This window comes from Siphateles boraxobius, unplaced genomic scaffold, assembly GCF_051911475.1.
Source record: "Siphateles boraxobius isolate OS27281-9 unplaced genomic scaffold, OSU_SipBor_1 31, whole genome shotgun sequence".
Lineage (NCBI taxonomy): Eukaryota > Metazoa > Chordata > Actinopteri > Cypriniformes > Leuciscidae > Siphateles > Siphateles boraxobius.
In genome coordinates this window covers 15577612-15649700 of record NW_027508931.1, presented here as the reverse complement: position 1 = coordinate 15649700, position 72089 = coordinate 15577612, and the positions used below count along the sequence as shown (strand labels likewise).

The 72089-nt window shown below is 40.6% G+C and overlaps 1 protein-coding gene and 2 long non-coding RNA genes across 3 annotated transcripts; 2 read left to right on the top strand and 1 right to left on the bottom strand.

Moving 5' to 3' along the window:
• The first annotated feature begins 38429 nt into the window (after nucleotides 1-38429).
• LOC143697081 (uncharacterized) lies at nucleotides 38430-42307 on the top strand. Its single transcript, XM_077194008.1, has 7 exons — nucleotides 38430-38620; nucleotides 38773-38848; nucleotides 40555-40995; nucleotides 41284-41360; nucleotides 41497-41550; nucleotides 41905-42110; nucleotides 42200-42307. Exons 3-7 carry the CDS (start codon nucleotides 40955-40957, stop codon nucleotides 42209-42211), a joined length of 390 nt encoding a protein of 129 aa, XP_077050123.1. The 5' UTR covers nucleotides 38430-38620; nucleotides 38773-38848; nucleotides 40555-40954; the 3' UTR covers nucleotides 42212-42307.
• A 462-nt stretch (nucleotides 42308-42769) lies between these two features.
• Nucleotides 42770-43590, top strand: LOC143697080 (uncharacterized). The gene is made up of 2 exons (XR_013186173.1): nucleotides 42770-42876; nucleotides 42974-43590. It is a non-coding gene; the product is annotated as an uncharacterized LOC143697080 (long non-coding RNA).
• Nucleotides 43591-44604: 1014 nt separating this feature from the next.
• Nucleotides 44605-47114, bottom strand: LOC143697079 (uncharacterized). The gene is made up of 3 exons (XR_013186172.1): nucleotides 47018-47114; nucleotides 44805-44896; nucleotides 44605-44686 (listed from the first exon to the last, which is right to left on the bottom strand). It is a non-coding gene; the product is annotated as an uncharacterized LOC143697079 (long non-coding RNA).
• Between the last annotated feature and the right edge of the window lie 24975 nt (nucleotides 47115-72089).

Below are 72089 nucleotides of genomic sequence, written 5' to 3'. Positions count from 1 at the left end.
TTGAACGTCCTTATAGCTCTAAGAAAACTAAAGGAAAGGGAAGCGTATCAAGTAATTTAATTACATTTCAAATTTAGTTGAGCCCTTTTTTTTCTTTAGCTGAATATAAGAATTCAGGCTGAAACCAAAGTAAATAACTAAATTGAAATAAAATCAAAAAAAAATTATGTAAACATTGTGTGTTCTCATTGCTCTGGTAACTATGGGGGAACTTGAATAAGCAAATTGATTTAATTAAATTCCCAATTTAATTAAATTCAACTTAACTGAATAGGACGATTCAGGCTCAACAGGTGTAAATACACAAAATAAAATAGGGGTAGATTTAAGTAAAAATAAAAGAAACACAAATAAAAACCCAAAGTATCTGGGTTTCAATCTGAAAGTGAAACCAAGAGGAAGGGGTCGAGAGAGAGAAAGAGAGAGAGAAGAGGGTGGTTTAACCCTCTTATGAGACGTGCTTCGTGAAGCTCTGGCACCAGGGTGAATCATTCGTCTCAAATAATTCGGAGTGTGTAATGTGTATCACTGCTAAGGTCACGTGATTTTATTAAACTGGGCTTCGTTACGCGTCATAGCTGTTTCGAAATTGTTTTAAATTTCAACGGTTCGTGAACCAGTGTGTATCTGGTCTCTATGTGATCTCGTATCACTTTATACATTCGTACACATTTAATGACGCATTTGATAAAGGGTCTGATTGACTTTCAAGTCAAGCTTTCATAAAACGAGCCCTACAGCTTACTAAGATATTGTGCCTTGAAAGACACCTCATATTAAAGATATTAGGTAGCTCGCGGATTGCCATTACCTGATTACACCTTTTGATAAAACCTTTGCGATTGGTTTGTAAAAGGTGTTCCGTTGATTTGAGTTTCCGCTACACTTACACTGTTCTGACCAGTAGGGGTCGCCAGCGAGGGCGCTTCAAACAAAGAATCATTTGTGACGCAGTTGACTCCTTTGATTCAAAGCCTCGAAGAGCTTTGACTCTCATTACTCGTGTTCAAATCACTCAGTTCAAATCACGCAAAATCTATAGTCTTTGGTTTAAGGTTACACTTTACGCTCTAACGTGTCTAAGTTTTTAGGCGGTGCTAAAACTATCACTCGAGGTAGAGGGTTTTACTTGTAAGTTAGGATTGAGGGAGCTATTGGCTACAACCGTTGCTTGTTTACACGAGGGTCTGTGAGATTGGTGCTGTTGTCAGAAAAACTAGATAGGAACGCCTGCTCGCGTTCCGGACGCAATGCCAACCAACAACACAGATCGTTCGGAGCAGCGATCGAGCTGTGCTGACAGTTTGCACTGAGTCTCTCGCTGAGTCAACTCGACACGACGTTGCGTGTGAGTGACTCTTTTTAACAAATCAAAACAGCACCGTTCTTTCACAGACAATGGCAAATTACTAGTTAGCTGATTGTTCTAATACGAATTCGACGCGATTGTTTCATATGAGCGCTTCAGCGGTTTAATATGAATACAATGACGTAACGCATAATAAGGCCTTAATCGGTGATTGAGGAACATCGCTCAGATCACATTCAAAAAGGCTGAAAATGGAGATTTCTTCGTCCATATCAGGTTAATTTGTTCTGGTACCATTTATGCGCGCGGCTAATCTGAGATTTCTTCGTCAGAGAAGGCTTATGCTCGATTTATATCTGAAATTAGGCTTTCTTCGCTAATATCAGGAGTTTCTTATCGTACGATTTAAATATGCATTATAGCATTTGTGAACTTTCTGCCATCGTAGGGAGGCATATTCAAGCTATAGTTTTGCTGATTTACCCAGAAACTTGAACGTGTCTTGTTATTATTAATTATAAATATTTGGGTCAGTTAATTGGATTAACTTGATGTTGCTGAATTAATATTACAATCAATTAATCAGTTCTTCCAACGAACTCTTTTGATTATTAATTTATTCTAAGAAAAGGGTATCTTCCATGACCACAGAAGAATAATTATTTCTTCGCCTGTACAGTATTTTGAGCATGTAGCAAAAACCGTGATCGTAAAGTGACTTGTATTGCAAACAAAACAGAACCAAATACATATTATGTACAAGTTTTATTAACTAAATATAGATATTTATATGAATATAAATAAACTAAACAACATACACACATGAATTCATAAATAGGTTAGTGATAGGATGAAATTGGAAACCGGAAGAGGGTCTATGAGAAAAACCATCAGAATTTCATTTTCACATTTCATTGAATTGAATACTTGCATTTGTAATGGGAACAATTCTTGAAGTTGTTGAAAATTGAAGTCGTTGATGGTTCCGGCAGTGTCAAGTGGAAGTTGGTTGAGCGTTCTCTTTCTCCAGGAACGCATCGCTGGTTTGGTCAAGACCTAGGACTCTGTTGAGGCCACGCCGAGCACCCAGGAGAAGTGAGGAAGTCGGAAGGATGGGTGATTGGAGTCGTTGTTGGTTGGAGTCTTTGTTCCAAAACTCTTGAGATTGTCCTTGGTTCTTTGTGAGAGAGTCATCTCTCTCCTGCCTGAGCCCATATCTGGTTGGAATCGAGGCCTGCTGGGCCCTGGGGCCCCCGTGGAGGGGGAGGGGGTTCCCCAGAATCACCAGAACAGTGTTGCGGCTGGATGAAAGAACTAAGAGCGGTAGGTCACATGTGGACTGTCTCTAATAAGGCCTGCAGAAGATCCTCCCCTAAGGGTTGAACTCGACCAATCAGAAAGGGGACATGTCTGAGAGGGAAAGTGGCTCTTAGTTGATTTATGGATCTTTGTCCCTAGCAAGATTATACCTTCATTAATGCTAAAATAGCTATAACACATCCACACTGCATTCTAGAAGAAGGTGATGTACATCAAAGTGTGAGTCATTAAATGAGGATTAGTTAGGTAGGAGGCATTATACAGGTGAGGTTACATTGATCGTTAGTTTGTTGTATACCAGGATACATACCATAATATATACCTAATAGTACACGAGACAGTAAACCATTTACACTGTTTCTTTCACAGTTTTATGCATGCTCATTTATAGATCAGTTAGTCTATGATTAATGTAGCAAAGTCTGTTTTAAAGAGGGTTTCTGTTTCATAGTCTCTCTCTTGAGTATGTGGCCACATTCCTCGGAGGTCGTAAAATCTCCTTGTCATGCCCTGTAACATGACACTGTTTCTGCCCTTGTGTTTGTTCATTTGGGCTGTGTGAGGAGTTTCATAAACCTTTGTATATAATGAATAATTAGTATGTGTCTGATTGGTCCATACCCTACACCTGTATGAACGGGAGGAAGCGCTTCAGCGCGTTCTCGACCGCTATCATCTCCAGACAGTTTATGTGAAAACACTTCTCTTGGTCTGACCACTGTCCGAAGACCGGTCTGCCCTCGAACAGCGCGCCCCAACCCGAGTTGGACGCGTCTGTCGAAATGACTTTCCGATAAGAGATGGTTCCCATCATCACTCCCTGCTGGTACCAGTCGGCTACTAACCAGGGCTGCAGAGCTGCTATGCAGGTCTGAGTCACTCTGATTTTCTGGCCGACCGGCGTTGGAGCGGGCGCATGCGCAGAAGGCCCAGCTGAAGCACCGCTGCAGCTGATGCCATACAGCCCAAAATCCTTTGAAATGTTTTCAAAGGGAGAAAGCTGCCCTTCTGGAAAAATGCGGCTAGGTGGCGAACCCGGGGCGCGCTGTGTCGATAAACGAGCCGTCATGGTCACAGAGTCCAGTTCTATTCCTAAAAAGCAAATTGACTGGCTGGGCAGTAATGAGCTCTTGGTCCAGTTGACCGTGAGACCCAAGCTTTCCAGGTGACTGAGAAGCACTTTTCTGTGAGACAGCAGTTCTGTTTCTGACTGTGCCAATATCAGCCAATCGTCCAGATAGTTCATTATTCGCAGACCCTGACTTCTCAGGGGGGCGAGCGCCGCGTCCATGCATTTCGTAAATGTACGGGGTGCTAGGGACAGGCCGAACGGCAGAATGGTGTATTGATATACCTGACCGTCGAAGGCTAATCTCAACAATTGCCTGTGACGGGGTATTATCTGAATCTGAAAATAGGCATCCTTCAGATCTAGAGAAATAATCCAGTCCCTCGGGCGAACGTGCGCGAGGATTTACCTGGTCGCACGCATTTTGAACGGCCTTTTCGCAAGCACTTTGTTCAAATGTCTCAGATCTAGGATAGGTCTGAAGGCTCCGGTCCTTCTTGGGTACGAGAAAAATATAGGCTGTAAAAGCCTGACTCGCTCAGAGAAGGCGCCACCTTTTCTATCGCCCCTTTGCACAGCAGCTTTGCTATTTCTGCGTGAAGTAGGTGTGCTACTTCCGAATTCACTATTGTTGCGGTCCGGGCTTGAAAGCGCGGGGGACGGCGAATGAATTGAAGTGTATAGCCCTGCTTTATTGTGCTCAGCACCCATTCAGAAATCCCTGGGATAGTTTCCCACGCAGCTATGTGAGCCGCTAAGGGGCGAATGACCTCCGGGTTCAGATCGCCGCCATTTGCGGGCTTGTGAAACTGAACCGGAGCCTGGGCAATGGCTGCTCGCTGAAAAGCCGAAACCGGCTGATTTATGTGAGATGTCCCAATAATAACGCAGCCAACATTTGTATGCGGGGCCTATATGGGTTTGAAATGGGCTGAGAAATGGGCCCCATGTAGGATTGTCCACGGGTTACATAATGGCCCAATGTTAATTGCCCAGATGAATTTCATGTATGATTGAACTTGGTACTAGGTGGGACCCAAGTGGGCAACATGCACAAGACCCATCTCGGTCCCAGCTTTAACCCAGTTGACATTTGTATGTGGGGCACATGTGGGTTTGAAATGGGCTGAAAAATGGACTCTGTATGGATTGTCCGCGGGTTATTTAATGGCCCTGTGTTAATTGCCCAGGTGGATTTCATGTATGATTGCACTTGGTACTAGGCGGGACCCAAGTGGGCAACATGCACAAGACCCATTTCGGTCCCAGCTGCTAATATTTGTATGTGGGGCCCATGTAGATTTAAAATGGGCTGAAAATGGGCTCTGTATGGGATTGTCCACGGGTAACATAATGGCCCCATGGCAACTGCCCACATTGATTTCATATAGGATGACACTTATAAACAGGTGGGCCCCAACTGGGCTACATGCACAAGACCCATCTTGGTCCCAGCTTTAGTTTTTTTGTGGGTACTACAAGGTTACTACATGGGCTGAAATACGGGCTGTAAGTGGGTTTGTCCAGGGGTTCCATGTTGGCCCCAGCAACTTACTCATTTAGGTTGTATGCAGGATTTCACAAGGCTTTAGGTGGGGCCCAACTAGGAATCTCATGCATTTGGCCCAACTAGGGATCATCTGGGTTCCATCTAAATGAGTAGCAACACCACACAAACAAGTTTCAAAGCATTAGAGCACACAATGAGATTTAAATCTTTTCAAATTTCAATTTTATTGAAATTACCCATCATATTATGCTATATTCTGAAATTCCAGAGACAATATTTAAAGAAGCAGATTTATGTCAGATTAAAGTGTATCTCTTTAAAGTTATATACCTAATTGTTAAAATACATATTTTGAACCTGTATTTGACCCAGTCTTTACTGAAATCTTTGAACAGGAAATAAAAGGGGACAGTTAGAAGAAGCGGCAACTATGCAACTATACATTTACAGTACAGCTTACACTGCAGACAGTCATTTGTGTTTCTTGCCAGTTGATCTGTGCAGTCTTCTTAAGAGCCTCTGCAAAACAAGAGGGTTTTTAGAGATTATGATTTTAGAGAAATCATGTTACTTACACGTCACAACACCTTATGAAAGAATAACAACTTTTACTCAGGATAAAAAACAAAAACAGCAAAAAACTTCAATGGAATGGTTATGGTATTGGAATGTCACTGGAAGGGCATTTGGGAAATCAATAGAGAATTACTGTTTATTTATTCAGATTATTCTGATTTCATTTTGTATTAATAAAACCAGTTTATAAAGTATGAATATGTGATTTGTTTGAAAGCATCAATTCATTCAATGATCCAAGTTAACCATTAAAACAATGCATAAACAAAAATAATAATAATACATTGTCTCAAGACTTTTGTCATTTTAATATTAGGTAGTTTCTCACAATCAGATTCTCAGTCCATGATAGAATGAATGGGGAGAAAAAATGATACATACTAAAGTATTTTAATTATTTTGATTGCCAATGATTTATGATTGCTTTTAAACGTAAAAATATAAAAATTAGAAAAAACTCTTAGTTGGAAAATACTTTAGTTGGAAAAAACTTTGGAAAATAATTGAGGTGATCACATGTGTGGATGATTCTTAAATTTCCAGGACCTAAATAAGTAAATTTAAGTCTGCTTTTTAAAACAACGGAGGATGGTTAGTTTGTGACAACAGCAGGAAACTGCATATTCGTGCAGTGTGTGCACGGCAAAAGATTAAAATAGATTTCAAGCTTGTGACTTTTAAATGCACATCAATCCGATGACTTAGCATTCATGTAAAAACTATGTTCAGGTTCATCAATCAGAATGATTTCATTCTGATCAAAACAAAAAATGTCCATGTAAAGTGGCTACTGACAGCGCCAACGCAGATATAAATGTTCACTGTGATCTTACTTGACAAAGGTTTAAGACAAATTGTTGTCATTTAGGAAAATATTGCGTGGGTATTTGAATCAAGATCAAAATCTTTCAACAACTGCAGCTCTAATTTCTGATAATATGTGGCTCTGTATATTTCTGATATGTAGAGATAGAGAAACATTAAGCTTAATTCAAAATTCTAACTACACAACTACACATTGTATCAAAGGAGTAGTTCACTTTAAAATTAAAATTAGCCCATGATTAATTCACCCTCAAGCCATCCTAAGTGTATATGAATTTCAGATGAATACAATCAGAGTTATATTAATAAACACCCTGACGCTTACAAGCTTTATAATGGCAGTGGATTGCAACCATCAGATTGAAGCTCAAAAAAGTGCATCCATCCATTATATAAGAACTCCACAGGCCATGAGTTTGTGTAATAAATATTCTCATATTTAAAACTTTATAAAGTAAAATAACTAGCTTCCGGCCAAACGAACATAAGGATTCCACTTAAGGGTAAAGCGCAACTTATGCAAGTAATGCAACGTACTTTTGATATTCACGCTACACCATGATTCACTACGCTACTTCTGACGTCACAAGTTGCGTTTTATATGCAAGTAGACTGCGTTTGGCCGGAAGCTAGTTATTTTACTTTATAAAGTTTTAAATCTGGATATTGTTCTTACACAAACTCACCCGGAGTTTGTTTACGATGGATGGATGCACTTTTTTGAGCTTCAATCTGATGGTTGCAATCCACTGCCATTATAAAGCTCGGAAGCGTCAGGGTGTTCATTAATATAACTCTGATTGTATTCGTCTGAAAGAAGAAAGTCATATACACTTAGGATGGCTTGAGGGTGAGTAAATCATGGGCTAATTTTCATTTTTAAAGTGAACTACTCTAAGTAAATTATGTAAATTCTAATGTTTTAAATTGTATTAAATTAAGTAAAATCAAAACACCTCACACATAACAAAAGGTCAATGGATCCATACCAGAAGTTACAGTGCAGTGTAGCAGATAAAGAACAATCCACCGAATTGCCAGTAATCATCTGGATCCTTGGTCAATCTGGGGTGGGGTGGAGTGGGCTGATAAGTCCTTAAAAAGATAGATTTAATTTGTACCATTACTTTAAACAATATTAAACAAAGCGTATTTAAATTTTACAAACATTTGCCATTATAAAACATTCAGACAACATGAACAAATGGTCCCCGATAGCTCCCTAGGTGCCACAGAAAAAAACAGCTGCCCACTGCTCCCGGTGTGTGTTCACAGAGTGTGTGTTCAATACTCACTGTTGTGTGTGTGTGTGTGTATGTGTGTGTGTGTGTGTGTGTGTGTGTGTGTGTGTGTGTGTGTGTGTGTGTGTGTGTGTGTGTGTGTGTGTGTGTGTGTGTGTGTGTGTGTGTGTGCACTTGAATGGGTGAAATGAAGAGCACAAATTCCAAGTATGGGGACCCCATACTTGGCTACGTCACGTCATATCACACAATTGTAGCTTTAAAAAAGCTAATTGGTACACCAAAATCAAACAAACAATTACAATTAATAATTTTACCTGTAGCCACATTTATCCTGTTATGATACGTCTGAGGGTCTTTCCCAGATGTTCTTCAGTGAACTAAATAAAGGACTGATGATGGTGACATGTTCTCCTTTCTTTGTAACTTTATAGGAAGAAAGACAAAAGGATAAAAAGTTACTCAGATTTGTCACTGGTAGAGGAAATTACTTTTGATGATGAGAATAATACTTTTACTTTATATTAACACTCTCATCCACTTATTGTAATACCTAATCGTTTAAATATGAATTGATCTCTGTTTGTCTAAAATGATAGTGAAAAATGTTTATCTTACCTGATATGCCAATATGTTTGCAGGACCTCACACATCCAGTCCGAGTTCGACCTTCCTCTGTGTTCACATTTCAGCTTATGTTCTCCTCCGTTTACATTTCACAACGCAAATTAGTTCAAAATAAGAATTTTACAGACATAAGGATTAAGGAAAGACTGGGTAATCTTGCCGAGCAGTAGCACACACACGTCGTCATCAACTCAAACTGACGACGTATTTTCAAAAATGACCAGTAAAAAGGCGCGCACAGTTGTCATTGGCCAGTTACGTAGATGACAGTCAGATTAACCAATCATGACCAAAGAAGGTGAAACAACCAATATCAATTGTTACAGCGTGGTAATGGAAAAGTTTACTTTTCTTCTTTTCTTTCTATTTTTTTTTTTTTTTTTTTAAGAAATGTGTGTTTAGTTTTATATGTAGACTATATTATTTGATTAGTTGGTCAAATAGTGTTTTGATGACAGTGTGTGAATAAAAATGCAATCCTGCGCTTTAGGCACACACACAATTGTAAATCCAAACAAAATCACACAGAGCAAAAAAGTTTCTGCTGCACTTCTCTCTTGAGATTGAAATTATATCCATTATTATTATTATTATTGTTAATAATATGATTAAATTTTCACATAAATTTAGATTTTTGAAGTGGTGTTTTGAGCAAAATATCGGACAATGCTAAAATAATAACAAAAATAATAATTAAAAATAATAATAATTCAAAGGTTATCTATTTCTTGAAGACATGACATTGAAAAAAAACATTAAGCATTAAACGTTATATTAAACGTTACACCGTGTCAACGTTAAAAAAACCCAACTGACATTATTTCAACCATATTTTAACTTTGAGGGTCAGTCATGTGCCAACTACGACTGAAAAGAAAAGTCTGTACTGTTGACCTCAAAAGAAAACTGAACACAAAACACAATATGCTAAATGAATGAAACTGCACTTTACTCTGTATTCCTGTATATGCTGCAAATATGATTTCTAAATCTACATTGGATTTTTTCTTCAAATCATGAATTTTCATTATTTCTTTCTTTACTTGTGCTATTTCATCATCTGAACTGATGTGCCCCTTTTAATAATCAAACACTAACCCTAACTCCAATATTCAAAATCTCTAGAATTACATTGTCAGTAACCGACTGACCAGAGAACTCTGGAGTATCTCCATTGAATAAGGGCATATGGCTGTTGTGGGGTTTGATTTCTTCTACCCATCTCTAAGCCATTATATTTCCATTATTTTGATAGATAATTAGCTTCGGTAACCCGTTCTTCATATTGTACAGTGACCATTTTCTGGATATTTTGAACCATTTGCATATATTTTAAAATAACTATATGGATATAAGCATTTTGCAGTAACTGACAAAATCAGACAACTAAAAGTTGACACTTTGAATATTTAATGTCAATGACTAGGGTTGACTAACTAATGTCTGCTGAACACCAACACTCCAGGACTGGATTTGAAGAGGCCATGGCCTATACTGTACCCACATACACTATATTGCCAAAAGTATTGGGACACCCGTCCAAAACAGTCAATTCTGGTGTTTCAATCACTTCCATGGCCACAGTTGTATAAAATCAAGCACCTAGGCATGCAGACGCTTCTACAAACATTTGTGAAAGAATAGGTTGCTTTCAGGAGCTCAGTGAATTCAAGCATGGTACCAGGTTTCCACCTGTGTAATAAGTCCATTTGTGAAATTTCCTCACTACTTGTTTTAATGATTGTACAGATATGTTATTTACAAGTGTATAGTTTATGATGTAATTTACAGATGCACAATTTATATTTATTACATAATTCATTATTATATTCACGATTATACTTGTATCTATTTCCCCATTCAGGACCCATATTGAGATTACCTATGTGGGTACTACCTTGGGGCCAATATAGGCAGCCTATATGGGACTGACTGTGTTTGTCCTTGTCTGACCCATATGGTTAATCAAAGTGGGCCCCATATGTTTTTCCCATTCATAACCCATATAGAGATTACCTATGTGGGTATGTAACTGGAGGAGAATACCGATTTTTGACAATCTGTGGGGGTGGTTTAATGTTGATCAGGTGCGCATGCATGTCTGCCTATCTTTGTTTACAGGTGTGCCCAATCTTGTTAATGAACCAGCAGTCCAACGGGATTGGCAGACCCACTGAATAAGAAGATGAGCGTGCAGTCCTACGGCAGGGAAAAAAGGTCTTCCACCGTAACGCTGCTCGAGTAAATCCCCGCCTAAAGGGAGCCCGTAATCGAAGCCGACGCCGTAACGCTACAAACCCGAGTGTATCCACGCCTAATGAAGAGTTCATGCACGATTCCACGCAGTGATAACGATCGCGATTGGTCTCCGGCAGCGAGAGGTCAATGATAATCACCGCACTCTATCTATCTTGATTGAGGGAAGTGGGAACTCTTACCACTCAACTGACGAACGAGTGAACACTGACGTGTGTTGTTCAAAACTCATTTCCTTTCTCCTGTCTCGCAGCTCGAATCAACGGTTCCGGATTTCCCCGCTGGTCAACTGGAGTGCAAATTGTTTGAAGCCGGGACTCGTGTGCGCCACCGCAGACCACTGCCATCTTGCCGTCAGAGCTTTCCCTTGCGCGCTATGAGCGCCAGCTGGGCTGGGTCGTGAGTGACTTGACTGTTGTTTTTATGAAACTTTGCTAAATGTATGCAATCGCAAAGTTTTGCCTGCTTGGACTTCTTTTGGCTTAGGGGAATAGTTACTGAGGCTGCTTACCTAGGTTTTTAGTATTATTCTACTGTTATCCCCAATGGAGTGAACTAATGTTTGAAGGCTGCTTTTGCTTATCACTGTCGTTGTAGATTTATCTCAAGTGTGGGGTTTATGTGAAGTGATTGCACCTGTACATTTTTATACCTTTGCCTTTGCTGTGTAAATTTCACGTGTGATTGTGTGTGGAGTTGGATACAACGTATTGAGGTAATAAGTGTGGTAGCCTCTCACTGTTTAACCGTTGGTCACTAGGGGGCGCCAGATTTTAGCATTCCTCCCAGCCATTGAACGGACTCAGCAAATTGCATTTGTTGTATTTGTTTTTGTACTTTTGTTTCAGGCATATGACTGTATAGTTTTAAATTACTGTAGAAATAAATTTTTGTATTCTTTTCTAAGATTTGTGTATGTCTGTTGCTTGTGTATCACAAAGGTAAAAGTCCTGCGTGTTCCTAAGTTATAACCGCTACAGGTACTGCCTTGGGCCCATGTAGACAGCCTATAATGGACTGATTGTGTTTGCCCATGTCTGACCCATGTGGTTTATCAAAGTGGGCCCCATATGTTTTTCCCACTCATAACCCATATAGAGATTACCTATGTGGTTACTATCTTGGGCCCATGTAGACAGCCTATATGGGACTGATTGTGTTTGCCCATGTCTGACCCATATGGTTTGTTCAAGCGGGCCCCATATGTTTTTCCCATTCATAACCCATATAAAGATTACCTATGTGGGAACTAGCTTGAAGGCAGCCTATATGGGACTGATCGTGTTTGCCCATGTCTGAACCATATTGTTTATCAAAGTGGGCCCCATATATTTTCCCCATTTATAACCCATATAGAGATTACATATGTGGGTACTACCTTGAGCCCATGTAGACAGCCTATATGGGACTGATTGTGTTTGCCCATGTATGACCCATATGGTTTGGCCAATCGGGCCCCATATGTATTTCCCCATTCAGAACCCGTATATAGATTACCTATGTGGCTACCACCTTGGGCTCATGTAGACAGCCTATATGGGACTGATTGTGTTCCCCATGTCTGAGCCATACGGTTTATCAAAGTGGGCCCCATATGTTATTCCCATTCATAACCCATATAGAGATTTTTTATTTTATTTAATTTTTTATTTAACATGAACATACAATTACTGTCACGGTTCATCAATCCATGTGTTCGTTTTGTATATCTGTTGGTGTGTTTTGGTTGTGGGGTTGTGTATGTGTGTAGTGCTTGTTTGGTGCTTAGCACCGGCTGATTACGCTAACTGCCGTCAGCTGCAACTAATCTACTACTTGTTAGCTGCCTTTATCTAGCTGGAGGTTTTCATGCAGGGTGTCGGTTCGTTGTTCATGTTTTTTGTATTCTGTCACCCAGTACCTGTGTCCTAGTTCCTTGCGGGCTCTGCCTGTTTTCCACGGAACATCCAGTTTACTGAGGGATCATCCGGAGATTGTTCCTGTCGCTGTCCTGTGTCCTCGCTGTTCTCCAGTCCAGTTCCTCTCCTCTCGTGTTGTATCTTCTAGGTCGCCCGCCTGTAAAAGTGGTGTTTTGAGATCCTCTCCTCTCGTGTTGTGTCTTCCAGGTCGCCCGCCTGTAAACGTGGTGTTTTGAGTTCCCTGTCTTGTCCATCGTCAATAAACTGTTTCACTTGCACTTGGATTTTGAGACTCATCATTGTGACAGAACGAATACCGAGGGTTGAACAACATCACGGTAAAGAATACTTATCCTTTGCCGTTGATGTCTTCGGCTTTCGAGAGGTTGCAGGGAGCATCCATCTTCACAAAATTGGATTTACGCAATGCTTATCATTTGGTCCGCATTAGGAAGGGGGATGAATGGAAAACTGCTTTTAATACCCCCAGGGGACACTTTGAATACTTGGTCATGCCTTTTGGTCTGTCTAACTCCCCTGCGGTTTTCCAGGCACTCGTTAATGACGTGCTGAGAGACATGGTAGATCAGTTCATATATGTCTACCTGGATGACATACTGATATTTTCTTCTTCTCTCCAGGAACACGTTCAGCACGTCAGACGAGTGCTCCAGAGACTGTTAGAGAATGGGCTTTTTGTCAAAGCGGAGAAATGTTCGTTCCATGCACAGTCGGTTCCATTTCTGGGTTATATCATCTCCTCCGAGGGGACGCGCATGGATCCCGACAAGGTTAAGGCTGTGGTGGATTGGCCAACTCCAGATTCCCGTAAGGCCCTACAGAGGTTTCTGGGGTTTGCCAATTTTTACCGGCGTTTCATTCGCAATTTCAGCCAACTAGCCGCTCCTCTGACTGCCTTGACCTCCTCCAAGACGACGTTCAGGTGGTGTGGTGTAGCTGAAGCTGCATTTACCAACCTCAAGAGCCGCTTTGTTTCAGCTCCCATTCTTATAGCCCCTGATCCTTCACGTCAGTTTGTGGTGGAGGTCGACGCGTCAGAGGTGGGGGTAGGAGCGGTTCTTTCCCAGCGCTCTCCCGCGGATGACAAGGTACACCCTTGCGCGTTTTTTTCTCATCGTTTGTCTCCTGCGGAATGTAATTATGACATTGTTAACAGAGAGTTGCTGGCAGTCAAGCTAGCGTTGGAGCAATGGCGTCATTGGTTAGAGGGTTCAGGGGTACCCTTTATTGTCTGGACTGATCATAAGAACCTTGAATATATCAGATCAGCAAAACGACTCAACTCCAGGCAGGCTCGGTGGGCACTTTTTTTCGGTCGTTTTGATTTTACTCTCTCGTACCGCCCGGTTCCAAAAACATCAAACCCGATTCTTTATCGCGCATTTTTGATCGTTCCGAACGCCCGTCTACTCCCGAGTGCATTTTACCGGAGACTCTATTCATCTCCACACTCGTTTGGGAGATCGAGTCGAAGGTCCTTGCGGCCTTAGAAGGGGTAACGCCTCCGCCCGATTGTCCCCCGAGTCGTTTATTTGTACCGGAGGGGTCAAGGTCCGACGTAATTCGGTGGGGTCATTGTTCCAACGTAGCATGTCACCCAGGAGTTAATCGCACCAGTTTTTTGGTCAGGCAACGATTCTGGTGGTCCTCTATGGCTCGCGACATTCGGAGTTTTGTATTGGCATGTTCGGTCTGTGCTCGTGGTAAGACTTCCAATCGCCCACCGGATGGGTTACTCCAACCGCTGTCTGTCCCTTCGAGACCTTGGTCCCACATCGCGCTAGATTTTGTCATTGCCCTCCCGCCCTCCCAGGGCAAGACGGTCGTTTTGACCGTAGTGGACCGGTTCTCGAAGGCGGCTCATTTCATTCCCTTGCCAAAATTACCTTCTGCCAACGAGACAGCGGTTGCTGTTATAGATCACGTCTTTCGGTTACATGGCCTCCCGATGGACGTGGTATCTGACAGGGGTCCCCAATTTATTTCCAAATTTTGGAGAGAGTTTTGTCGTTTATTGGGGGCGAGTGTCAGTCTTTCTTCTGGATTTCATCCTCAGAGCAAACGGGCAGACCGAGCGTGCCAACCAAGACTTAGAGAGAGTGTTGCGATGTTTGGTTTCTCAGAATCCTTCTTCCTGGAGCCAAAAACTCTCATGGGTTGAGTACGCACATAACTCGTTACCAGTGTCATCCACGGGCCTATCTCCTTTTGAGTGTAGCGTAGGGTACCAGCCACCTATTTTTCCTAGTCTGGAATCTGAAGTCGCGGTCCCCTCTGCTCACGCCTTCGTCCAGAGGTGCCACCGCACATGGACCAGGGCCCGAGAGACTCTGCTCCAGGTGGGGGCGCGCACTAAGGCTAAGGCCGATCGCCAACGGTCAAAGCCTCCCGTGTACGTTGTGGGTCAAAAAGTGTGGCTTTCTACTAAGAATATTCCGCTCCGTTCCGTGTCTAATAAGCTATTTCCTAAATTTATCGGCCCGTTCACGGTCACCAAAGTCATTAGTCCGGTGACTGTCCGTCTCAAACTTCCTCCAGCGTACAGGAGAATTCACCCCGCCTTTCATGTCTCCAAATTGAAACCTGTTTTTCGTTCAAACCTTAATCCGCCGGTTCCGGTTCCCCCACCGCCGCGACTCGTAGACGGGGAGCCTACGTATTCGGTTAATCGTATTCTGGACTCGAGACGGAGGGGACGTGGATTCCAGTACCTGGTGGACTGGGAGGGTTACGGTCCGGAGGAGAGGAGTTGGGTTCCTGCTAGGGACATACTGGATCACTCCCTGATCGATGATTACAATCGTCAGGTAGGCTCTCTTGGGAGTGCCAGGAGGCACTCTTAGGGGAGGGGGTACTGTCACGGTTCATCAATCCATGTGTTCGTTTTGTATATCTGTTGGTGTGTTTTGGTTGTGGGGTTGTGTATGTGTGTAGTGCTTGTTTGGAGCTTAGCACCGGCTGATTACGCTAACTGCCGTCAGCTGCAACTAATCTACTACTTGTTAGCTGCCTTTATCTAGCTGGAGGTTTTCATGCAGGGTGTCGGTTCGTTGTTCATGTTTTTTGTATTCTGTCACCCAGTACCTGTGTCCTAGTTCCTTGCGGGCTCTGCCTGTTTTCCACGGAACATCCAGTTTGCTGAGGGATCATCCGGAGATTGTTCCTGTCGCTGTCCTGTGTCCTCGCTGTTCTCCAGTCCAGTTCCTCTCCTCTCGTGTTGTATCTTCCAGGTCGCCCGCCTGTAAAAGTGGTGTTTTGAGATCCTCTCCTCTCGTGTTGTGTCTTCCAGGTCGCCCGCCTGTAAACGTGGTGTTTTGAGTTCCCTGTCTTGTCCATCGTCAATAAACTGTTTCACTTGCACTTGGATTTTGAGACTCATCATTGTGACAATTACATTGGACGAACCATATGCATTTGTGTAAGTGTTTAAGTTTAAGATTACATGTGTGGTTGCGACCTTGGGCCCATGTAGGCAGCCTATATGGGACTAATTGTGTTTGCCCTTGTCTGACCCATATGGTTTATCAAAGTGGGCCCCATATTTTTTTCCAAGTCATAACCCATATAGAGATTACCTATGTGGGTACCACCTTGGGCTCATGTAGGCAGCCTATATGGGACTAATTGTGTTTTCCCATGTCTGACCCATATTGTTTATCAAAGTGGGCCCCATATGTTTTTCCCACTCATAACCCATATAGAGATTACCTGTGGGTACTACCTTGGGCCCATGAATGCAGCCTATATGGGACTGATTGTGTTTGCCCATGTCTGACCCATATGGTTTATCAAAGTGGGCACCATATGTTTTCCCCATTCAGAACCTATATATAGATTACCTATGTGGCTACCACTTTGGGCTCATGTAGGCAGCCTATAGGACTGAATGTGTTTGCCCATGTCTGACCCATACGGTTTATCAAAGTGGGCCCCATATATTATTCACATTCATAACCCATATAGAGATTACATATGTGGGTTCTACCTTGGGCCCATGTAGGCAGCCTATATGGGACTGATAGTGTTTGCCCATGTCTGACCCATATGGTTTGGTCAAGCGGGACACATATGTTTTCCCCATTCTTAACCCATATAGAGATTACCTATCTGGGTACTAGCTTGGGCCCATGTAGGTAGCCTATATGGGACTGATTGTGTTTGCCAATGTCTAACCCATTTGATGAACCCAAATGGGCCTCACTTGTGTTGCCCATTTTGAGCCCATGCACTCATTTCCCATTAGTGACCCAACTAGGACCCATATAGGGAGCCCACCTGTTTTTGCCCATGAGGGACCTTCTTAGCTGACCCAAGTGGGCCCCAGATAAGATCCCCATTTTGGGACCATCCCCACTTGGTAACCACGTAGTCCAAGAATAAACCATGTGGGGCCCACATATACATGTTGGCTGGGAAGGGATGGGGAACATTCTTTTGTCACTTTTGACGCGCGAGCAGCGCCACATGTAACACAGATGATGCCCGCCCGGGTCATGCAGAGCGCTCGAGAGGGCTCTGCATGACGTGCAAACGGGGACACGGGTAGCTCTCTTGTAACGTAAAGAGAGCTAGCCGTGTGCTCGTACGTGTCCCTCGGCCTCATCCTCAGATGCGACGGCAGCGAGGCTCCTGAGCGGCAGCTGCGCGTCGGTGAAGAGGGGCGGGGGGTGTTGAAGGCTTCGAGTCGAGCCCGCAGGGTCGACAGCGGAAGCGCTTCACTGAGCTCGCAGCCCCGGAAGTGCGAGGCGTCTTAAAAAAGACACTCGCTGCTCTTTTAGAATAGGTTTTAGCAAGGTAAAGGATACGTCGCCGGATAGCGTAGCTCGCACGGATTGCTGAAGGTGGCGAAGACGGACGGCTTCCTCAGCGCTGTCCTAAGCTGGCTGTTTGCTGTTCGACGGCGACGGTGGCTTCTCTCAGATCCAGCGATGCGAAGAGCTCGCTGAAGAGACGAAAAATGAGGGAAGTCAGCCTACAGCCCCTATGTTTATACGCTAAGCCACGCCCATTCTGGCGTGCTGTGACGCTATGAAGGTGCGGGCGCCCTTCATTGGGCGTGACGTCACGCCGGGCTCACTGGTAGGCTGCAGCAGTTGCCCTGCAGGGCAGCCAATGAGCACGGGAGATGGCCTGCTCTAGGCCTGCTAGCTGCTGCACTGCGTTGACAATTAATACAAAATTAAGGATAATTTTTGGCTTCAATATCTCGAGAAGATGAATCTTTCCCGTAGCGTAAGCTAAATTTACGCAATACGAGAGAACCTCTCGTAAGAGAACTATAGAATCAATTCTTAATGCGCATGTGAACGCCATCAGCGTCTATCACAGGTTCGCGTTTAAAGTCTGTTTAGAGAGAACGGTGTCGTCTTAGCGGCCCCTAATTTAATAACAAACTATCATATAGACGGAAGTGAATCAATCAAAACTAACTTTAGCTGGAAATTTTTTTTTTCAAGAACCAATCTCTGTTACCTTAAATTATATGTTTATCTCTGTAAAGCTGCTTTGAAACAATCTACATTGTTAAAAGCGCTATATAAATGAGGATGACTTGACTTGACTTGTTCGGCGTTCATGATTTGACTGGTCGAGACTATTTTCCAAAGATGGCTCCTGCCTGTACACGCGAAGTGGACTGTCTTTATAAAATATCTTCTTATTAAACTGTCTGTACACTTACAATGTTCTCAATGCTTCAGTTTGCAGGCAGGGACCCTGATTATGCTACCGTGTTAGTGTTGAGCTATTTTGAGCCTTGTTAGTGGTATTAACAAGCAATTTTTATTTTCATTACTCTATGCCCTATATACTACCGTTATAAGCTAAACAGTTTTTAGAGATAAAAGTCTTTACATTCGATAATCATGAAAACAAATCTCAGAGAACGGTTGACTATGTACCAATGTGTAATTAGACCAAAGGTTCATTTTGCACCGGAGTTGTCCTTTAATAGACTATTATAGAGCGCTATGAGTATTGGAATGTGGCAACACGCATGGGAATGTCGGTGCAAATGCTCCAAGAACTGCATACTTCCACAAAGCAAATGGAAATTGACAGGTGCAAGGTGACACATGGTTTGGGTCGTGTTTACATCCAGTCCCGCAGTAATCCATAATGCTTCTTTTGTGTGACATGCACCAGTCACATTGTCTGCAGAAAGAAGGATGGAAATGATTGAGTGATACTGTAGCTATTGTTTGCATTCTGAAGGAATTAAAGCTCTGTAAACTACATACTGAAATGTTGGAAACAGTCTCTTTACCAGATCCCATCAGAAGATATCTGATTTGTCTGGTATCCAAACCCAAAATTGTGTACTATTAACTAATAGTCAGCCTGAGAGCATATGAAATAGAGCAAGAAAGGAAAGTGGTGATAAAAATGTTGAGGGTTTATTGAACAATCTCAGTTTGTATATTTACATAGATTTCATCTTCATCTGCACTTCGTCCTTACTGAACTCCTGTAGCATATCAGCACATTCTCATGGCAATTCATAACAATTTTATGTTAAAGTCAGTGGCTAATTCATTTGAATTTGTACAATCTGATTTGTATATTTTTGTATGATCTGCTTACACTCCTCTGACTGTTAGGTTTAGAGGTAGGGTAAGGGAAGGACATAGTGTTAATTGTTTTTCCAAAAATTCCCCCAGAAAAACAAAGTCAGAAAAACAAAAAAGAATAGGCAACAAATAGAATAGGCATTTTAGAATAGATTAGCATACATTGTCTCTAGATTATTTTGGATTAACTGATTTTCTTACTACTTGAACATATTGTGAAGCAGAGGCTGAGGCAGAGCGATCCATATGCAAGACTTTTATTGAACACAAGTAAGTAACGAGGTAAGGCAGAAGTCCAAAGGGTAATCCAAAACACAAGGTCTAACACAGGCAGAGGTCAGGGCGGGCAGCAAAGGTTCACCGAGTCCGAGGTTCAGGCAGAGGTCGAGATAACAGGATAACACCGACAGACAAAGAGAATGCTTGGTAATGTTCATGGGTGAAAACAAGACTTCGCACTGAGCAATGGAAGAACCAGTTCATATAAAGGGGATAATGATGATCCACAGGTGACGGTGATAAGGGTGATAATGACGGAGGGGATGCTGGGAAGTGTAGTGCTAGTATTCAGGGGAGAGAGATCGAGTGAAACCAGAGGGTGGCGTGAGTGGGCGTTCCGTGACACATATGTATTGTTGTAATATATATTTCCCTCATTTTTTCATTAACTGATACCAAAACATGACAATCATTCTCACACAAAAGAAAACAGGATTATATATGAGGGTGAATTTCTTGGTGAACATGTCTATATCATATTTTACACCAAAATCAAAAGGGGAAACATTATAATAAAATAATTATATTTTACATTAAGAAAATGGAGGATATTTACAGTACCATTATTTCTGCAATCTACTATTACTACTACACTACTACTACTAATAATAATAATAATAAAGATTTTTTTAAAAATTAAGATTATTAATGTAATTCCTCATTTGTATTAGTTATTTATAAGTATAAAACTATTGGTATAATGCATTGTACATAATTATTTTAATGCAAAATATTTGTGATGTTCACTGAGAAAAAATCTTTTAAATTGTTTTCACTGTAGTTTTTGTGATGAAATTATGACCTGGACATATTTTCATGTGATTCACCCTTAAATACTTAAAAAATATTAAAAATACGAAATATATACTGTACGTATATAAACATTAAAAAATCATCTTTTGGTTTATATTTTATTACATACTGCAAAGACTGAACTTATAATAAAAGTTAAAAAATTCCAGCATCTTTTGCTTCATATTGTTGTCTTGCTATTGTGTTCTTGCGTGTGCTTTTTCATAAGACAGTCGTCCGTTCTACATTCTACTTTGAGTTGTTCAGCAGAAAATCCTCGGTGAGCAAATGTATTATTATTCACACATTGCAAATCTGCTTGGATAACAGATAACACCAGTTTAAGCCCAGGCCTAAGCCTAAAAATGATTTTCAGGGCAGAATCATCAATTATAATGTAATTTAATGCAGGACAGAGTTTATTGTGTGTCTGGAGGCCTGTAAACCAGCTAACAGGATCCATAGTCAGGCCTACATTCGCAAATCTCTCTAGATCATAAAAACAATTCTGGCTGACTTTGCTCACAAAATGCAATAAATTAGATGTCATATGGTACTCGAAATACACTGTGACTGAAACTGTCAAGAATGCAGCCATTTGTATCTCATAGACAGCAGTTTGGAACAGCGTACTCTCACTCTATTTTCAGCGTGACCCGGTTTGATTCTCTTTTCCGAGACACCCAAGTGCTTATTTTGAAAAAAAAAAATCTCAGTCCTCAGACATGGTTTACGCTTTGGTGCAGACATGAACAGAACGGTGAGAAAGTGTCAAAATGCACCCAGGCTAAGAAATGAATGGAGAGGTGTGACTAGAAGATAGAAGCCAGATAGCTTGCATGGTATTAATTATTTTGCATTCTGCTTGACTGCCCTGTATTGATTTGCGAAATGAATCGGCAACTCTGAACCTCTCAGAGGCCATGATCTGTGAGGCATGACGTTTGAAGATGTTAACCACAGCTTTTCACCCAATAATATGCTGATCATCTATCGTTCATAGTCAGGATCTTGTTCCAGGAATGATTTCTGAGGCTCGTTGTGGCCGAACACACTCTGGGATGAGGAACGGGGAGCTTTGCTAAGAGGTCACCAAGCTACACTCATTCATGAGGAGATAAAGTAAGGCTGTGAGACGAGGGCGACTGCCACTGTGGAGGGGCTACAGCTATGAATAGGATCACACTGCCACAGGAGTATGAAGAATGCTTTGCTATAATCAGTTTCTGCTCCCATGGTGCATTGCTTATTTTATGCAAACAAGGCATTATCCAGCTTATGCTGTTGTGAGGACGTGGGGGAAATGTCTAATTTTCACACTGTTTACTCAAGTAAATATTTCTCTAAATCTACTTTAACTCTTGGCTACAAAATAGCTAATGAAAATGTACATTGTTATTGAAGAAAAAAAATATATAGTTCACTCTTTGTTAGCCTTTTTACAGTTCACCTTTTGCCAATATGGAGCAAAACAGATGGGGCTGTCAGGGTTATGTTGGTGTGTTTAATTTGATTAGTGTTGGTTTCATTTTGCCCGTTCCTGTTTTGCCTGTGTTCCTGATAATCATTATGCTGTCGGAATTGTCCTACTTCCCACTTATGAAGTCTTAATTACAAGCTTGTTGCATTCAAGTGCTTTGTTGTCAGAAAGAACAGGAACCATGAAGGACACCAGGTTTATTCTTGCCTATTAATTGGGAAAATCAACTTACTGATCATTCTGGAATTTCGGGTTATTCTTGCCGTGCATAATACGCTGCAAATGATTTTTGATATATGCAAATGTGCACTACTTTAACGACAAGACAAGGCGATGTAGCGGTTTTGAAAAAAAAAAAGAATTGCAGTCACAGCAGCAATAGTTCTCCCCTCCGCTATGTTTAAAGTTTGTGGCACGCTTATCTCGTGGACTTCGGTATTAAAATTATCCCTGAAATTGCCAGTGGTATACAAATTGAGAGAGCATTCATGTCCAATTTTTAAGTAGGAAACTCGTATTTATAATTATATCTGATAGTGTGTGATGAAGGTAGCATTACTTTCTATAGTTCCTCATTAGTTCCTCACCTGTTCTTAGTTCTGTTGATAACTCTCTCTGTGTATTTAAACCCTTAAGTCGTGCATAAACTGTGCGATTTTCCTGACACACAGCGGCCCGCACCCAGACTTTATTCAACCCCTAGTCACTTGGGCCAAGTCCTGGGAAACCATCCCCGATGTGTCAAAATGGGTACTGAATATAATAAAACGAGGTTACTTGCTCCAATTCGTTCACAGACCTCTGTGCTTTCATGCCGTGGTCCAGCCATCGGTAAGGAGCAACGTGGCTCACGTCCTTCGCACTGAAGTGTCAAATCTTCTAGCGAAGGGAGCTGTCAAGACAGTTCCCCCGTCATTAAGCGAGTTAGGCTTCTTCAGCTGTTACTTCCTCGTCCCGAAAAAGGATGGCGGCCTCAGGCCCACTCTAAATCTCAGACATCCGAACAAGGCCCTCATGAAACGGCCATTCAGGATGCTAACAACCAAACAAATCCTTGAGCAAATTCGCCCAGGGGATTGGTTATTTCGGAAGAATGCTTACTTTCATATCCAGATAGCTCCCCATCACAGGCCATTCTTGAGATTCGCCTTCGAGGGGCAGACTTATCAATTCACAGTCCTACCATTCGGACTGTCCCTGGCACCTCGTACGTTTACGGAATGCATAGACACAGATCTCTCCCCCCTGAGACAGCAGGGAATGCGCATTCTGAACTACCTCGACGATTGGCTCATTCTGGCCCAATCAGAGGCCGAGTTACAAACCCAGAGATCCTGGCTCCTTAGTCATCTAGAATGCCTTGGGCACAGGATCAACTTTTCCAAGAGTGTACTGTCTCCCAGCCAAAGTATAACCTTCCTGGGAGCAGTCATCGACTCTGTCCAGATGAGAGCTTGGCTCACGCTAGACCACGCTCTCTCCATCCAGCAGCTAGCTGCTTCGTTCAAGGCGGGCTCTTACAGACCCCTCAGAACGTTTCAAAGGGCACTGGGCCTCAAGGTCTCAGCATCATCAGTACTCCAGCTAGGCCTACTGCATATGCGTTGGTTGAAGCCCAGAGTTCCGGCTCATGCGTGGCGATCAGGCCACCTGCGCATCAAGGCAGACCACGGCTGTATCAAAGGGTAGCGCATATACCAGGCATACTGAACCACGGTGCAGACATGCTATCTCGAGACAATGTCCCCCCCGGGAATGGTCTCTCCACCCTCAGACGGTTCATCTGATCTGGTATGTTTTCGGCAGGGCAGAGGTAGATCTCTTCACCTCAGAAAACAACTCTCATTGCCCAATAATCTTTTCAAAGAACAGGGATATGCTGGCCCACGAATGGCCCAGCCTCCCCCTTTATGCATTCCCTCCGGTCTAGATGCTTCCTCAGGTCGTCGAGCGGATCGGGGAGAACAAATGTGCTGTGCTCCTAATAGCCCCTCTGTGGCAGACCCAGACATGGTTCCCCGAGTTGGTGCAGTTGCTCGATGCAGCTCCCTGGCCGATACCGCTGAGGTAGAACAACCTCACACAGGCTAAAAGGACAGTCTGGTACCCACATCCCGACTTGTGGGCCCTTCATGTATGGCCCCTCAAAGGGTATCCGGGAACCTCCTGTAAAAGGTCCTAAGCACTATCACTGAGGCTGGAGCACCATCAACGAGACACCTCTACGCCCTTAAATGGTCAGTGTTCACCGGCTAGTGGGCAGCTGGGAACCTAGACCCCTACTCGTGTGATGTATCAGTGGTATTTTTTCTTCAAGAGCTGCTAAATGCGGGTCAGACCCCCTTCACGCACAAAATATAATAGGCAGCCATAGCAGCATTCCATGCTCCTGTGGTCGGCCAGGCCTTGGGAAGGAATGACCTAGACGTGCGCTTCGTTAAAGGGGCAAGGACGTGCGCTTCGTCAAAGGGGCAAGGAGGCTTAACCCGCCTCAACCTCCCTCTATACCTGCCTGGGGCCTATCTACGGTACTCAGGGCCATTAGGGGAATCCCGTTTGAGCCGCTTCAGTTGGCTGACTTAAAGCCTCTATCACTCAAGACCGCTCTCCTGCTAGCCCTAGTATCGGTCAAGCGAGTGGGCGACTTACAAGCGCTTTCTATGGACGCTTCCTGTCTCGAGTTCGGGCCCAAGACTCCAAAGTTGTCTTCAGGGAGCCGGCTGGTCTTCGCCATCAACATTTGTAAGATTTTATAACTTGGAAGTACCAGCACTACAGGCATGAGTTCTTTCGATCTGAGAGGTCTTGGCCCCTGAAGGGCCCAAACCTCTAGTTATCCCTTCGCAGGCTCCGACACTGTCCGGTCCCCATTGGACTTTGACTTTGGTTCTAATATAGAACCGCACAGCCACAGGCGATAGCTCAGAGCGAAGTCGTCAGCTAATAGCAAGGCATTTTGAAATGGGTTCCCATAGCATATAGCTACGCAATACGAAGTGAACGTTCTCGAAAGGGAACGTACTTGGTTACTTGCGTAACCTCGGTTCCCTGAGAGTAAGGGAAAAAGTATTGTGTAGCCAGTCGTGCTACTAAGCTGCGCATCCGGGTCATGCCACTTCAGTCGATTTAACCTGATTCCTATGGCGAAATGGGCCGCTTATATAGTCAACAGCCACGCCCTGCGCGAGGTGGGAAGCATCCTGACAGGGCTTAGACCTTAGTTCAATTAGGGCATTGAAGTATCTTTTACAAACATGCCTTAGGGAAAAAAAAAACATTAATGATGTGCATCTTTGGACAAAACAGTGGCACTGACATATTTTAAGTTGCATTTAGTTAAAACAGCTCAATTATGCATTTTAGTAGTGATAGGATGGTTGATACCGGGGCTCCGATGCAGTTTTCAAAGCACTATTGTATCACAAACTCTACCGATGCTTGTATAGAAATGACAATACCATGTGGTTGATGACGTTTGAAGCTTTGAATGTCATGCAATATCTGAAGGTCGGGATAGCTGATTTGAAAAAAAAATTGCGCTTAGCGACCTCATCTGATGCATAAAAAGGGAAATGATTATGGAGGAGCCATTGTTATTTTAAATGATTTAAAATGCCCCTATTATACTATTTTAAAGTTTCTTAATGTTGTCTGAGTCTCCTACAACAGGTTTACATGCATCAAAGGTCAAAAAAGAGTCTCTAAATCCCCCCTTTCCGTGAGCTACTCTGCTCTGATTGGCCAGACGGCTCAGTCTGTTGGGATTGGTTTATCGCGTACATTACACGTGTGAAAAACAAAAACGCCCATTATTGCCATAACGTCAGCTCTGCTTGAACTAGTCATTCAGCCCGAACCTCCATCACAAGGACAACTCGAGCAGGACGTTTCTCAGTGATGCACTACTCATTTTGAGGTACATTATGAGATATTGCAACTGTAATTCCTCACCATCAGCATTAACAAGTGCATGTCCATAAACAAACCGATTATTTTACTTGTACTTACCTTAGTACACCTTATTTACCTTATTCACCTTATTAATTTATTGTGGTGAACATGTGGAAACTGTATCAATAACAGTGTATACATTAGCCGAGCTGTAACATGAATGACTGATGTAACATAAACGGTGGTAAAACAAATTTTGCTCAATGCTTAATCTCTCCTCAAAGTAGTGAGAATGACAGACAATCTGCATTGACAGTCAAAGTTTTAGGTAATAGTGGCCCACAACTGATTAGCAGAAGTATATCAGTAAGACTGTAATGATGTGAGTTAACCAGTTAGCAGGAGACCTAAACAACATAACTCAAAACTAAGTATTTTAAGTACTAAGTATAGTAACACGATCTTTCAAGAGCAAGCGGTTTGTGAATCCTGCATTAAACTCAGAGATTCAATATGCTAATGTTTCGTCTTGACGTCACAACAAAACGGCTTATGACTCGTTTGAAAAAATATTAATTTAATTGATTCAGAGTCGACTCTTACTTTTGAAAGACAATAACTTTATATACGGTGCACTTTCAGATTTAAAACTTTGCAGTATGTTTTCATTCACTTAGAGCTAGGGATGTAGTACTCAAGTCCGGTCTCGGACTTGAGTCCGGACTCAAGACCGTTTTTCTATGGTCTCGGACTTGTCTCGGACTCGCTGGTATTCGGACTCGGACTTGTCTCGGTCTCGGCCACTTTTCTTGCCAAATATGGCTTTTGGTCTCAACCGAGTCCAGGTGTCATTATTATGTTCGCAGTATGCACACATAAAAGCCGCCTATTTTCTCTGGTGTGAGCCGCGATTGCGCCAGAACCAGCCAGTCGTCGAGATAATTCAGCACCCGCACTCCCCGGAGTCTCAGGGGCGAAAGCACCGCGTACATGCACTTCGTAAATGTACGGGTGCTAGGGACAGAGTGAATGGCAGAACGGTGTATTCATAAGCTTGCCCCTCGAGGCGGAGTCTCAAGAATGGCCTGTGATGAGGGGCTATCTAGATGCGTCTTTCAGATCCACAGTGAAACACTGCTATTATGAGGTAATATGTCCATATGTCATCATTCTGTTTTCTTTAGATTAGAAGATTATATGATATCAAGGGGAATGTCTATAATAAAAAATCCTGGGTGTTGTGAACTGTTTTTGCTTTTAGATCAACAAATAATAACCCAAAATGATTGTCTTGATAATGTCATGCATAAGACTTTTTTTTCCTGTCCTGGACTTGGTCTTGACTCGAACTCAAACCTTTTTGGACTCGGTCTTGTCTTGGACTTGAACCTCTTTGGACTTGGTCTTGACTTGGACTTGGACTTGATAAGTCCTGGTCTTGGACTTTCCTTGGACTCAACAAAGAAGGTCTGGACTTCAGCCCTACTTAGGGCTATGTTACACACTACATGCAAGGTAATTTTCAAAAATCCATAATGGGGCACTTTTTTTTCTACACTTCCCTATAACATAATTTATATTTATAAAAATAGAGCACCCGAAATATTTTTTCTATTACAATTACTATAGGCCTAATTATGATCACATACTTGTATATTTTATATTATTGATCAATATGTGAATCCGTTGACCAGGCTACACATGACACGAGTTGTGATGATTAAGGATTTAGATGAGATTAGATACAACTGTATTGAGATTGATTCCACTCTTGTGTCACGGACTTCCAAAGCTTTGCTTGGTCACATGCTTTTTCTGCTCTGCTGTGATTTGTTAGATATGGTGGATAAAACAAATGTGACCGCCAGATTTTAATAATGTGCATTGTGTTAAAAGCTTTTATGAACAAACCTTTTTTTGGCACAATTTGATGAAAGCCTCAAATGTTTCAGAAAGCCTCGGTTTCCCATCACTACATTTCAGTCTGTGACTAAGCTTGTACTGTACAGTATATGCTACCTAAGGTCAGTGGTGGTAAGTAACGAAGTAAAAATGCTTCATTACTTTACTGAAGTATTTTTTCAGGGATCTGTACTTTACTTGAGTATGTTTTATTTGCATCTACTTTAACTCTTACTCCACTACAATATTAAAGACAAAGTTTACTTTTTACTCCCATACATTTCCCCATGCCCGCTCCAAGTATTTATTACACTGGCTGGTAACACTTTATTTTGATGGTCCCTTTTGAACATTCTGTTAACTATAAGTAGGGCTGGGCGATAAAACTATAACGATAATTATCGCGACATAATTTTTCTCGATAAAACGATATCAAGAGTTAGATAAAATTTCGATAATGTTTATGTTCCAAAAGCGGAACGAAACACATTTGAACCACGTGCCACACGGACCATCTATCCACTCGGCTCAAAGTCCAAACGGCAGCGCAGCACGAGCTCACTAGAGCAGCTGCGTTTACTCTGATCGTTCTCGCTCAAGAGATCCAGTGAGAAGCGCTTGAATTTAGCGAAGAACACAAATGTCTCAGTGATCTAAACCAGTTTAAAGGCAGATGAAACAGCGCTGACAAACTGAAGAAACACTGTGCGCAACGATACAGTCAGAATCTGAATTGATACTTAATCCATTTACCATGGATTTACTGTAATGTTAGCCTAGTAATATTAACTGCACCATGAAATGTGGGATATACATATTGAATTGTATTATATTATTAATGTAGACAATGTATTAAAGGACTAATGGAATATAATTACAGTATTTAATAATGTATTTAGGCTACTATTTTTCATAACCATAAAGTTACATTTTGCCATGATAGTGAGGTGCTATAGGCTATGCCTGGTTTTATCTGTGGTTATAATCTAAATGCATGATACTGGATGACCAATGGTTAATTTTAATAAAACTCTAACAGTCAGAATATTTTTTATATATTTTTAACAGATGTTACTGTTTAATGAACATACATTTAACATAGTAGTATTAGCTTGAGTTAGGATGCAGATTAACTGTCAACTCACTGTCAAATATGCGTTTTGAGACAAAACATGTAATATTAATATTACAGCCTGCACTGCAAACTAGGCAGAAGATTGGCTACGGGCCATCAAAGTCACGTTACACTAAACAATATCCCCCATTAGCACATGCAGAAACTAAGAAATATATTTTTCTATTCAGATATTTATTTTATAGAAAAATGACAAATGTTTGAATGTTCTACCTCAGATTTGTGAAATGTTCACCAGTTTGGCAAGTATTTTTCATGATATGTTCTGACAATGAAGGGTAGTTTAAAACCACAATTAACACTCTGGTTTCTACAACTTTCACTTAGGAGCAAAAATCTGTGTTTAAACTTGAAAAAAATAAAGATTTGACATTTATCGTGATAATTATCGATATCGACTAATATAAACAAATTATTGTGATAATTTTTTTGGGGCATATCGCCCAGCCCTAACTATAAGTAACTTTGCAACTACATGTCAACTAACTCTCATTAGAGTATTAGTGGACTATCTGCTACATATCTGCAAACTCTTTATTGTGATGGTCCTCCAACAGACACTCTACTGACTATAAGTAACTTTGCAACTACATGTCAACTTATTCTAACCCTAACCCTACCAGTCTACTAATACTCTACTAACTGTCTAATGAGAGTTAGTAGACATGAAGGTGCAATGTTACTTATAGACAACAGAATGTGTTAAAGGGACCATCAAAATAAAGTGAAACCCACTGGCTTTCCAAACCAATGAAAAACTTGGTTTTCTTTTGAAAAAAAGTAAGTAATGTAAGTAAATTTTATTTATAAAGCACATTTAAACATATCAGAGCTATCCAAAGTACTGAACATAGTAATAAAAAAATAAAAACACAGAAACATAAAACCAAACAAAAACAAATATTGAAACAGGGATATTAAGTATCAAAATGCCAGAGAATAGAGATACGTTTTCAATTTTGATTTAAAAATGTAAATGGAAGGTGCAAGGCGTATGTCCAAAGGCAATTGATTCCATAGACAGGTAAAATGGAGCTTGATCATTAAGAGCTTTAAAACAAACAACAAGATCTTAAACTGAATTCTAAAATCGGAAGCCAATGAAGGGACGCTAAAATTGGGGTGACATGATCACATTTCTTTGTCCCAGTCAGCAGCCTCAAAGCTGCATTTTGTACCAACTGGAGGCGACCAAGTGATGACTGAGGAAGACCCAGATACAAAGAATTACAATAATCTAAGTGTGAGGTAATAAAAGCATGAATAATCTTCTCCAAGTCTTGTGCAGACAGAAACAATTTAATATTTGAAATAATCTGCAATTGATAAAAACTATTCCTAACAACAGAATTAATTTGTTTAGTTAAGCACAATTCTGCGTCCATGATAAGGCCAAGGTTCCTAACCTGGGAGGAAAACAATTGCTTAGCTCCCTAATAGTACTATTCCTTAATTTTAGGGAACCAAAAACAATTGTTTCCGATTTGTCCTCATTCATTTGGAGAAAGTTAAGCGCTAACCAATTCTTAATGTCCCTGATCCATTCCAACAAAGGTTGAATTGAATCTCCAGCTTTCAACGGCAGGTACAGCTGTGAGTCATCTGCATAAAAATGAAACGATACATTGTGCATCCTAATAATATCCCCCAATGGGGATATACAATATACAATATACAAATTAAAAAGAAGGGGACCCAAAATATAGCCCTGAGGAACTGTCTTTAAGATATGATCTAAACCACTGTAAGGCCATACCCTTGATTTCGAAGAAATGCTCCAAACGCCAAATAAGAACACTATGGTCTACCGTATCAAAGGCAGCCGTAAGATCAAATTGGATCAATACAGCATTTTTGTCGACGTCAACTGCTAGTAAAATGTCATTGAATACTTTTAGCAAGGCAGACTCTGTGCAATGATGGGCAGTGAAACCAGATTGAAAAGTTCTAGTAAATTTGCAGCATATAAAACGAGTGCAGTTGAGACAGGACAACCTTTTCTAAAAGTTTTGATAAAAATGGTAGCTTAGAGACAGGTCTATAATTATTAAGGCAACCCTCATCCAAACCTTGTTTCTTAAGCAAAGGCTGAACAACCACATGCTTGAAACTAATCGGAACTATCCCAGTTTCCAAAAGACGAATTAATCAACGCTTGGACACTGGGGCCAATTATAGGAAAAGTTGCTTTTAAAAATATCAGAAGGTATAACATCAAGTATGCTGGTAGTTGTCTTCATCTTGTTAACCACTTCACAGAGTTCCATTAAAGAGACATGCGTAAAATTATGAAAGAACTACGGACTAACAGGCGAATTTGAAGACTGATCTGGAAGCTGTAAAGTGAAAGATGAACGAATAGCTAACACTTTATTATTAAAAAACGTAAAAAATTTCTCACAACGTTCAGGCAAGTGTTCCCCATGAAATTGACACCTTGGACTAATTACAGAATTTATCGCGGAAAATAAAATCTTAGGTCTATGACAGTGTTTATCAATTAAATCAGAGAAATATTTAGATCTAGCTGACTTAGCAGTTCTCTGAAACTTAACCAAACACTCCTTGAAAATCTCAAGTGATACAGTTAAACGATCATGCTTCCATTTCCTCTCTGCTTTACGACACGCCTGTCTAACTGTGCGTTCACACCGGACACGAATAGCGCGTCAAATTCGCGTCTACCACGTCTAGTTTGACGCTTGACCACTTTGTGTTAATTTGCGCGACGAGTGAAACTGACTCGCGTAAAAACACAAGTTTGAAGCAAAATTTATGCGCGTCAGAGGCGAAAGTTTCAAAAGTTTTGAACCCCGTTGGCGGCCATCTTTTTACAAGATGTCTGTTGTTGATGGGTCATTTATCGAGAGTCACCGCTCTGTATTTGCACTGGAGAGCAGAACAGCGGCGTAGGGATTATCATTGCCGTATTTGGGTCCACCAGACCCTTCGGAGGCGAACCCAGTTCGGCAAGTTTCACCATTTGCTTCAGGAGCTGCGCCTGGATGACGGCCGCTTTCAGCGGTACTTCCGCCTGTCCCGCGCCTAGTTCAATGACCTGCCGTCCCGCATCGGAGCGAAGATCACCCTTGCCCTCGCCCTCACCCACCTAATCTGTAATTTATTTTTGTTTTGATGATAAATGGAGCCAGCCTAGGCTACTACAAAAGTGATTAAACTGTCCTGTGTTTTTTTTTCCTCACACAACACAGACACGAACTATGTTCTTGCACTAAAGTATGTTGGTTCTCTTTACATTAGAGTAATAATAATGTTTCATATTATCTAGATTAGATATGGAATAAATAGCATACAAAATTAATGTCTCATATATTAAAATCAAGTTTTTATGTGGTAAAATATTTACTTCACCACGTGACAGCAGCAAGCTGGCTCCTGATTGGTTAACGCGGCGCGAATTTGACGCAGAAGTTCAGATTTTTCAACTCGGGTGGCAGACGCGAATTCGCGTCAAACGCGTGAATGCACAAAAAGCACTAAATAAATCATTCGCGCGGAACGCGCCAGACGCTCAATTCGCGACTACCGCGCCGCGCTCTACGCCTCATTCGCGCCGCAGGATTTTTTTACGCGCGTACCGCGTCTTTGCATTGACTTAACGTTGAAATCACTCGCGCTAGACGCTCTATTCGCGTCTGGTGTGAACGCACCATAAGACAGCGAGTGTTATTATCCAGCCAATAGTAAGATTTTTGCTTTGGTTTTTTTTATCTTAAAAAGAGCAATAGAATCTAAAATATCAGAACAAGATGAATACAAAAGGGAAATTAAATTGTCAGGCCCAATGGAAGACTCAGCATTCAAAATCAATCCTTCAACGACATTAGCTAAATATTTCTCACTAAACTGAGAGGCAGTAAGAGAGTTTATGAAGCGAGAATAAGAGTCTACAGATCTATTCACTGCGACAGAGCTCACAACAGGGATCGTAAACACAATGGGCTTATGATCAGAAAAGGAAGGATTTTCAATACCTTATCTACAGGGAACCCAGATGACATAATAAGGTCAAGAGTATGACCAAGGACATGTGTTGGTTGGTTCATATGTTGAATAAAACCAAATGAGTCGAGGACATTACAGAACTCAGCAACCAGGGGACGCCTGGGGCTGTAAACGTGCACATTCTAATCACCTAATAATAACATATAGTCATACAACGGAACAACAGAGGTTAAAAAATCTGAAAAATCATTTACAAAAGCACCGCCCAAATTAGGTGGTCTGTAAATAAGAGCACAGAATAGCACAAAGGAGGCAGACTGTAATGTTACACACTGTACCTCAAACGACGAGTAGCTCCGAACAGACACAGTGTTTATTTTAAGTGATTGTTTAAAAACCATAGCAACACCACCACCTCTACCAGCAGATTGTGGGGTACTAATAAAGCAACAGTTTGAAGGACAAAGTTCCTCAAAGACTGATAACTCACCAATGGCGGCCCAGGTCTCCGTCAGAAATAGAATATCCAAGTTAAGTCTGGTAAAAAAGTCATTTAAAATAAAAGTTTTGTTGCATATGGACCTAGCGTTGACTAGGGCCATATTCAAAGGAGGCTGTGATGACAAAGCCAAATCCCACTGAACGAAATCCAGTTGACGTAGATTTTGACAGTTCACTCCTCTCTGGCGAATCCGTTAACGCGGAGGAGCAGAGTAAGTAGACAAGTGAGTGAAGGCCAGGAAAAGAGGGAGATGAAAAGCATATCTATAATCCCATGAGCGTCACATCAAATGAAGGCCCTCCAAGCTTATAGTAGCCGAAGGAAACTCCATTGTAGGTTGTCTAGAATAAACAATTGCCCGTCTGATTCTCACCCGTACACCACCACGTCTACCTCTCTTCCTGCGGCGCCTCAAGGTAGACGGCGAGCACACTCCACCACAGGTTGGTTGAACGAGAATTGAGAACAAAAATGCAGAGCAGGACAAAATCCACGGAAATCTCCCATACGGCTTTGAATATTGAATAAGTCTTGACGATCGTAAGTCAACACTGAGACTACATGATACCAGTGTAACACTGTGTATAATACAAACAGTACAGATGTAAGACGAAACAGGTACCATAGGTACAACAAACTGAGACAAACGAGAGAGACGGCAAGCCAAGCACACTGACGCCATCTTGGAAAGAAGAACATGAACATGAAAAAAGAACATGCGAGCTCTAGCAGTCAGTTCGCCATTGCGAAGTGGAAGATGACTGCAGAAACAGGTGAAGGTGCAGCTCTCGCTGCCAGCAATGATGCCGATATTCCCGACAGGGATCACCCATGGCCATATCTCAAGGATATGTTAAAATTCACTGAAGTCAAGGGAGATTCTTATCAGCTGGAATGTCTTCTTTGCCAGCCACGGGTGAAAGAAATTTCAGCATTCAAAACTTCACCCTCAAATCTGAGAAAACATATTGAGGTGAGTTGTTACTATTTTTAGCCAAGTGATTTAATGTTGAAACGTTCCTTGTAAACAGCTAGCTAATGTTAGTCAAGTTAGCTAACGCAAATTGATAGCTAACGGTGGCAGACTTGGGGTTGTGTGTGATTAAACCATAAGCTGGATGCAGGAGAGAATCAAGCTAGTAAGCTCAGCTGGTTCTCCTTGCATGCTGCCGATCGGTCACGGATGATCAAGTCGGGGGTAGACTTGGAAAAGCTGACTAGTCAGGATTGCTATACTAACGTTAGCTCAGTGTTTCCCAAACTTTTTTCTTTCCAGCACACTATTTACTATGAAAACATCTCACTGCACACCACCATGACATTAAACAGGTCACAAAATAACAGAAGATAACCATACTCTATATTTTCTACTTTTGAATGCGGCAATGTTGCTATGTAGCCTATGCATTTTTTATTAGAAATAATGACATGAAAACGTGATTTAACGAGATGGTAAGCCTACAATTTCAGCCATTAAAATTATTTATAAAAACGGAAATATGGATTTTTCCTGCACCACACCTGGGCAGCTCTTACATCACACCAATGTGAGAGAGCACACCCTTTGGGAAACACAGTGTTAGCTAATTTAATGTAGCAAGTGGCTCAATTATAGTGACTACGCCACCCCGGGTTAACGGGGAAAAACAACCCAAATAAAGCACACAAGTACGTTCCACCTAGAAAGGCGACAGGTATGGGCTTCCGTACAAAAGTATTTTATTAAAGCTAAGAAAGTTGGCCAACAATTATTTAAAACCAGACATATACAAGTGTCATTGGTCGAATAGAAGAAAACCAAAACAAATAATAAATACAAATTTCACAATAAATCTTACAGGGGCTGGGGTTCCTATAGGGAGCAGGCTAGTGTGACAGCAGCAGGTCTACAATAGAAACCACACCAACCCAAATCACACCCACCAAATTCACTGCAAATGACACAAAAGTAGTGACACTGCAATAATTACACCCTTGGTGAAGCAAAGCCAGTAATGCAGTTACAATGCAGTAATGCTCCAGGAAGCCCTAAGCTCCTAAAAAGAAATAAGAAAAGAGTCAGATACGTAATAAATTAAACCAATTTAAATAAACAAAAGCTAAAGAGAACACATTCAAAGTCAATTTACTAAATTAAATGTAACCAATATGAAAAAGACAATTTACAATACTCAAAATAAACAAAGTATGAATACTGCAAACACACATGAAAAAAAATAAAAAAAAATAAACAAATGCACTGTCACCAATGCAGAAACTCACACCAAACACCAAGCTTACTCCAATACACCTGGGGCCCGTTCTTCGTACATTGCTTAAAACATCCGAGATCAAACGAGACATCCAAGATAATATCATCGTGCTCATCATGATCCGGCTAATTAGGTTCTTCGAACACTCCTGCCGGTTATGATTAGTAAAGCTGGATTGAGTTATCTGAGATAATTGCGCGTTCATGCGCTGGGTTAAAAGGGGATATGTATCGATAGTAGAAACATTGATCAGCAACGCTGCTATTGGCTGCTCACCGTGGCCAAAGAGCGCGCTCAGTTTTTTTCTCCACAGAAGAGCAAGAGTTATTGCTTGAAGAATATGCAGAATTTGAAAACTTAATTAAAACGCCAGGGAACACCTCAAAGTGTGCAAAAGCCAAGAGAGAGGGCTGGCAAAACGTAGCAGACAAATTAAGTTTGTAGTTAGATGTTTTTATCACTTATTAAAGTATATATTTTGATATTTTAATAATTTCTAAATAATTAATAACTTTGTTCATTGTAATGTCAGAGTCACCACCCACTACTAGAACATGGGAACAAGTAAAAGTGAAGTACTAGAATATTCTACATAATAGTAATTTGTACTAACTAATCTCTTTTAAAAAGGTACTGTTAATAAATGTTTGCCTTAGTTTATAAAAGCAACCAAGAAAAAAAGAAAAGAAAAACAAACAGGTGGTGGTCCTGCACCCCCACATTATACCCAGGCAGAAGAGCTGACCCTTGGGTTGAGTGTTAACCTTGTGGAGGGCATCCCTGGGTTCAGCTCTTCCTCAGACCCACAGCCAGAGGCCAGGAGCAGAACACCTTCACTGCTGGTAAATGAACTTTAAATGATCCTAGTACACTGTGAAATAATTTGTTGCTGCATTAAATTAAGTAGGTCTATAATCCAAATGGCTGTCCAGTCATATCAGCTGTTAAACCTTGAGTAGCAATGAATTGCTTTGACTTGTGAAAGTCTACATGTGTGACTGTGAAACTACATAGTTAATGTAAAAAAAAAATATGTTGCCATGAGTTATTGATCAAATTTCCCCCCAGTGTACTTCATTGTAATGAAATTGTGTTTTCCTCTTTTGTGCAGTATTAAACAATACACCAACACTTTTATGTGTTCCCAAGCAAGTGGCTGAAGCATGTGCAGTAAGTGGACTTTTTCTAATGTTACATCAAAAGGGAAGAAAGTAGCTACAACACTTTGTAATGCCCATTTTCCCCCCCAATGCACAGGACAGTGAAGAAACCCTCTCAGGTATCTTTAAGTGCATAAATAAATTTACTTAATTTACACTTGAGTACCTATTATTTCTAATATGAGTTGCAGGAGTTCCACATCTACAGAAGTCTGCACAAAGCAGTGATGCAGAGGTGGGCAGTGTTGTATGGGGTAAGATTACTCTCAAAAAGATGTATGCACAACTTTAAGCATTCGTATTCGTATTTGTAAACATTTGTGCGTAAATTAACTTAGGCATGCAAATTACGTTTTCATACACGTGAGTCAATAAAATTACATTTGTGTTTTTATGTGAGTGTGACTCTAGAAGCTATGACTGTAAACATTCATTAGTACAACTCTGATTTCTACGACTACGAATTCTTCTCTATGAACACAAATTCAAGTTTGTGGGTACGAGTAAAGAACAGTTGAAAATGAAGTCACTGCCTTCACAGGGCAGGTAATCGAACCTCGATTCCCACCTAACGCGCATGCGTCAAAGGCGAAATATGGCTAACAACAGACCTGAGGCTGTCGTTTTTTATACGATTTTACTATTTTGATAGCACTTTATAATGATATACATTTCTGCAACTCAAAGACGTTATTGCTTTAGCTTGCAAACGATATTTACTCGCTGGTAACTAGTGCTAGACGACGTTAGCGTTGATTAGCGTGTGAAAGTAACGTTATAGTTAGTGATGTTAGAACTAAACTGTACTGTTATCATATGTTTAGCAATGTCGACCAAATCAGTAGTGTTAATAACTGAGCCAGATATATGAGTTAACGTCAACCAGCAAGTCATTGTAATGTTAATGGAGCATAATGTGCTAATACAAACTTTTGACTCAGTGGTTCAGTATCTGCTTTTTATTCACGACCAGAGGACCTGAACGATTGAGGGTAATAAAATAACGTTTAATTAACTTATTGATAAGCAATGGCAACATTTATTCAAAACCAGTCACTCAAGGTCATCAGTAAATTCATGCATTCCACTGTAGTGGGATATATGGCATTATTAGCCAGCAGTCAGTTGGTTGAGACCAGCCGTAGGAGGTATGGACTGCATGGGTTCGGACGAGATTGCTTTTTGGTCTGAATGTGGACCAAGACCCGGGCGTTGACAAGCCCTGCTATGATTAATGGGTTTTGCAGGTATTCTGTACAATACTAAAAAATACCTATGACATTTGGCATTTAGTTATTGTCTTTCTTATTACTCAGGTCCAATTGACAGACATCTTAAGCACAGCCCAAAACCTGGTGTTGCTGCTGAGAAACAGTGTACCGGCAAATGTCAGGACAGTCAGTCAGGGCGGTACAGGAGAATCTGCTGTTGGAAAAGGAGCCCAGTCAGTACAGACAGTGAGGCCACAGCGCAATGACTCTGGACAGTCTGTGAAACAAGAAATGGCTCGGTAGGATACATGGGTCGTTTGTCTGCATTCATTTTGTACTTGCACGCCCAGTGTAGGTACTTTTAGACAAACTAGGCCCCCGATTCTAATGTAAGCAAAAGGGGGGGGGGGGGGGTACAGATTTTCAACATTAGATTATTTCGCTTTGAATATTTTATGGAGCTGTCATTACCACTGTTGGATAAAAACATAAAGTAAACTTTATTTACCCTAACATAATCAGTAATTGAGAATGTAGATATATTTTAAGTTAGGTTGTTCTGTGTTGATGGATGATAACATATGAGAATAATAGTTTGCCATCTTATATGTTTAGGTATTTTCCTGGATTTATTCGAAAGGAGGCAAGAGGCAAAAAGCGTTTTGCACCATATACACCAACACAACCTGGAAAGAGCTTTTTGGTGAACTTTTTTCTTCTTGAAAAACAACGTGAAAAAACACCAAATGGAGAAGAGGAACTGCATCTTATACTGGCTGGCCTTGGAAAACGTTCTTTAGCCCTTAATGAAAACATCACACATTCAGAGGTATGTAATCATTAATTAACTGCCTTGCCTAAAGTAATATCTAAAGATTAAGCACCCATCTTACAATTCATATTAATACTTGATGTAATAAATTAGTATGACAAAATAAAAATCATTTTGATACAGTTTTAATCATGCTTCTGTCATTTTAGTTTTCAGATTTGCTTTTGAGCACATATCCAAGACTGGCAAATATCTGTGGTGGCTGGTTGCTGCACAAGTCCACAGGTATGTAGGCATATACAGTCATGGTCAGAATTAATGGCACCCCTGGTAAATATGATAAAAAATAAATCTGCATCTTTTATCCTTTTGATCTTTCATTCAAAAAATTGCCAAAAATCTAACCTTTCATTGAAGTAAAAGAATTGAAAGTGGAGGGCAAATCACATTATGAAATAAATGTTTTTCTCCAAAACACGTTGGCCACAATTATTGGAACCTTTTTATTAAATACTTTTTGCAATCTCCTTTTATTAAGATAACAGCTCTGAGTTTTCTCCTATAATGTCTGATGAGTTTGGAGAACACCTGACAGGTGATCAGAGACCATTCCTCCATACAGAATCTCTCCAGATCCTGCAGATTCCCAGATCCATGTTGGTGCTTCTCCTCTTCAGTTCACTCCACTCATCAGCTCAGGGAACTGGGACGGTCATGGCAGAAGCTTCATTTTGTGCTCTGTAACACATTTTTGTGTTGATTTTGATATTTGTTTTGGATTGTTGTCCAGATGGAAGATCCAAACATGGCCCATTATAAGATTTCTAGCAGAAAACGTCTGGTTTTGATTTTTTATCTCTTGATATTTGATAGAATCCACGATGCAATGTATCTGAAAAAGAAGTCCAGGACCTCCAGCAGAAAAATATCCCCACAACATTAAAGATCCAATGGTACATTAAATTGGACACATGGGGTACTTTTTATCCTTGTGTGCACCAAACCCATCTAGCGTGTTTGCTGCCAAAAAGCTCTTTTTTAGTTTCATCTGTCCACAGAACCCTGTGCCGTTTAAAGTTCCAGTCATTCTGACAACTGAATATGCTGGAGTTTTTTTTTGGACGAGCGAGGAGGATTTTTCTTGAAACCCTCCCAAACAACATGTGGTGATGTAGGGGTTGTTTGATTTTTTTTTTAAATAGGCTTTCTGACCCCAAGACTCAAGTAATCTCTGCAATTCTCCATCTGTGATCCTTGAAGAGTCTCTGGCCACTCAAACTCTCCTCCTCACCGTGCATTAAGGCAATATAGACACACGTCCTCTTCCTGGCAGATTCATAACATCTTTAGTTGATTGTAACTTCTTAGTTATTACCCTGGTGGTCAAAATGGGGATTTTCAATTCTTTAGCTATTTTCTTACAGCCACTTTCTATTTTGTGATGCTCAACAATCTTTTGATGCACATCAGAACTATATTCTTTGGTTTTACTCATTGTGATGGATGAATAAGGGAATTTGGCCTTTGTGTTTCCTCATATTTAAACTCCTGTGAAACAAGTCATAGCTAGACAGTTTCATGTTCCTAGTCACCCTGGTGTGCTAAAAAAAGGTAAACATTAATGGGAATATACTTCAGAGATATTTTACTCGTAAAAAAATCTAGGGATACCAATAATTGTGGCCAACGTGTTTTGGAGAAAAAACATTTATTTCATAATGTGATTTTCCCCCCACTTTCAATTCTTTTACTTCAATGAAAGGTTAGATTTTTGGCCATTTTTTGAATGAAAGATCAAAAGGATAAATGTTGCAGATTTATTTTTTACAGCCAGTTTTGATCATATTTACCAGGGGTGCCATTAATTCTGACCATGACTGTACACTGTATTAATGTCCATGGTTTCAAATTGTGTTTCAGTGTACTCCCTAGATGAGTAATTGCTGTATATCCAGATTGGCTATATTTAGTCGACTACTGTTCAATTTTAGGTGGGGGTTGGCAGCGGAGATTGGCTGTTATCCCTCCAGATTTAAATGGATACAGCGGCCAGTAGCTAAAAGCAGTGAGCGGGTGGAAGATACACAATGTACATTGCTCCTTTACAAGAAGAACTGGATACAATTCCTTTACCACCAGATGCAAAGGAATTTGAGAAGATGCCCAAAGCTCAGTGTACAACCTGCAAGAAAATGGTTCCACTTCAGATTCTTCCAGGACACATTAAGGAATGCAAGAAAGAACTTGTAGATTTGTGTGATTCTGCTGAAGAAGTATGCTTGGTCTTTTAGCCATTATTTCAGGATTTATTGGATTGAAAAATTACATGTTTTTATTGTGTACTGAGTGTTGTTATTGTGTTTCATCCCCAGGAAAGCTGCAAGGAAGAAGATGATGTATTCTCAGCTGCCCTTTGCTACCAGACAGACAAGGTAAGATACTTTTTGCTGTTATTTTTTAAGTTAAGAGCCTAATTTACAAATGCCATTTATTAGCACTCGCAAATATATGCAAAAACACCATTGTAACTTGTGATTGGTCTTTTCCAAGGTATTTTCTTTGCACCAATTATAGGTCATGGTGTTATACATGTCACTTTGCTGGTGCTATAAATTAGGCTCTACAAGTGCTCTTTAAATTTCTTTAGCTTAGATATGTTTTCTTATATTTCAGGAGTAGTGTGACACTTTATTCACATGCATTGTAAATTCATTTGTTAGACAGCTGAGTGTCCTGTGTGCACAAATGCATTTCATCCTGACATCATTGAGATCCATGCAGCCAGTTGCGGATTACGGTAATGTTGGTTTCAGACCTACTTTATGTATACCATGTTGATTTGACAATAAATTAGATGTAAGGAGATTTCCTGCCAAATTTTAAATGTAATTGTTTATTGTTAATTCAGGAGAATCTGCTTTCTTTGTGTGCAGAACTTCAGATGATGATGACCATGAGTAAAGTAATCCAATCAGTACCTTTCAAAGGTAAAATTTTATATTAGGGAATTATGGTGGTGAATGATGTTATCTGAACAATACACCTTTAAAGAGATACTGCAGTATCAATTAGCTTTTTCCTGTTGAAAAGTGATGTTATGTGTGGTCATAGAGAAATCTAGTAATCCAGAAACATGGTATGTTTGTGATATTTTGCCCGTTTGGACTTGCATTGAGGCCTCACTCCTGAGAACGTCACCAGTATAGGAGGATGTGCGAGTATTGTACCAGGCCTAACGACCACCCTTAGAAACAGTAGCAAACACCTATGAAATCATACAACCACTCATAGATTTAGTTGTGATTCAAAATGTTCAATATCTGTATTTTTTTATTTTCCAGTTCTGAGGACATCTTTAATTGGATCGGTTGTCAAGTTGATGAGACAAACACATTTTCCATCTGTGTGTCGCGAACTGATCTCTACAACAGAGGCATGCAACAGAGGCAACGGCAGAAGAAGACTTCACCCAAATGTAGACTTAATGTCACATTCTTTGCCGAGGCAGGCGTTGATACTGGTGCCCTTACCAAAGAATTCCTCACAGGTACAGGTGTATGTCCATATTTGTTAAATCAGACACGTATTGGATGTAAAAATTAACATTGAAGAGACCTTGTATTTGTTGTTTTCCAGAAATGCTGGTAGAAATAGAAAAGAGACTCTTTGTTGAAGGTCCAGATAAGAAAGGGAAGAATCCTGTTTACTGCCTTAACAGTATGGACTGTAACAACTTCAGGTGTGTAATTAAGTTATTTTTGCATGTTGTCTTTGGAAACGACTAGCTCTGAATTTAAATACTCCAATAAATTCACATTCTTAACGTTTCTTTTGCAGAATCTTGATGTAAAATGTGATATTTAATATTATGACCTAGAATAACACTGCTTCATGAAATTTTACAGCCATAAACTAGACAGCCAGGGCTTTTAACACCCCCTGCTCCCAACCCAAAAAGGGGCTATGCTTAACATGTTAATCTGATTTAATTGAGGGATTGTATTAATTGTAATGATGTTTTATTAACAAAGTTCGGGAGGAGCACGTTCAGATAATTACCACGAGTGGAGAGCACTCAATATCAATGATTACAATGTGTATAGACTCAGCAGTCTCACCTCATTTCATTGACAGTTTAGCAGCGTCCCTCCACCACCCCTTCTCCACTCTTCTAGTCCTAACTACTTTACATACGGGGGGGGGGGGGGGGGGGGGGGGGGGGTACTCTGGGTTCGGGCCGAACTCCGAGCTCGGAGCCCTCCCCCCGGACAGCACGCCAAATACGCATTATACTTTACCCCCTCTAATTGTATGTAAGTGTGAACTCGTGAATTAACTTGAAAACTAAAGGAAGGCAGCCTCTTTTTAATAGTTTTTTATCCAGACTCACATTTAATCTCTTTTTTTAAGAACAAGATGGCCCTAGCAACAACAATATTGCTCCAGAAAGTTTGACTGTTGGACGAATCATGCTGTGGCTCACCGGACAGGGACACAAGCCCCTTCTGCCAAGTGAAAAGAAGGACTTTGTCATTAATGTGAAATTCCACCATGACTGTGACACACATCACACTGTTTGTTTTCCTATTGTAAGCGCCTGCAGTCGTACAATCACATTTCCCTCAGCGCACTTGAAAACATTCAGTGAATTCAAAAACATTATGACACTAGCCATATGCCATGTGCAAACCTTTGACAGGGTGTAACAACTCACTCCAAGGGAAATCTACCAAGTAACTGCCATAAGTCAAAATATGCATTGTATTGTTTTGTTTTAATGGCGTTTTGTTTTACTGGCATTTTATTTGACAACTTCTTGTTTTTGTGAATAACTTTATTCATTGTTACAAAACCATTGTTTTGCTGTTAGTAATGGTTCACTTAAAAACAAATGAATTTGTTAGTTTTATACCTCACTGTTACTCCCATGTTAAAATGAAGTAATGTCACAGCAAGCCTTTTGTAACTGGCAGTCTGTTTGCAAATGTTCAACTTCATTCCATTAAATCTTTTGCAAGGACTGATTATATCTTAGATGTTTCTTTGTGTCACACATAGACTTTCAATGCACCGAACCATTGATATATAAATGTCTCTGCCAAATGATTCTGACGATGCAGAGGGATCGATCATGGACTGTACAGTCTCCATACTAGCTGGAGTCAGCGGGCACTCAATTTCTGGGACTTCAACTCCATAAGGTTCTTCAGGCACACCTTCAAACATCTCCCAGTCAGTTCCAAACAGCTCCATGTTCTGGAAAAAAGTGTTAATTTGTATGAAACAACCTTTAGAAATATTTGAAAACACTGCCAAGCACACATTGACCTACAAAGGTCTAGTGCATTGACTAAAGAAAATAAAGACAAAAAATCTATCATAAATTAAGCTCAGTTGACTTCATCTAATTGTGTGCTTAAGTCAAGCAACACACTACTCTCTTACATCTATATTATTATTCAATAACTTTCTTCTAGAGTTATTGACACCATTCAAAATTTTAAAATTTCAGCTTTTTATATTAATCTTAATCCACACCTTCAGGTTGAAAACATTTTAACTGCATTTTTTAACTGCACTTTGAAAGATAGCTTCAACAAACCTGCAAATCTTCATCTGCGTCACAAGGATTCTGCATGTGACCCATAACCCAGAGTTGGTTAGGGGTGAGTCCACCTTCAGATCGTAAGGGATGGTTGTCCCAGCCTCCTGTGAAGGTGTGAAGGGCCTCTGCCAGACGCGGAAGGAACACATAATGGGCACAAAACAGATGGACAGCATCTGACAAATCCAACAGGCCATCTTCTTCTAGACTGTGAAGAACTTCATAGTACAGATGAGTGACACAGGTCTAGACATCTCGCCATAGGCGCTCAATCCTAAATAAGAAATAACAGGCCTTACTCAACTCAAAAGTAATCATTCATATAGTCTTACTTAAAATACTTTCCAACTATGATTTAACATTCTCACTATGAATATACTGTAGATTATGTAAATTATTATTTTAACCTTTGGTTGTGTACGCTTCGCCCAGCGATGAAGCTCCCTCTTCCGGTGCCTTTAACACTGAACATGGTTTCAGCGATTGGGACATTTTCAACGCCTTCATCGCCCCTGACCCTTGAAAATGAATGGGGGAAATGTTCATTTATAATTATCACAACAAAATATTCCATTGAACATTACTGAAATGATCAACAAGAGCATAGAAACAGTAGCCCAAGATATCACTATTTACCTGGAAGGCCAGCCAAAGTTTTCCACTGCCTTGAGGGAAAATGAAAGGGCAGTGTTTGAGCGGTTATTTGTTGCTGGTTCCAGATACAGTATCTATACAGACAAACAGAGTTTCATATAGTGAATCTGCAAACGTTTAAATATGCTCACATTGCCTACTGCACACACTAATAATGACTTAGGTTAAAGTATATTACCAAATGTAATGCACCAAAAATGTCCTCATTAAACGTGACTCTTGCTGTGCACATGGATAAATGCACAATATTAAACTGCATGTAATCAACTACTTTTGCTAACATGCTTCCATCAGTACAGGCTAATTTATTTATTTAATTTTTCTTCTGACGTTACCCTGGTATGACGTTAGTCCATGTATAATGTTACAGAATGGCCATCCCTGCTTGGCCTTTATTTTGATATATTTACTTTTACTTCCGTCATCTGACCCACCCGTCTTGTTTTTCTTTATGTCTTAATTCAAATGAGAAACGAAAAAATGAATTTGCAAAAAATAAAATCAGACAGTTATTTTAATTTGGTTTTGTCATTATATGTTTTAAATTCAAAAAATTATAATGTATAAAAACATAAGAAATAAGGATGGACCCATATGCAGTCTATCAACAGTGAATACATGAACACAAACATATTCAGGAAGAATAAAGCACTATAATAAAAGTAGTAAAAAAAAGTGATGCACCTTTCTTGAGTAACCATCTATTGCTCCAAATATGACGATGTTGTACCTTGAAATCAAAAGGATGAGATGACAATGAGCAGTCAATGAAAAGAGCTGCATTAACTCAACACCCATAATAAAGTACATAAATAAATGAATATCTTACCTTATGAGCTTATGGTTTGTGTCCACATGCACTAATGACAAAGGCCGCTGTACGAAGTATGTCCTCCTGACGATGCAACCCAGCTGTGTCATTCTTTCCAAAATTCCTGGAGCGTCGACTCTGTGTATCGACTCCTTGATGCGATTCCACTGAACTCTATGTCCATTTGCTTGCAGACAACCTTTAACCATTCTGTATCCTGCGTTTGGGATCCTGTTTTTTATGGAGAGGATAGCATCATCCAGTTCACTGTCAGATAAACTGCTGTATGTAAGTCTTGTGGACAACCCAAGTTCATGCATACGCCGGAAAATTGTACTTTGGCTGACACCCAGCAGATAGGCGATACAAGACACTGGTAAGGGCATGTCAATGAGCCGGGACAGCAGCTCCACAGAAAAACAAAATTTTGGTCGGCCGCGTCCTCCTTCTCTAATAAAAACACAGGGACTCTCTTGGGAAAGAGCTGTGTGGATCATTCTTTGAAGGGCTAAAAGACACTCCACAATTTCAGCTGGGATGTTTAAAATGGTAGATGCAGATGTCAGAATAAAGGCTTCCTGATTTACAACGTACTGGAAGTAGTCCAAATTAAAGTATGGTTGACTTAACGTGTCAGTGATCCTTGAGTCCAGACGCTGCAGTAACTGAGTAGCCAGTGGTCCCTGTAAATGCCAAAATACATATTAATACATATTATCAGGGATGTCCAAACTCAGTCCTGGAGGGCCACTGTCCTGCAGAGTTTAGCTCCAACCCCAATTAAACACACCTGGACCACCAGCTAATCAAGGTCTTATAGGCTAGAAACTTCCAGGCAGGTGTGTTGAGTCTGGCTAGAGCTAAACTCGGCATGACAGTGGCCCTCCAGGACTGAGTTTGGACACCCCTGTATTCAATGCAATACACGGTACCGTTAACTTAGACGTACCGATTCAACATTATGTAACGTTAGGCTAGATAGACATTCAACTGAAGTATGTTTGCAAACTAATAGGCGTAGCTAAGTTAACTTTATCATTATTTTGCAAGCTAAAGCAATTACTTCGTCTGGCTCAGTTGTCATTACTGCTCTGGTCGACATTGCTAAACATATGATAGCAGTTAAGTTTATTTCAGGTAACGTTATTGCATATCTTGCAGTTCAGTGTCAATCGGCGAAACAGGTCAATTTTAACATCACTAACTATAACGTTACTTTCACACGCTAATCAACGCTAACGTCGTCTAGCACTAGTTACCAGCGAGTAAATATCGTTTGCAAGCAATAACGTCTTTGAGTTGCAGAAATGTATATCATTATAAAGTGCTATCAAAATAGTAAAATCGTATAAAAAACAATAAATAAACACGTTATTTACTTTACCTGTGATGCTGAGCCTAGGCTAGCAGCCTCATGTCTGTTGTTAGCCATCTTTCGCCTTTGACGCATGTGCGTTAGATGGGAATCGAGGTTCGATTACCTGCCCTGTGAAGGCAGTGACGTCATTTTCAACTGTTCTTTACTCGTACCCACAAACTTGAATTTGTGTTCATAGAGAAGAATTCGTAGTCGTAAAAATCAGAGTAGTACTCATGAATGTTTACAGTCATAGCTTCTAGAGTCACACTCACATAAAAACACAAATGTAATTTTATTGACTCACGTGTATGAAAACGTAATTTGCATGCCTAAGTTAATTTACGCACAAATGTTTACAAATACGAATACGTGTGCATACATCTTTTTGAGAGTAATCTTACCCCATAGTGTTGTACTTTTCCTTTTAATTTTTGATGCATAAGCCATGTGTTTGACAGGTTTACCCCTACCCCTAGAAAACAGAGTATTTTGAAAATACTTGACAACTTAAATAAAAAAAAAAACTGGCACTAGAGATAAGAGTTGCTTCATAGGAACTTCAGAGTAAGCGCTAATATATTATTACACACAGTACAATATATATTATTTGCAGGCAAAAGATGACTTGATCACTGGCTTTTCTTTACAAAGAACAATTAAAATAAAAAATCAAGGAACTAAGCATATTTGTCTTGTCTTTTATTAAACATTAATGAAATGTTTTATATTTTTTCTGATGGTGCAATGTTGTGTAATATGGCCCATGCAATGTCACAGGCCCTGTCAGGTGCAACCCTCAGACCTTTCAGATACTTTAGTTGGCTAAAGTTCACTTCATTGTGTGCCCTTGTCCTGGCTAGAGCTGCATTGTAACTGGTCTGGGGTTTGGGTCAGGGAATGGGGTCATACAACACCTGTCTCCAAGCAGGATCCTGTTGTAATCACCTGTTTAATGGAAAAATTCAGTTCTGTTAGGATAAGCATATGTGAATGTAATACAGTGAGCTTGATATTTATATTTTTCCTTACCACGTTCAAATAATGTGCATAAATCTCTGAAAATTCTTGAGTCATGCACAGATCCTGGCCATATTTGTGGTATGGAACATAGTCACACACCATCTAAGAGATTTTAGTCAGTCAACTGCCTTTTTAAAATTTGATATAATACTAATCTGGATAAGAATCGCAAGAGTAACTTGCCTGCACTGTTATTAAAGCCCTACTCCGACGAGTCGAACATTTATGTGTTTCCAACAAATTAATGATGTAAACGACATCCTCACGAGTCATGAGAAAAATGATCTCTCAAAAAGTACACTATCTCGCTGCGCTAAAAGACTTCCTGTATAAGCTCCGCTTAAAAAGTCGCGATCTAATCCTGTTAACATGAAATAAGCCTGCTCGCGAGCAGGTTCAAGCTGGCGCACCTGTTGCTATGACAGCAAGTCCAGGATGAGCGTCGAAGAACCAAACAATCCAAGATCATGCCATATCGCCAACAATCAAATCCAGCTAACTGAGTTAGCGACGTACGAAAAACAGGCCCCTGGAGATTCTCTCAGTCAGATCCAGACAAACAGAATCAAATAATAACTACAAAACCAGTCTACGAAAACAAAAATGAAGAAAAAAACCCGTCTCTGTTACTAAAGTAACCTCGGTTCCCTGAGAGAAGAGAACGATAGAGATGCACCGATTACAATTTTCTGGGCCGATTCTGATTTTTCATGAGTTTGGCCTGCCGATACCGATTTTAGCCGATTCCGATTTCATTTTTTCTAACCACTTTACAGCAAACACAAATATTTATTTTCTATCTTTTCTTTAATAGAACATTTTACATAGAACATCTTTTGAACAAATAAAATAAAATAGAACTATATAAATTATTACTCCTGGTGTGGAAAATTCGCACATATCTAATGTCAATAAAATAATATATAAATAGCAAATAAAAATAAAATAAATATAGGCCTATTGCAATCACTTGTAACGTTACATCAATGGCAAGTTTTATTTTCGCAAACCATTCTGTTAAAACATACCAGACATGCAAATTATGTGATTTTGGGCACTTTTTGTGTGAAATCATATTTATTTTGTCCATCAAAAGTGTGCTCTCATTTAAATTGAGTGCGAGCAGCGCAGCAAAAATCTCGCGGTGTGCTCCTGCTCGCGGTGTGAATGTACTCATTGATTAATGTGCACGCCGGAAAAAAAATGCAATGCTCACCCTTGCGGTGTGAAACGACCGTAATTCAGGAGGTTTCCTACTTGTGTGTTCCGCGTGCACGTGTGATGCTGATGTTACGTGCTGATCACGTGAAAATCGGCCAATTCCGGTCACCAGACGATCAATCGGTGCATCTCTAGAGAACGAGTATTGCGTAAGTAGCCTACGCTATGGAAAACACTCCTTTTCTTGAGAATATTGAAGCCAAATGTTTTAAACGCAGTGCAGCTGCACAGCAGACACTAGGCTGAGCGCCTAGAGCGGTCATTGGTTGTGCTGCAGCAACTGCACGAACCTATGGCGAGACGGCTCATGCGCGCAAACCAATCAGGTCATTTCGCTCCCTGGTGTGTCATAGTCTGCCAGAATGGGCGTGGCTTATATTATATAAGGTCCCATTCTCCGCCATACAACCAGGTTAATTTGACTGAAGCAATTCCCTGATCTAAACACAGTGGCATGACGGATTACGCGATACTCATTCCCTTCTCTAAGGGAACCCAGGTTACGTTAGTAACCGAGATGTTCCCTTTTGAGAGGTCTCGTATTGCGTAAGTAGCTTACGCTATGGGAACCCCATTCGAAACGCTGTGCGTGCTTAAACTTCGCTCCTCACTAAAGCCCCGGGGAAAAATCCCGGAGCCCATATGAGAGTAAAGTTATGAGTCCTAAGAGGCCAAACCCATGTTGAGCCTTCTATAGGGAACCAAGGAATGGGCCTAGAGAGGGACAATCCTTATAATATGTATGAACTAGGACCAGATATATGCATTTGCCTTATAGTTATGCTTAACACTTCATCATAATCATCTTCTTCCGCTTTTTCGAGGCCGGTTTGTTGGGGCAGCAGTCTAAGCAGAGATGCCCAGACTTGCCTCTCCCCAGACACTTCCTCCAGCTCTTCCGGGGGGACACCGAGGCGTTCCCAGGCCAGCCGGGAGACATAATCCCTCCAGCGTCCCTGTGGGACATGCCCGGAACATCTTCCCGGGAAGGCGTCCAGGAGGTATCCGGAACAGATGCCCGAGTCACCTCAGCTGGCCCCTCTAAATGTGGAGGAGCAGCGGCTCTACTCTGAGCTCCTCCTGAATGACCAAGCTCCTCACCCTATCTTTAAGGGATCGCCCAGCCACCCTGCAGAGAGAGCTCATTTGAGAAGCCTGTATTCAGGATCTTATCCTTTCGGTCATGACTCGTAGCTCATGACCATAGGTGAGAGTAGGAACGTAGATCAACCAGTAAATCGAGAGCTTCACCTTGCAGCTCAGTTCCTTCAACACAACAGACCGGTACATCGACCGCATTACTGCAGAAGCTGTAGCGATCCATCTGTCAATCTCCCGTTCCATCCTTCCCTCACTCGTGAACAAGACCCCAAGATACTTGAACTCCTCCACTTGAGGCAGGGAGTCTCCACCAACCTGAAGTGGGCAAGCCACCCTTTTCCGACTGAGAACCATGGCCTCGGATTTGGAGATGTTGATTTTTCATCCCAGCCGCTTCACACTCGGCTGCATACTGGCCCAGTGGTTTCATCATCTGCAAAAAATCAGAGACGAAATCGTGTGGTCCCTAAACTGGACACCCACCAGCCCCTGGCTGCGCCTAGAAGTTCTGTCCATAAAAATTATGAACAGAACCGGTGACAAAGGGCAGCCCTGCCGGAGTACAACATGAACCAGGAACAAGTCTGACTTACTGCCGGCAATGCGAACCAAGCTCCTAATCTGGTCGTTCAGGGACCAGACAGCCCTTAGCAAAGGGCCTCTCCTCTCCAGTATCCTGGCATAAATTGTCCTGCTGCAGAAGCGTGTTAGCCAAGACAGCCCCACATCATCCAGAGACTTGAGGTACTCAGGGTGGATCTCATCCACCCCCGGTGCCTTGCCACCAAGGAGCTTCTTGACTAACTAATTGACTTCAGCTTGACAGCTTGACTTCAGCATTATTATTGAGCCACGCCCAAAAGCAAGATGGCCGCCAGGGTGCAGCCACAGTGTTTGGCAGGTCCTGTGAGTCTGCCACAAAAGTATATCAAAAACCCTTGGATTTTGCCATGCTTGTCTGGTCTTCTCCTGTCCTTCTACCTCCTGTTGAGTTTAACATGTCCAAGGAAAATGGATAACTTAACTCTCTATCCAGCAAAAAGGAGCCAACATCTTCTGTTTGCAAGAATTATGGATTATGGACATGCTAGGGTGCCCCCAGGTAAACTTCATCAAACAGCATCTAGATCATTCCCTTAGGTTGTACATCTTTTGATAATAATACTTCTGGATGGTGATGTTGAGCAAAACCCTGCACCTGTTTTAAGTCCTGTGTTACAGCTACACCTGTCCCCTGGGCTAATACCTCCTCTGCTACCTGGGCTACAGCAGTTTCCTGGACTAATTCAACCTTTGCAACCTGGGCTACAGCAGCTCTCTGGACTAATACCACCACTGCTACCTGGGTTACAACAGCTCCCTGGGTTAATACCGCCTCTGCTACCTGGGTTACAGCAGCTTCCTGGTGTAAGGAAACCTGGGTCGCTCTTGGGGATATGTATTCAAAAATTAGTAATTTTTCAATTAATAATTATTCATACGGGTGGACCCAGGTAATCATACATGTTAAATCTCTCTAAAAGGGATAATATTTCCCTGCATCTGCATTCATATATGTACTTAGGCAATTAACACAAATGATTATAATTAATTGCATATGTAGATATTTTACAGACAGCTTAAAATTAGCTCAATTGTATATCAATACTTAATCAAAACGGATTATAATTAAATATTTAATATATAAATTATGCCTATCATAGATCGATCGTCGGGATAATCTTTAAGGGGATTCATTTATAATCAAATCATCTGTTTGTCCAGCAAACCTGACCATTCGATCTAATCAAACCTCACCAAAATTATCCCACTTATAGACTTTCAAGAGAAGTTATCCCTCTGGCCACAAGGGACAACCTTCCTGGTCTATAACGATACTGTTTAAGTATCAATAAATGTTGTAAAGCACGTAGCTTTGGATCTTTATACATTAAAGGGACTTGTATATGAGCGAGAGACAGAATCAATAAATTAATATAATGAATTTAATAAAGGAAACTACATATACGGTTACTAACGTTTCAAGGAATAAAATGTATTTACAACAAAAATAAAAACTTAAAGAAACAAAGGAAAAGATCCCCTGAGGGGGAATTGCGGATCCGTTACATGATGCTAGGAGGAGGAGAGAGGGTAAGAGAGTGGAGAAAGCGATGGACTGTTCTCTTTAAGGAACTACGTCCACGCCTCTGTGGAGTGCCACTGACCAATAATCATTCAGCAAACCTTGAGCGGGAAAGTTCCTTTGTCCTGTCGGGAGGCTCATTTGCATGGTTTATGACAGTGTCAGAATTTAGTCAATCACTCTAAATATGGTACAACAAAGTAAAATACATTTTACGGTATGTTCATATACATATATGGCTTGGCCAGCCTTAGGGCGTTCTGTACATATCAGAAACGACATGCAAGGAGGATTATATTGCAAATTTACATTAAAAGCATAATTAAAAACCCTTGTAGTTTGTTTAGAACTACTATACACTTCCCAGATACCTTCATAGGACCTGGGCAATCATAGGAACATAACAACATATCAAATATATTTCGGTAAAGTCTTTATATGATGAAGTTAATGAAAGTTTCGTGGGTGTTGGAATGTGCTCTGGTCTCCATTCGGGCCTGGCTCTGAGGAGATAATCTCTTTGAGGCCTGACCCCCTGCTGTGTGTGTGTGTGTGTGTTACACAAGTTCCTTCTCGTTGGAAAGGGGAAGGCTTGGTTTTAACTCAGTTCGCCATGAAAGTGTCAATGAACGCCATTAGGGGCAGATTCTGTGGTGCCCAACCCGAGTTATGAACCAGAGTCAGAGAGGTTAGAAGCATTCTTACATGCAAAGGTGAATGAGTCGTCCTGACATAGTCCAGATACCCTACACTGGGCTAATTCCACCTCTGCTACCTGGGTTGCAGAAGCTTCCTGGACTAATATCACCACTGCTACCTGGGCTACAGCAGCTCCCTGGACTAATACCATCATTGCCATCTGGGCTACAGCAGCTCACTGGGTTAATTCCACCACTGCTAACGGGGCTACAGCAGCTCTCTGGGCGAACACCACCACTGCAGGACCCTATTAAAACTAAGCCTAGTGATCCCTATGAAATCCCAATTGAATGTGTTGGAGTTAAAGTGTCACTCTCTGCAGAAATGTAATTTACTGTTTTATGTCTTTATCGTCTGCCTTCAGCAAAAGTAGATTTTTATGATCAATTTAAGGCACTTCTGAGTTGTTGTGACTGTAATAATGAGGTTATTCTAATGGGAGACTTGAATGTAAATTGGGACAATAAAAGTGACAAAGAAACTGAAAGAAATTACAGATAATTTTGGACTAAACACAAATGATCAGTGATCCCACTAGAATAACAAATTACTCTAAAACTCTAATAGACCTGGTGTTCTCTAACAATCCAGATAGAATGATAAAAACATAAATTTCTTGACTGGCTTGTCTGACCACAATGCCATAATCTTCTCTAGAAAGCTGACTAAAAAACGATTGAGAAGTGTCAGTAAAAGCATTAATATAAAACAAACATGTATTCCAAAGAGACAAGAACAACATCTAATCACAGCTCTAAATACTTGTAGCGACAATGACTTGTTTCGGGGAAAATTTAACTCAAAGGGGAAATACTATTGTTACGTCCAATGAATGTCTAGGGGGTCAGAACGTAAAAGTTTAAGATTTTAAAGAGCAACAGTCAGGGCCCTGCCACAGCACCACAACAACAAAGTTCTTTTCAACAAGTTTATTCAAAAAGTTAACAACAATTTACTTCGAGAGTAAATTGGGAAGGAAACAAAGACTTCAGGAGGGGGCAATGTCAAAATAACAAACAAAAGTTTAATCTGCCTGGGAGAGTCAATTTCTTACTAAACCTCTTAAAGAAAATAAAAATAAACAATTGAAATGTAAACTCTCTCCCTACCTGACCACAAACCAGGAGAAAACAGGGGATAGCAAAATAAAGATGGCACCCACCTCCCTACAGTTCCCAGGCAATAAACAAAGCAAATAATCAGATAACAGCTTAAATGATAAAGCAAAAAGGTATGGACTGGGACATCTCACAAAAAAACAGTGCGTGGCTCCAGTGGTTAACAATAGGCAGCAAAGCAACAGTTCTCTAGCCAGAACAACAGAAAGGGGCACAGAGAGGTCCACAACAAGGAACACAATAGCTCTCAACAACTAGGCCAGGCAGGACACAGACCATGCTCTGGAGAAAGGTTCTCTCCTAATGATAGTTCTGCTGGCTTTTATGCTGCGGCCCTCCTGGATGATAAGCAGGTTCAGCTGGAGATGTAATCAGCTACCTGCCAGAGTGAAAAAGTGGGAGGGGCCAAAAGAGAGCAGGAGACACCAAAACAACAAAGAAAGCACACACAGATCACAGAACCATGTACTTCACAAAAAAAATATACGTCCTTGGATGTAACACTATTCATAAGATAATGATTATGTATTATCGCATACACAAATTAGATTATCCCAAATAGGGAATAGGCTAAACCTCACCGTATATGAATCATTAACATGATAGCTCGTAGTAATTATTAATATAGGTGGGTAAAATCAGTTCAATTATCAGGGTAAATTTTCATGTGATTCAAATTTAGTTTATCACGCAATCTGTCCGTCGGGCGGACTGGAGGCGAAAACTTCCTTATCACAACAACTTACTGGTCTGTAACAGCGACAATAATTTTCCTGTGGCCACAAAGATGATATTTTCGTGTAAGGCACTTCCGATATTTCAATAGTTAAACCAAGTAGAGCTCGTAGCTTAAATCGACATTTTCAGGGACTTCAAGTTATGGAACAATGAGACAGATTCAATTCAAAGAATTATGGAATTTAATAAAACACAACTAAGGATTACATAGACTACCTAAATCACGCAGGAGTAAATATGCATAGCAGAAACAAACAATTACAAAGAAAAAGAAAATGATTGCAATACGAAATATTGGAGAGAGAAAGTTAGAGGGTGAGAGAGAGAGAGAGAGAGAGCGAGAGAGAGCGAGAGAGAGAGAGAGAGAGAGAGAGAGAGAGAGAGAGAGAGAGATCTTCTCAGGACAAAACAGTTACTTCAAAATGAGACCCCAAAGGCTTTCTAGGAAGTTAATCTTGACAACCTTAAAACAGTATTTATTTTAGATTGTACTTGCTTTGATAATGGCCCCTTTTGTGCAGCTGGTTTGAAACGAAGCTGAGTGCCCGGAGTTTCTTCCGGGCGGAGGTAGATGTTGCTATCGCTCAGCTGCAGCCCGTACGAAAGATGATTAATCTTGAATTTGTTTCGTTCGTGAATACACTGAACGAAGGAAAACTATCACTGAGGTAGATCAATAGAAAGAAACTTAGATTAAAACAAAATTAGAAAACGACGAAGAACTCCGGTTGGAGTTCATCGTGGAAAGTGGACCTCTCTCTGGCGTTGAAACTGCACAGAGCAGAAGTGGCGCTCCAAGTTTTAAAGGAAGTAGTGGCACGCCTTTCTCACGTGCCTGATCCAATCGTTTGGGGAGGAGGCATGGCGGCAATCTTTGTTCCGGCCTATGTACAGAAGAGGCAGAAATGAATCATAAAACATTTATAGACTAGTATTAATAAAATAATGCATCATGTTGCACTTTGGGTCAAGGATTCTGTACCATTGGATTTCTCGGATCATAACAATACCACGCAAGGTATTCCTGTGAGCTCGTAAGATAAAGATATATGATTCTTCGTGATTAAACGCATATCCAGTCTGGTTTATGCTACTGCACAACCAGTCTGGTTTATGCTACTCTGAGCAATGTTTGAACTTTGTATTCTGAGCACTTCTTGCGTTGTTTTTGCCTCTCCATGATGACTCGCTTGGTTTAATCCTCAAATGTAAGTCGCTTTGGATAAAAGCGTCTGCTAAATGACTAAATGTAAATGTAATGTAAATATCAAGTTTGATTATACACCATAAAGCTTATAGTTATAGCTATTGGTCACATGGGGATCGTGAAACACACAAGTGAAACATTTCATACATTTAGAAAGGTACTTTGACAACACGTGGTCCCGAATGAGTGTTCCTGTGTGTGTGTGTGTGTGTGTGTGTGTGTGTGTGTGTGTGTGTGTGTGTGTGTGTGTCAGGGTTAATTCATCGTTCGGCGGACGTGGTGAACTCTTGCTCACCACCCCCCTCCGGGGAATTATATGTGTGTGCGTATTCTTTGAATTGATGAGTTTAACATCGGAATAGTGGTTGAACATCTGGTTACACAATGTTCGTATTGTTTGTGAGGTGTCAAATCCCTGCGGGATCTTCAGCCAGAGCGGCACCTTTTGGTCACATGTCGGTAAAACAGGGCATTCCTTTGTTTACTCATTAGAGGAAATCGCTGCGTGTGCTGATCAGAATCAGTAACTTAATTAAGTCCAAACACCATTTGCTTTGTGTCACAGTCCACGAAGAGTGGAGCTTTGTTTGCAAATTAGAAACCAGTAATTTAATCAAATGGCAGAACTGACCATCTGCTTGCTGTTACATACTCTTGATTAGTCTAGCATACTATTTTGTGATGACACTAATAGATGTTGTGATCTACTATACTCCTCTATTAAATGGGTTTTGTCTCAGTTTCAGAAAGCTGGTCATTTAAAGAAAAGAGTTTATTCCTTGCCTTGGATCAATAGTGAGTGTAAACAGCTTATGACACTCAGAGACAAATTACTTAAATCATTACAATTTTGATTAACTACTTATCAATTAAACTTGGTATCGGCAAGGAATAAAGTCACACAAACGTTGAGAATGGCAAAAGCTAATTTTTTCATGACTGTAATTAATGGTGCCAAAGGAAATTGTAAGCTAATTTGGGAAAATATTGACAAACTCCTTGGTAAAAGTAAGCACACTGCTGATAAAGACCTTGAACTCAAATTTGCTAATGAAGTGGTATCAGAGCCTCTCAGCCTAGCAACTAAATTAAATCATTATTTCCAAAGTACGGTTGATGAGATCGCACCATTGTTTTCTAATTCTTGTGACTCTCAACAAAATATTGGCAACATCGACACATATATGGATGCCTTAACTCAAAATTCAAAGTTTAATATTCAAATAATTACAGAAAATGAAGTAGAAAACATAATCTCTAAATTGAAAAGTTCCAAAGCAAGGGATGTGTTTGGATTTGATACCAATCTTCTGAAGCATTATAAATCCTGTATCTTGGTGCCTGTAACCCATCTTATTAATTTGTCAATCACGCAGGTAGTCGTCCCTTTGAGTTGGAAGGTGGCAAATGTCATACCAATATATAAATCAGGTGATAAATTAGACCCTGCTAATTATCGACCTATTAGCATACTTCCTATCTTCTCAAAGATAGCAGAAAAGTGGGTCGCTAACTTTATTATTGCACATCTTAATGACTCTAATCCGGGTTTGCACCCTATGCAATTCGGATTTCGATCTCTTAACTCAACTGAAACGGCTGTCTGTGTTTTTGTTGAGAAGGTGAAGTCTTATTTACACAAAAACAGTTATGTTGTGGCTGTTTTCGTTGACTTTAAGCATGCGTTTGATACTGTGAATCATCTTATGCTCTTGTCTAGACTGTTAACATTTAACTTTAGCAATCAAACTGTTAAATGGATACAGTCTTATCTATCAAATAGGAAACAATGCGTGCAAATAAAGAATAGTAAGTCACCATATCTTCACTATACGCAAGGTGTCCCTCAGGGATCAATTTTAGGTCCCTTGCTATTTTCACTTTATGAAAATAATTTGCCCAATGTGTGCAAAAATGTGGACACGGTTATGTATGCAGAGGATATGGTAATTTTTACACAAGCCAAAAGTGCTGATGATGCAGCCCATCAGCTTTCATTGGCCTTAAATGACTTACTAAGATGGCTGAATGATTCATGCCTGTGCCTTAATGTTAAAAAAACAGTATCAATGTTTTTTAGTAAACCTAAAACAACCGTGGCCACAGTAAAAGTTCGCTTGGGTGGACCAGAATTAATTAATGTTGAGGAATTTAAGTATTTGGGAGTGCTGATGGACTCGAAATTATCCTTTAAAAAATTGTGAAAACTGTAAATGTGACCAGTCACGGAAACTAGGGACACAAGTCGGTTCTGGGGCATTTTGAGTTATTCATAGATTCTGAGAGTGTAATATCCAAGCTTTCCAACGATGTGTAACATGTGGAAATCTGATAATATTTGGAGAAGTTGTGGCCATTTTAAAGTAGGCACTTAAAAAAGCTCAAAGAGGAGAAAACGAGCTCTAAAGATTGTGCAGTTCTCACCTGTCTCTGCTGCTGGGGGTGACAATATGGCTCATTTACATCTCATTTAGATAAGCCATACCCCCTGTAAAGCTCCTCCATGTGCTTTACAGCTTTTTTTGCACTTCGAATGAGTGCACTTCTGCCTCACTAGGCGAAAAACAATTGTGCTGCCCCTCTATTTGCAACGTACCAGCAACAACACACAAAGACCAATAATGCCATATAGCCTGCATATAACGCGAAACCAGCAACAACACATAAAGACCAATATGCCATATACATATAACGCAAAACCAGCAACAACACACAAAGACCAATATGCCATATAGCCTGCATATAACGCAAAACCAGCAACAACACACAAAGGCCAATATGCCATATACATACAGTATAACGCAAAACCAGCAACAACACACAAAGACCAATAATGCCATATAGCCTGCATGTAACGCGAAACCAGCAACAACACATAAAGACCAATATGCCATATACATATAACGCAAAACCAGCAACAACACACAAAGACCAATATGCCATATAGCCTGCATATAGCGCAAATAGTGCGCAACGCTCGTGTGCCCAAAATGTCAACAATATTAAAGTTTATGTAGGAGGCAAATGCCTGCTGGCATTTTTCTTTAAGCAGTCATTTCTGCAATTTTCCAAATAATCACATTTCACCTCCTCAAATTACTGTTGCAAATCTCTTTACACCACTTTCTTATGTGCGTATACACACACAAATGAAATGTCCGCAAGCACATTATATCATCAGCAGGTTCAGCATCTTAAATAACGACTAAAGAGCAAATGAAGCTTAACTTACATTTCAGAAACACGCACGGCAGGCCTTCATCGCAGCAAAGGTCTTAACTGCATCCTCTATTTCGATTCTCCGTCACATATGAAACAGCCAGCCACCGCTGTCAGCGAGCCGAGCCGCCGTATTGAAGCACTGAGGGCGCGCGCGCTGCGCCCATACCTCCGGTTCAGTTTCACGAGCCCACGAAGTGCGGCGAAAACATTTTCGGTGTAACTGCCAGACGGTTCATCTCGTCTGCGACAATCTTTGCGGCATCCATCTTCATTGAATTTTGATATCAGAGAGAGCCGGCCAGAGCACAGCATAATAAGTAGCCATGTGGTTGACTTGGAGGGCGGGGGCAAAAGCGCCGGGTTATTCAGTATGGAAATACACACAGACAATGACACGCCACGCCCCTACTGCATGCTAGAATCTCCGAAAACAAGCCGATTTCAACCTCAAAATGTAAGCTTTTAAATATACCAATACTGCTATCTCAAACATGGAGAGGCTTCTTCGTGATTTCAATTAACAGATTCTCCAAAAAATTGAAAATCACCAATTTTGAAAAAAAACTTTTCTTTCTCATTTTGCTCGAAAGTTGTGCTGCCGACTTGTGTCCCTGGTTTCTGTGACGGGTCACAAATGTTAATATACGGAACTTTAGACGTATTCGTACATCATTAACGGGTACAGCAGTGATTACATAACTGCACTCTATGATACTGGCTCATATTGAGTACTGTATCACAAGTTGGTCCTATACGAGTCATGCTGCCATTGGGCCAATCGAAGTATGCTACAAAAGAGCATTGAAAATATTAGACCAGAAACCTTCGTTATATCACCATTGTCAAATTTGAGATAAATATAAGCTTTTCAATTTTTAATTTCAAATTATTTAAATCAGCCTGTCTAATCTGTAAGGTTATACATGGTCTGGCGCCTCCACCATTGAGTGATTTTATTAAACAAAAGTCTAGTAGTGTTGCCAGGTCTCGAGTGACTAGAGCCACTATGAGAGGTGATTGTGACTTGGCATTTAGACGGACCGCCTTTTGACAGAACGTCCTGTCATATCAGGGAGTGAGCTTCTGGAATAGTATCCCACTGTTAATGAGGGAAAGCACAAGTCTTCCTACCTTTAGGAGTCGTTTAAAAGTGTGGCTGAAGGACACACAAACATGTGATCATGTTTAGTTAATCATTATATATCAGATGTAAAACAGAGTTAGTGCATTACAAAAAGGGATACAATTATCAGTGTGATATGGGTTGTGAAATAAGGGTCAGTATAATATGGGTTGTGCAATAGGGGTCAGTGTAATGCGGGTCAGTGCAATATAGAGTGGTGTAATATGGATCAGTGCAATATCAGGTTAGTCAGGGTATGTGCAAAATTGTGGTTTGTGCAATATAGTCAATGCTTTCCAATGTTCTATATGTCTTTTGTTGTCCACTCTTGTTGTTACTGTCTGTTCTAACATGTTGTGATCACTGCTCTTGTCCTTGTTTCTCTGTATATAGTCTTTGTATAGTGTATTGGTATGTATTTATTAATTTCTGTGTGTAACATCAACCTGCCAGAGGGTCTACAGATGGAAATTAGCCTAAGGCTATAATCTGACATATTTACATTTTCTGAAAATGTTCATTAATATGTATTGTCCCTTTTGTTTTTTCAAAAAAAAACAAAAAAAAAATACATCCCCAGTTGAGGTCAACAGCTACCCACCTCCACTGTAAACAGTGTTGGTAGGGCACTGCTTCCCTCTCCTGAGGCGCCAGACAGTTTGCCAGAATCTCTTCAAGGCCAACCAGCAGTCCTTCTCCATGGCCTCACTGAACTCCTCCAAGGCCCGATTTTTTGCCTCCACAACCACCCGGGCCTCAGTCCGCTTGGCCTGCCGGTACCTGTCAGCTGCCTCAGGAGTCCCACAAGCCAGCAAGGCCCGATAGGACTTCTTCTTCAGTTTGACGGCATCCATTACTTCCAGTGTCCACCACCGGGTTCGGGGAATACCGCCTCGACAGGCACCAGAGACCTTTCGGCCACAGCCCCGAGCGGCCACGTCGACAATGGAGGTGGAGAACATGGTCCACTCGGACTCAATATCTCCAGACTCCCTCGGGATCCGGTCGAAGCTCCGTCGGAGGTTGAAGTTGAAGATCTCTCTGACAGGGGACTCGGCCAAACGTTCCCAACAGACCCTCACAGTACGTTTGGGTCTGTCCAGCTTCCTCCCCCACCATTGGATCAGTTGACAGCTCCGCCCCTCCCTTCACCCGAGTGTCCAAGACATACAGATGAAACGACCACAAAGTCGACTGACCGGACTGTAGCGAGTAGCCTCGTTTTATTATATTCAAAACCCATTTTGATATACCGGGTATGGCCTCCCAGGCCTTGGCCCGCATAGCTAGGGGTAGAATGATGTCTGGGGACGGGCCGCTGCGTGATAGGGACCCGGCAGCCTAGCTGCTTTGTGCTTGTGACACTTTGGGAACATTTCTTTTGTGCAGGGGTGCGTAGCTTGTAGTGGGCACATGACCTACATTTATTACACCTCCAGCGCGAGCCGGGGAGAAAAGTAGCATTGTGGAAACAGTCCTTATGTGCAGGGGTAAATACTTCAATTTGGGCACACAACCTACATTTATTACACTTCCAGCATGAGCTGGAGGGAGAACAGACAGAGAAGTTCTCTTTTTGTGTTTTATTTGGGACGGAGTAAAAATGGCAGATGTGCATGTTTTAAAACGGACTCGTTTACTGCCGTAAATACATTTTCAGCTGCCTGAAAAGAGGGGACTTGGAGATGTGTTAGAGATTTCTTGGTGGTTGGTCTGGCCTTTTGACTAATGGCTGTTGTGGCCTAGAGTTTTTGCTTCAAAATGATCTGAAAATCATCCTGCCTAATCATTCACATAAAACAATATATTGATTTAAATTTTGTAAAACACTTTTTGTTTGGAAAGGCAATATGTGTGTGGGCGTGAAGGGCCCAACCCCTTATCATGAATAATTCACACCTGAGAAGACAATGTCTCGCATAATCAGCCTTTCATTCAGGTGTGTCACACAAGAAAGAATGTGAGGAGGAAAAAAAAAGAGAAAAATTATATATATATATATATATATATATATATATATTGTAGCGAATTAGCTCTATGAAATATTAATAATCAATCATAACTTGTTATAATCGATTATGAAAATTTGGATCAGTTAATCGGGTTAACTTGATGTAGCTACATTAACATTACAACCAATTACTCGGTTCATCCTGTGAACACTCAAGATTGGTTATTAATTAATTAATATAAATAAAAGATAAAAGATAAGCTTGAAACATTACGCAGAGCTGAGTGCCTACGGAAACGCTATAAAAAGAAGGAGCGTGGGAGGGCTAATTTCTATAAAGATCCATTCATATTCGTAAAGAAGTTATTCCAGTGAGAAGAATGGCACTTTAAAAGCATCTAGGGTTGAGCTAGAGAGATATTTGGAGGAAACGCATACAGATGCAAAAAGGCATGAGCCTATGTCAATTCCGTCAGACATCCCACCTGTCAATCCACCAGAATACCAAATGGAGGTCTGTGCACCTAAGTGGAAAGAGATAGAGCAGGTTGTGAGAAAGGCAAGGGCTTCATCATCTCCAGGGCCTAATGGAGTTCCGTACAGAGTGTACAAGAGTGCTTCAGGAGTTCTACGAATTCTGTGGAAAATGATAAAAGTGGCTTGGGAAAAGCAGGTTGTACCTAGAGCATTGCGCCGAACAGGGGGAGTCTTTATACCCAAAGAAAAAGATGCTACAAGCATCAGTCAGTTTCGCCCTATTTCACTACCCCTTGAGCCGCAGGGATCACTGGTGATCCCGAATTTTACATTAAAAAAAATTGTGCATTGTTTTTGAGCTGCTTTATCTCTCTATTAGTAATTGCTAGAGCACTTCTGAGTATTTCACAGTAAACTGTCAAGTGTTAGCTTTTAAATGATACCTTGGTTTTGTGTGTAGTCAGAAGGACTCCTTAGCAACAACCATTTTATTATGGGTATGTGATTTTGCACTCGATTGCCAAAAGGGGGGCGACTGGTAAGGGGTTAAACGTCGAAGGCAAGATTTTCTTCAGCATTATTGCTCAGAGACTGTCAACCTACCTATTAAAGAATGGCTTCATTGACACTTCAGTTCAAAAAGCGGGCATTCCAGGATTCTCAGGATGCTTAGAACACATCAGTGTCATCTGGCAAATAATTCAATCAGCTAAAAAGGAGAGGAAGGAGCTCCACGGGACATTCCTGGATTTGGCTAATGCATATGGTTCAGTGCCACATGAGCTTCTTCGGGCATCATTAGATTTTTTCAGGGTACCGATGTCAATAACAAATTTAGTGAAAGCCTATTTTGGAGATTTGCAATTTAGTTTCTCAACTCCAGAATTCAGCACTACATGGCAATGCTTAGAGGTTGGAATAATGGCAGGATGCACAATTTCTCCAATGGCTTTTACCATGGCAATGGAAGTAATCATTACTCACCAATCAGAGCATACATTGATGACATGACAACCATGACTACAACGGTAGCCTGCACTAATCGGTTATTGGGGAAGTTAACAGATAATACTGAATGGGCACGAATGCAATTTAAGCCCTCTAAATCAAGGAGCATCTCAATAATTAAAGGCAAGGTAGTAGATAAAACATTCTTCATTAATGGTGAGGCAATACCAACAGTTTCTCAGAAGCCAGTGAAGAGTCTAGGGAGATGGTACGATGGGGATCTAAAGGACACAGTTCGAGTGGGAGAAGTTAGACGACAAGCAGTGGAAGGGTTGAAGAGCATAAACAGCTGTGCTCTACCAGGCAAACTGAAACTCTGGTGCTTTCAGTTTGGTCTACTGCCAAGGTTGCTGTGGCCACTGACTGTGTACGAGGTTTCTTTGACAACAGTGGATAAGCTGGAAGCGTTAATAAGTTCATACATCAGGAAATGGTTGGGACTTTATAGTAAAGGAGTATTGCAGCTGCCAGTCTCTGCTTTAACTGAGGAGTTTAAGTGTGCCAGGGTCAGACTGGAAATTACTTTAGCAGAGTCACGCGACAAATGTGTAAGGGAGGCAGCCCCTGCGGTAAAAACTGGTAGAAAGTGGTCAGCAAAGAAATCTGTAGTAGAGGCAAAGGCTGACCTTCAAATTGGGGATATTGTGGGACAGGTACAGCATGGAAGAGGGGGTTTTGGGCTGAGTTTAGCTCCTCCTAAATGGCACAAGGCAGGCCCAGCTCAAAGGAGGAAGCTGGTAGTCAACGAGGTGCGAAAGCAGGAGGAGAGGATGAGATGTATAAAGGCCATTTCCCAGGCCAAGCAGGGAGAGTGGATGAGATGGGAGAGTGTGGAACAACGCAAAATGGGCTGGCAAGACCTTTGATCAATGGAAGAGAGTAGGATCAGTTTCCTTATTAGGTCAACATATGATGTTCTCCCATCACCGCAGAACCTAAAACTCTGGGTAGGAGAGGATCCCTCTTGTCCTTTGTGTTCATCACCTGCCACATTAAGGTACATTTTGACAGGATGTAAGGTGGCTCTTAGCCAGGGTCGGTTTACTTGGCGCCATGACCAAGTATTGCGATGTTTGGCTTTAGCATTGTAAAGCAAGCGTAGTATGACCAACAAGTTGCCGCCTGTTCTAGCAAAACATTACACGCAGAAGACAATATTCCCCCGCCCAGGCGAGCAACCACCAAGAAAAGGTGCTAACACCAATTCTCGCCCAGGACAACTGGAAGCTGCTAGGGACTGGAAGATGCTGGCTGATCTTGATCAACGGCTTATTTTTCCACCTGAGATTGCCACCACTAACCTACGACCAGATATTGTTTTGTGGTCTGGATCAGCACGCATTGTTCAACTGATAGAGTTAACAGTGCCATGGGAGGATGCGGTAGATGAGGCATATGAGAGGAAGAAACTGCGGTATGCTCATCTGGCCACTGAGGCAGAACAGCGAGGATGGAGAGTCCAGGTTTATCCAGTGGAAGTGGGTTGTCAAGGTTTTGTGGCACACTCTACAACCCGGTTCCTCAGAGACGTCGGATTCAGTGGCCAAGAGTTGCACCGCACAGTAAAGAACTTATCTGAAGCAGCAGAAAGGAGCAGCAACTGGCTGTGGTTGAGACGGAAAGATTCTAGCTGGCTGTGTACAGGCCGCCATGCTACGGTTTCGTAGATTTCTTGAAAACTTTAAGAGTCTGTTGGTTTATTTGTATAGGTTGTATAGTATTTACAGTCATTACGCTCCTGTGTATATTGCGTGAATGAAAGGTGGTTGGGCAGATATTGTGTTTTGCGGTAGGTGGTATGCCATACGGAACCGTTGCCATTGAAACTGCATATTAACGCACCAGTGGGGTTCGATGGCCTTAGTCAAACGGGTTGGCACGTATGGTTGGGTTGCGGAGAGATTGTGAGATTGTAGTTAGGTCTCAGCAGCAACTGTTGGTTTATTTGTATAGGTTGTATAGTATTTACAGTCATTACGTTCCTGTGTATAAAGCGTGAATGACGGGTGATTGGGCAGATATTGTGTTTTGTGGTAGGTGGTATGCCATACGGAACCGTTGCCACTGAAACTGCATATTAACGCACCAGTGGGGCTCGACACCCTTAATCAAACGGGTTGACGCGTATGGTTGGGTTGCGGAGAGATTGTGAGATTGTGGTTAGGTCTCAGCAGCAAGAGGGAAGTAGAGGTCAGTAAGCTGGGCTGAGTTGAGTTGGGGACGGAGGGGGGTGACTCTGGGACGCCAGAGTCACTGTCGAGCCCTCTTGAGGTGTCGTGGGCTAGTCGATGAAACACTGAGGACGGAAGGTACCCACTTGAAGACCCTAGAGATGTTCCCTACCCCGCTCAAAGGGTTGTTATGGGGGGACCGCACTGTGGTTGCAGACGTTGTGTGTGCTGACGCGCAATACACTGCAGCTATTAACACCAGACAGAAGGAGATTCATGCCTTGAGCAAACCATCAGTTTAGTTCTAACACACCCTTTTTAAAAGGGGTAAGGATACTAAATTCATCGAATAATGTGACTAAGTTTGATATTGCGTGTCTCATCCATTTTAATTAAACTGTCCTGATGCAATTTGTTGAGGCTCCAGTTGATCTTTGGTGATGTTGTCTTGATGAAAGAAAGAACAAGTTGGAGTCAGAGGATCTTTGGTGAATGGAAAGACAAGGCCACAGCCTGGCACAAGCTTGGGAGTCCTTGAGGGACTTCTAGTTCAGCATCATCTTCACATTAGGACTTCTCAGTAAGGACCAAGAGAGTAGTCAACGGGCGCTCAGAGAGCCAAGAGCGTCCAGAGAGTCCAAAAGCCAAGAGAGAGAAAGCGACTGATCTTGATCAGTGATTTAAAAGGGTGAAGATGTCACACCCTCTGGGGGTATGTGAGCCAATCCGAAGTTGTTCCTTTGGAGGGAGATTTTATGACTCTTCGTGTTCATACAGCACATTTGAATCTGTAATTTCATCGGGTGTTTAAGAGAAAGAACCTTAGAATTCTTATAATACCCATGCGTCACAAAGTTAACAAAATGTAATGTAAATTAACAACTGGGGAACGAAGATTGGAATTTAATAGAGACCAAATATGGTTCACATATTTGTATGCAAAGTCTAAAACATTAACCCATTAGAGTTTACAAGAAAACAAAGGCCAAAACAACATCCGAAGGAAAATCATGAGATGTGAAAATTAGATACATGTTTGTACATTTCTCAAGTGGTTTTATATATATATATATATAATATATAGGATTAACAGGGTTTATTTCTCCTTCTCAGAAAAATTAAGTGAGTGTCACATCTCTCAGGAATTCCCTTTTAGAGGTCGTAAAAATCCTTATCTATGTAACAGGATTCTGTGAGTGTCCGAGTTCTGCTAGTGGTGTTAGCTTCGGGTGAAGTTAGACATACCCTTGGTGGGAGAGTGAGTTTGCCGGACTATTCACTAGATAAAACCAACAATCTGTGTGTGTGTGATTGGTCCAGACGCTACAATATATATATATATATATATATATACACACACACACACACACACACACACACACACACACACACACACACACTTCCATTCAAAAGTTTGGGGTCGATACGATTGTTAATGTTTTTAAAAGAAGTCACTTATGCTCACCAATGCTGTATTCATTTAATTAAAAATACAAAAAAAAATCAGTAATATTGTGAAATATTATTACAATTTAAAATAACGGTTTTCGATTTTAATATATTTCAAAATATATTTTATTCCTGTGATTTTAAAGTTGAATTTTCAGCATCATTACTCCAGTCTCCAGGATCATTTGAATCCTTCAGAAATCATTCTGTGCTCTATTTTCACACACTTATTTTGTACCTAATATACTAAAACCTTATCTTTAGTACTTTTTAAGATACACTTAAGATCATCTTGGTGTACTCAACTGTCCTATTTTGAGACACACTGAAGAATGAACTAAAGTGTATTTTTAATATACTATTTCAGCTTTTAAAAAATTGTATTTTGTTACCACTTTTAGTACAACTGAAACCATCTTTAATGCATTTTAAACACAATAATAAATTATTTAAAATATAATAAATATATACAAATTATACTTATAATGTATTCCTAGGTTAAAAAAGTGCACTAAAATACATTTTATTAAAGTATACATCCATAATGTACTTAAAGTGCTCCATTTTCGCACACTAATTTTGTACTTAATATACTAAAAGTTTTTCTTTAGTACTTCTTAAGATAAACTTAAGATTTTAGCGTACTCAACTGTGCTATTTTTAAACACACTGGAGATGAACTAAAATATGCTTTTAACATACTATTTCAGCTTTAATTGTTTTTATTTTGTTACCCCTTTTAGTACAATTGAACCCATCTTTAATGCATTTTTAAATACACTTGTAAATTATTTAAAATATAAGAATATATAATATATATACAAATCATATTTATGTAGTGCTCACATATTTTTTATATAGTAAATAATTTATTTCAAATATATTTTAACTATGTGAACAGTACCTTTGTAAAACATAATTAAATATGTCAATGGTGTATTTTAAAATTAGTCAAGTACACTATTACTGTGTTAGCAGTAGCATTTTCTGCTTAATTTCTGCTAAAATTATACTGTTAAAATGTTAATATTGGTAATATTGTCCACCATTGTGCAGTCACTTCATGAAGCTGTTGCTTTAATAAAATAACTATTTTAAAATGTGTATATTAAAATGATGTAATACATTTGATAAAAGTAACAGTAAATGTAATTCATGTAAATGTAAACACCCATAGTTTAAAAGGATATACCACAGATACAATACAGCACAGGTATGTAATGTACAAACAAACAGCATCTATTTCTTGAAAAACACTTTAATTTTTTGAGACATTATTCACACACAAGTCCAAACAGACCTTATAGTAGAGGTGGGAAAAAAAGAACACAAGTGGCAAGCTTAAACTATAAAAGTATTAAACTACAGCATGAGGGCTTGCACCTTGTGAGGGTCCAACTGGTCTTTTGATTGAATCCCAGATTTACCAGTAAGTGTGGATCTGGATAATGTTTCTCTTCCAAAAAGTAAAGTGGCCAAATCTTGAGTAAAAAGAGAAGCTCGTGACTTGTTCAGTCTGTCATAGACTCTTTTGGGGACTTTTACATCAGAATCACCGAGGGAAATCTGGGAAGAATAAAAAAAAAACAAGCATTAATATAAACTTGTTCATTTATAATTCAAATAAAAAAGCTGTCACTTTGTTATTCAGAACACTTACTAAAGTGTTCATGCACAAAAAGGCAGATACAATTATTATTACAAATATGATTTTTCTTTATCATAACGAATTTTCTAACCATTTTTTTTTTTTTTACCAAACATTGAAATTAAAATGTTGAAATAAAAACTACCCTTTTAAAAAAAACACTAGGGGTGTAACGATATTTAAACCGAACTGAAAAAACGCAATGCAGAACTCACGATACGAATCGCGTTTCTCTCATGGCGTAACGAACATGCCGCGGATATTAGTGTTACTACACTTGACCCAGGTAACTTTTCAGGCAATAGTCAGAAAAAACACTATAAAAAAACTCAGGTAATATTTAAACGGTTACATACCCCTCCCCGTTGGTCCGGATCTGGCGGATTCTGTAAGGCTCTCAGCACTAGGACGACAACTGAAAGGTCCTCTGCAATCTCAGCAGTTGAATACCCTGTACTTTTGTGCCATGCGGTATTTAGTGTAAATCTGAACTCACATATCCACTGATCCCAGGTACGGTGGTTTTGCTCGACATATGTGGCAATCATAGTTTTCAAATTCCGACTGAGCCGTTACGTGAAGTTGGACTGAGGATGGTATGCGGTGGTGAGTTTTTGTGTTACTTGCCACCAGAGGTGGAAAGTAACGAATTACATTTACTCGCGTTACGTAATTGAGTCGTTTTTTTTGTGTACTTCTACTTTAAGTAGTTTTTAAAATACGTAATTTTACTTTTACTTAAGTACGTTTTTGTTTGAAGTATTGTACTTCGCTACATTTGAAATCATATCCGTTACTGAGTAAAAAATAATAATAAAAGGGAGAAAATAAATAAATAAAAGTCACACTCCGGAAACTACTGCACTGATTGAAGGGCGGGAGAACAAACACGCAAAAAAGGTGACGCAGACCCAGCTGAAGCTGAAAGCGAAGCGCCCTCGAATTTTTATGAAGCGAATTATGGCCAGTATGGAAATACTTTGGATGTAAAAAAGTGTGGTTGTCCTCGAGGATAGATATCCAATTTGCAAAAAATGTGGACACAAAGTGGCTGCAAAAGGAGGATAGGACACCATCCCTCCTGCAGATAAAGGTATGTCCCGATTATAACGTAAGGCCGAATGATTTACGTGATGCAGAGGGAATCCCGGAATCCAGTCATGAAAATGGAATTTACATAACGCAGAAGACGTCACGTAAAACACGCAAAATGATGGATGGATGAATACATGGAAAGTAGAACTGTGCAATAAATCCAATCGCGACATGGTCTGTGAATATTTAAGCGCAAAAATACTGCTATGTAAATATATAACCTGCTTGTTCTGCGTTTCTGTGAATCGGTGTGAATGAGCTGCTCCGCTTTGTCTACTACATACTCAAGTACGCGTGGTGTTTTCAGCATCTCACAAACAATTTGAGTACATGATGAATACATGAATATTTCCAGAGCTGCTCTGAGAGAACGCCTGATGAGCATTTTCATCATTTTATTTGAGAAAAACCATTGTAAAATAGGCTTACACTTTGAAACAGGTCTTCACTACAACCCGTCAAAATAAAAGTTTGGTTTAACTAGGAGAAATTATGACAGAAATATATTACTATTGTAGGCATACAATAGAACGTACTTCTCAAAATAATAATAATAACAACAACAATAATAATACAATTTATTTAAACTTTAAGGCATATATTTTTTGTCCATGGTTTAATTTAGTAAATCTGTTTTTAGCAGCTTTTCCCCAAAAAATAAAAGGACACAATTTTAAATTTTCATTTGATTGCCACCGTTTTTGATAATATATTTGGATTACATCATAAAAAGAATCATACATTTTCTGAATAAAATAATTATGGCCATAATTACCATAATAACCAATAATAACCATAATTTAATAATACCGTTTATTTATTAATTGATTAATACTGTAAACCGTGATATTTTCTTAGACGTTATCATACTGTAAAAATCTCATACCATTATAACCCTACACAGCAGAGCCCCCTACCCCACCCCACCCCACCCACTGTTCACCCACCCCCCACTGTTAAAAAAGTAACTCAGTAACTTTCAGTAAATTTTAAATGAGCTACTTTTTACTTTTACTTGAGTAGATTTTTAGACCGGTAATTTTACTTGTACTTAAGTAAAATTTCATTGAAGTAGTAGTACTTTTACTTGAGTAGAATATTTTATTACTCTTTCCACCTCTGCTTGCCACTGCTTACATAATTGGGCCAAGAGGTTTGATGTGAATTGTGCACCTCTATCAGATCCGATGAAAGCTGGTGTTCCCCATCTTGTGAAAATCTCCTCAATAAGAATTCGCAGAATCGTTGTAGCCTTAGCAGCTCTCATTGGGAAAACCTCTACCCATTTAGTGAAATAGTCCACTATAACAAGAAATTAACTATTCTGGCGGGTGCTTCGCGGAAATGGTCCCATGATGTCCATGCCAAGCATATACCCGGGCTCGACAATGGGGACACTTTGCAGCCCACCTGCAGGTTTTAAGTTAGCTGGCTTATGCTGTTGACATTTCTCACACTTTTTGCAGTGCTGCCACACATCAGTATGTATCGATGGCCAATAAGCAAATTCTAAAAGTCGCAGAAGAGTTTTAAATTTAATTTATTTTAAAGTGACCACTCAGAGGGCTGTCATGTTTCAAGTTAAAATTACCTCCTTCAATTTTGCAGGGACTACAATTTGAAACCTTTGGCCTTTTTAGAGTCTGGAACACTCCTAAATAAAACCTCATTTTTAAGGACGTAGTGCGTTCTCTTAAGATCTGTGGTTTTCTGGCTCTTGGCT

What these genes read in the sequence shown, in the direction of transcription:
- LOC143697081 (XM_077194008.1), top strand. Translation starts at nt 40,955, where the DNA reads ATGATGTATTCTCAGCTGCCCTTTGCTACCAGACAGACAAG. An exon ending in GCAGCCAGTTGCGGATTACG is followed by an intron (nt 41,361 to 41,496) that starts GTAATGTTGGTT and finishes CTTTGTGTGCAG; the next exon opens with AACTTCAGATGATGATGACC. An exon ending in CCAATCAGTACCTTTCAAAG is followed by an intron (nt 41,551 to 41,904) that starts GTAAAATTTTAT and finishes TTTATTTTCCAG; the next exon opens with TTCTGAGGACATCTTTAATT.